This window comes from Myotis myotis, unplaced genomic scaffold, assembly GCF_014108235.1.
Source record: "Myotis myotis isolate mMyoMyo1 unplaced genomic scaffold, mMyoMyo1.p scaffold_m19_p_22, whole genome shotgun sequence".
In the NCBI taxonomy this organism is placed as follows: domain Eukaryota; kingdom Metazoa; phylum Chordata; class Mammalia; order Chiroptera; family Vespertilionidae; genus Myotis; species Myotis myotis.
Genome location: NW_023416327.1, coordinates 6,750,557 through 6,819,806, shown reverse-complemented (window position 1 = coordinate 6,819,806; position 69,250 = coordinate 6,750,557). Strand labels below are relative to the sequence as shown.

Sequence of the window (69,250 nt, the reverse complement as noted above, 5' to 3'; positions counted from 1 at the left end):
GAATTCACTTGTCTCTGGGGCCTGGTGCTCCTCATGTGCGGGGGGATCCAGGCCTCCCAGCGCCTGACACTTACAATGTTCTTCTGAGACAGCGTGTGGAATGGACATCTGACTTTTTGCTTAAAATAAACACTGGCAAAGGGACAAGCTACTATTACTACTGACAACATTTTCTTCTCCAGAAAGGACACACTTGGGAATACAAGACATCACCACACGTGTTCCCTCAAACGGGAGGGTGAGTCCGGCTCTGACAGAACCCACGCGGCCCTGGTGGGTGCTGTGACATCCTGTGGCGGGGACACTCCCCGTTGGCCGCGGCCGTGTCCTGCTCCACGGCAGTCCTGGCCTCTGAGACGGCACGTGTTTTCTTTCACTGTGTTCCAGGGTAGAGCTTGAAAGCCAGTCTACTACATTAAGATGGTTCAACCCCATTTCTATTGGTTCGAAGGGTTCATCTGTGCTGGGAATGATGGATTGTGAACATATGAGACCAATGTACCTCTTTCCAGGTCAGCCTTGCCCGGCAGCCTCACCCCTTTGAAGGAGGAAATACATTCCCAGGAAAGGGTGATGGAGGGGACAAAGGAGGCATTGCTGCCCTTAACTTCAGAACAGAATCGAAGCCCATGGCCACAGAACTTCTAATAGAGTTTACGTTCATGACGTTACCGTGGAGCCTTGCCTCTCTGATTTAATTCGTTGCAGAAGGCTGTTCAAGAAGTGATTTGTTCCAAAACTTAATCATTTTTCCCGTTAGAAGTAATGTAAATGGAATTAATGCGTGCCAGGGCCCTAAATGAGTCCGTTTTAACCTTTCTTATATACGATACATGTCTAACGCACTGTTTAACCTATAAACAAACACGTCTTTTCTTACATTTATCAAACCACCCCCTTCAACACTGGTCCAGGGGTGTCTTTCATGTCACTGCCTGGAAATGCTGCCGCGGGCGAACTGCTTTTCCTTCACCCAAATCAGCCAGTTTTTCTACCTCTTCACCTGCCTGTGGTCATGGCTTCTTTCACACCCTTAGCCTCAGTAGCACTCTTGATGCCTCTTTATGTTTTAAAACTGTGCTAATCATCCATTTCACCAGCAACATTAGCAAAAAACAAACAAACAAACAAAAAAAAACAGGCAATATTCACAACATCGCAAACTGCCTCCCATTCTCTCTTTGTTTGAAACCTGAGAGACTTTTTATCATGTTGCTGTATCAGCATGAAAGGGTTGTCAGGTCCAGAACTGAAGTTTCCTTGGAAAACAGAGACATTTTTCCATGAACAACTTGTGGAGAACCAAATTGTTGGAGTTGGACGATGTCGGAGAAGGGAGGCTTGGCTGTAAATGCTCTATGTACAACAGGAAAGAAAAAGTGCTGCAGCATTGAACAGACTGTCAAACTACAGCGAGAAGGCCGGGGAGGGTTGGGGGCAGAAGGGGGGTAAGAGATCAACCGAAGGACTTGTATGCATGCGTATAAGCATAACCAATGGACACAAGACACTGCGGGGTAGGGGAGGCCGGGGAATGTCAAGGGAGGGGAGGAGACATATGTAATACGCTTTGTAAAACTTTAAGCAATAAAACAAAATTTAAAAAAATAAAATAAAATAAAATAAATGCTGCAAAAAAAAAAAAGAAAGAAAAAGAAAAAGTGCTGCCATCGACTGCGATCTGCCATCTGCTGCAAGAGGACCTGCAGGCACGGGGACACCTGGGCCGGCTCAGAGAGATAGGGACTCGTTGGGACTCAGGAAACTGAACTTTATGTCTAAGGACTGAGGGAGCAAAGCTGGACCCAGAGGCGAAGAACAGCAGGCTGGGCCAGGGCAGTGGGTCCCTCGCACACCGGGGCTCAGCGGAGAGACATCCTGAGGGCATAGGAAGAGCCACAGTAAGAAGGAAAGGAGGAAGCGGGGGGGGGGGGGGGGGGGGGGCTCAGCTTCTGTGCAGGCCTGGGGGGCTTGGGGGGGGCTTGGGGGGCGGGGCTGCGGGCTGGGCGGGCAGCCCCTCCCAGGGTTGCCTGGGAGATTACACCTCCCCTGAGAGGTGGGCACAGCAGAATCTTGGAGCCCAGGGAGCGGCCTCCAGCAGACTGGCAGAAGCTGCCTAGAGTTGCTGGACTGGTGGCTGGCTGTCCCACACCCCAGGTGAGACCTGTCACACCACAACAGACACACAGTAGAAAGGATGCAACAAGGACCCAAGAGGGGCCACCACCATTGACCAAGCAGGAGGACACGTCTCACCACGCACCAGCACGGGAGGTGATCCCCGCAGGGCAGGGCAGGGCAGGGCAGGGCAGAACACCAGATCAACCTTAGGGAGGGAACAGAGAGGAGCAAGAGAGAAACCCTGAAAGACTATTCACCAAGAGTGACAGAGATCTAAAGTAAACTGTGGCCAAGATCATCTCTATATTTGACTAAAAACTTCAGCTTAAACCAAACATGCTGGAGCTCATTTATTCTCACATCCATTCAGTCAGTAAGTATTTTCTGAGCATATACTATATCCCAGGCAGTGTTCCGGGAACTTGGCAGCTAATCAGATAAGATCTCTGCAGACAATCACGGAAACGGAATCAGAAGGGCTTTGTGCCGTGTGTCAGCAGCTGGACCTGAAGAGAAAGTATGTGCTTCAAGAAGACTGAGCTTGAAAGCAAAGTGGGCTGTTCCACAATGTCCGTCCCACCTGCGCCCGGCTTATTTTATGCAGCATCGCCTCCCTCCGTGGAGCACAAAAGAACAGAAAAGTGAGCACAAAACCTGTTGTACCCACAGGCACTGACAGTGCAACCTGTGAGCTCATTCAGTGAGCTTCGGGGGCAAGAATTATGTTTTTTTTTCTTTATTTAACAAATATTTATCAAGCACCTAGTAAAATATATGGTGGTACTTGCAGAACACATACAGAACACACAGTCACACACACATGAAACATTCACAAAACACTCACAAAATAGAGACATAAAAATATACACACACAACAAACAACACAGTACACATGCAAAACAGTCACACAACACATACAACAGCACACATCACACAACAACAATATACACAAAAAACACACTCATTCATACAACACAAACACGACCTCCACACCCACAACATGCACACTCACAACAGCCAAAGCCTCTGCTGAGGACTTAACCTCTGAGGCCTCATGGCAGACGGGGTTGGTCTGGGCATTAGCGTTTGAGCGCCCGTGGTCCTGAGGGGGAGGAAGCTTTGAGACCACAGCTCTCCAATCGAGACATTTCAAGGTGACACCTTTGCCCTGAGTTTTCAAAGGGGCCAGTACAGAGCTCCGACTGGGGATTGATGACCAGGAGAACCATTAGGATGGAAAACAATGGCCGTTCCTTTTCTCTGCGGTGGCCTTCCACAATCTATGAGAAGCACCTGGTAATTAAACCCCAAGATTGTTGCCTCCTCTGGTTCCAACAAACCCTCTGTTCAAACTTCGGGACAAGATAAGCTACTCTCAAGGCTGCATTCTCACATACATGCCCCTCCTCCCTGCCGGTTGACATCCTAGGGATAATCCCTTTCCCCCAGGAAAGCTCCCTTTTCCCCTCCCCTTCAAACAAGCCTCTTTGGAACTCTTTATAACTTTTGCTCTGGGCATGTTTTACAGACTTGGGAAAATACTGATAAGACACCTCCCTAGGACCCCTGAACAGGACACCTCCCGGACAGTCTCCTGAAGAACTAACAGACAGTGCCTCTGATGTCTGCTCAGTGTCACCCGCAGCAGCAGCAGCCCCAAGTCCCCTCCCTTCTCAGGGGTCCCCGGCTTTAAAAGAGCAGTTTTTGGTTCTTTGTCCTCTCATGGATTAGCAATGCACTGGCCCTTTCCCTTCCAGGAAAATAAAAATAAACGTTCTCTCTGCAGCTATCTCTCTCTCTCTCTCTCTCTCTCTCTCTCTCTCTCTCTCTCTCTCTTTTTTTTTTTTTTAATTGTAAATGCTTTCACAGCCCCCATCACCGGCCAGAAACCCTAACGAGAATGAGTTACAACTAAACCCTCTGTGATCAGGAGAGCTCCTCAGCACCAGAGGAGCACACGTCTTTCTCAACGCCCGCCCGGTGCTCAAGCGAGCCTTACAATTGCCTTTTTTATCAAATTTATTATTATTTTTTTATTGATTCTCGGAGAGGGAGGGAAGGAGGAAAGGAGGAAGGGAGAGAGAGAGAGAGAGAGACCCATTTGGTGTTCAAGTTAATCATGAATTCATTATTCATTAGTTGCTTCTTGTATATGTCCTGACCCGGGATGGAACCTGAAAGCTGGGCTCCCCTGGACAGTGCTCTAACCACTGAGCAACTGACCAGGCCTACAATTGCCGTTTGAAACGGTGTAATTGAGGTTTCAGGTCTAGTTAATTTGATGAAGTTAAATTTAAAACAATAACCTGACTGTACAGAATTTATTTTGTAAGTTGTAGCAGATCAAAGGATGTGCAATTTGGTTTCCATGGCAAATATTCCACCTTTAAGTGATAGTATTGAGACAGAAAAAGTTAGGTAGCTGGGGCAGGACCGTGGGAGGAGGAAGTGAACCCAGAACCCCAGCGAGGGGGAGCTACCGAGCACCCGCACTGGGGTGGGAAGGAGTGTATGCTATTGCTGAGGCAGACAGCCTGCAGATCACCGATCCCCAGGCAGGGAGGCAGCGTGTACCAAAAGCGCGGCCCCTTCCCTTGTCCGGGCGCAGCGCGCAACACATGCGACCTTCCTGCGGGGAGCACATCGCCTGTGCCCGCGTGGCCTGCGCCCGCGTGGCCTCCACACGTGGACTGACTTTCATGTATGGATGCTCTCAACAAGCTTCCGCTGCACTACCTGTTTTTGTCCGCGGCTTCACTCCGAGAGACAAGAGCTCGGGCTCAGACGCCCACATTTTTGGCTCCAGGGTGAGCTGTTCCGAGGAAGCCCTGCGAGGGGGGGCACCTTTGGGAAGCGCAGGGAGTGGCTGTGCCGCACGCGAGGTCATGACGGAACGGGTTTCTGTGACCTTCGGGCAGGTGTTTTCTGTGCTCCTGGCAGGTCCCTGTGCTCATTTTCAGCAAATTAAAGGCACATCGTTTCCTCCCTTCTGCTTGACAGGCCTGCGCCGCGCCGCGCCAGTGGCTGGTTTTGATGGGGAACGGCCCGCACTTCTCTGAGGTCTTCGTGAAGGAGGGAACTCCCACACGGGCTCCAGAGGAAATGTTCTGTGCCCCCCACAAATGCCCTTTCCGAGAAACCCCTCTTACACCTCCCCAGGGGCCATACGGGCGTGGACAAATGTTTAAACCAGCAACAAGCTGCCTCTGGTCCCCTTTGGAAGAAGGTGGGTCGCCTAACCAACAGGAGGGAGCGCGCTGGGGAAGGACCAGGGCTCCCAGACAGCCCGGGAGGGCGGTGAGGAGACCCGCTGGCAGCGGATGGGACCTGGGAAGGCAGAGCCAGTCGCTCAGCGCCGTCACAGGAAGCGGAGCCGTCGCTCAGCGCCGTCACAGGAAGCGGAGCCGTCGCTCAGTGACGTCACAGGAAGCGGAGCCGTCGCTCAGTGACGTCACAAGGCGCATGCACAGCGAAGTCGGGATGACCACAGAGAAAGTGCTTGCCTATCAGTCTTGCCTGGGAAAAGGATACTTAACTAGAGGGGCAGACCATGGCCAGCAAGGTGTTAACGTAAAGAAAACCACTGAAACCTGTCAAGAATTGTGAGTTTATTTGAGCCAAACTGTGGACATATGCCGGGAAGCAGAACGTTAACAAATTGAGATAATGCTCCAGAGAATGGCGGGTTACTTCTGTATTTACACATTGCAGTCAAAGGAGGGACATAGGTGGGTGACATGAAATCCATTGGTGATGGGTTAAGGGGGCGGGAGAAAGCAAAGCGGGGGTGGGGGAGTGCGGGGGAAACCGCAGTCTTTATAAACCGTGGAAACAGGAAGTCGGTGGGACTTTCCCCTCCCCCAGGAGGGAGTCTGTGCTTGTTCTTCAATAAATCTCCACCTTTGCTATACCACCTTCCGTCCATGGATTCGTTCTTCGACTCCGACGAATCCGGGGCACCATCCTGCCCAGGGGAACGCCCACTCAAAAATCCCATGTCGGATCCCCACCTCTTGGCACATGAGACAGTGCTCTAACCAACAGAACCCCCGGCCAGGGTACAGGATCTTTTTAAAATATTTTCCTTACCTGTTCATCATTAGATTCTTTCAAATTGGGTCAGACACATTGCAATGGATGACGAATTCACCTGACAGCAGTAAGAAGCAGAAATGAGAAACTATAGCTATGCAAATTTTATCTAGGAAAATGTTAAGATTGCTGATAAAGAAAACCCTGGACCGAGCTGCAAAGCCTGCTGCCAGATTTCACAACGGGAGGAAAAGGAACCCCAGGGCTTGGAGACAAAGACCTTTTTTTTATCCTCTAACGTGTCTGACAGCGCAAAGCACTTCATGAAATTGTGATACTTTAAAAGCAGACTCAACAGAGTGATCTCAGATCAGGAAACGACCTCTCTCTAGTCTCCGAGGGACCAAAGGGGCCACACACTAGACCTGACAGCTCAGGGGCGGCCTGCTGCTCAGAGACGGAGGCAACCACACAGGATGGTGTGAAACTGAAACTTTGTAAGGAGAGCAGTTGCAGGGAGTCCTAAGGCAGCGCTTTCCCTGAGGAAGAAGGAGCTGTCCGCTGTCTGTGCATCGCGGATAACAAGCCTGAGAAGGGGCCTTTGCAATAGCAAAGCAATTTCCTTCCCACTCGGAGCACCGGGGAGGCCTCACGTCTCCTCGTGGTTCTGTTCTTGTGTGAACTGTTGCTGTTAACTGTCCTGTACCCACCCGCCTCCCGAATCCATCACCAATGGGTTTCATGTAACCCGCATACATCTCCTCTTTTTGTAACCACAAGTTAACATTCCAATTAAACGATAAAAAGGCTATGCATTGTTTTTAAGGCTGCAGACGACCTCCTGGCATCTTAAGAGTGTGTGTCCCAGAAGGAAGGGGCGTTTATCGGAGGCATCCCTTGAGATAAACTTTAAACGTGCAGGTACTCGGACATTTAAAGTAGTTACCAGCAGAAAGACTGCTTTGAGCTGATAGGACCGAGGCAGGCAATTTCATCTGACCTTATCCTTCTATGTAATTAGAGAGGAATATGCTCATTAGCCATTACGCCCTGAGGCATAATGACCAAGTGAGTCATGACCAAGTGAGTCACGACCAGATCACGGATCAGCAGGAGGGTGGGCCAGCGAGGTACCAGCAGCTGGGAGGGCAGGGCAGCAAGCTATGAGGGGAGGGAGGAGAGGGAGCGGGGAGCTACAGGAGGGCAGCAGCAACCTGCTGGCTACAAGTGGGCGGCAGAGCGCTACAGGAGGGGGCAGGGCAGCAAGCTATGAGAGGAGGGGGGGAGCTACAGGAGGGGGCAGAGCAGCAAGCTATGTGGGGAGAGGGGAGCTACAGGAGGGGGCAGGGCAGCAAGCTATGTGGGGAGAGGGGAGCTACAGGAGGGGCAGGGCATCAAGCCATGTGAGGAGGGGGGAGCTACAGGAGGGGCAGAGCAGCAAGCTATGTGGGGAGAGGGGAGCTACAGGAGGGGCAGGGCATCAAGCCATGTGAGGAGGGGGGAGCTACAGGAGGGGCAGAGCAGCAAGCTATGTGGGGAGAGGGGAGCTACAGGAGGGGCAGGGCAGCAAGCTATGTGGGGAGGGGGGAGCTACAGGAGGGGCAGGGCAGCAAGCTATGTGGGGAGGGGGGAGCTACAGGAGGGGCAGGGCAGTGGGCAGAGAGCTACAGGAGGGCAGCAGCAACCTGCTGGCTACAAGTGGGTGGCAGAGAGCTACAGGAGGGGGCAGGGCAGCAAGCTATCAGAGGAGGGGGGAGCTACAGGAGGGGGCAGGGCAGTGGGCAGAGAGCTACAGGAGGGCGGCAGCGACCTACTGGTGCACAGATTCATGCGCAGGGCTACTAGTATTAGTATATTTACGACTGCCAGAGGAATTATGCCCCACAAATAGTTACAGTGGCAATTCACACAGCAATTTATTCTCCTTTTATCATTGCAGTGGGCACAAAGCTTATCAGCACACAGCACACTGTGACTCACAAAACTCCCGGTGCTGTGGGCACAGGTTTATCAGGATCCCAAAACGTGGCTTTCTCGCAGCAGCAGTGGGTGCCCACCCGTCTCTGGCTGGCAAGTCAGGTCAGGAAACGAATCTCAGGTTTGGGGCGACGGTGGCGTGGGAGATCCCTGCGCACAGCTCGATCGATCCAAGGTCCCGCGCTCCTCTGTCTTCTGGCACAGAGTGGAATGAAGGAGAGGGGACTGCGCCCAGACTGAAGGCGACGGGCGAAGATAAACGTCCAGAGATGAGAGCCACCAGTGCAGTGCAGGGATCAAAGCGATGAGCCACGACCAGGTGTCCAGTGATCAAGCGATGATCAGCTCGAATGGTGTTCGGCGGCCCTCTGAATAGCCTGTGGTACCCACGGCAGGCCAGGGGGAGTAGGGGGATTCTGGTCCCCAAAATGCAGAACCAGATCTCAAGTTTAACATCAATTCCAATGGCCATATCAGTGAACACACCTGTAAGCACTGGTCTCACTCTTTGGGACAGCGGGGCTTTATGAGGGATGTCTGGACTGTTCCAGTCGGGCAAGTAGAGTGGATAAGGGGTTATTTAGTGAGATGCAGTGTAGAGGTGAGGTGGCTAATGGCTGTGAGACTAATCTGCCAACCCCATAATAGAGACTGAGGAGGGGACAGGGTCTCAGGGAATTCGGGGAGAGTAGAATAAGTGGCCCCAGTGTCCATTAAAAAGGAGATCGGCTTACCTGCCACCACAAGCGTTCCCCGAGGCTCTGCCCTGGTGATGTAAGTCTGTGGGGCCCTGTCAGGGCCTGGGCGCTTCAGTCTTCAGTGGCCAGTCCCAGGAGGTGTGGGAGCTCCAAACCCGATCCAGAGGGCGGCCGTGCTGAGGTCCGACCCGGAGGGGCCAGACTGCAGCCTGAGTTCCAGTGGCCTTCCCTCCGCACCTTGGGCAGGGCCCAGGCGGGGGTCTCGGGTTTGGGCAGGACTTGGCTCAGTGTCTTCCTTGTTGCATCTGAAGCAGGGCCCGGAGGATGCTTAGCCCTGACTCACTCTTGGTTGGAGGACAGCGCTTTGTTCGGGTTCATGAGGCCGTGGCGCGGAGCTGGAAGGTTCCTCTGGGCTTCAGCCCTGGCCTGGTCTTGTCTTTGTTTTTGGATTTGGGTCTCCTTGTCTCTATTATTAAGGACGTAAAGGCCATGTTTAAAGGTCTCATGGGGGTTTGAGGATCGTCCTCTAACTTTTGTGACTTCTATGTCCGGGCAGACTGGGAGGGGGATCTGAAAGTTATGAATGATTGTCCCTTCTGGGCTTGTTGGGTGGAGACCGGTGTATTTTCTCATGGCCCGAGCGAGGGGCGAGGGGAAGACTGCCAGACTGCATGTCCTTCCTGTGTGACCTTTGCTAATCTTTTATAATTAACTGCTTTGTGGGCTGTGCTTCTCAGTCCTTCTAGGCAGAGAGCAGTGTGGTCTTGAGACCTGAGACCTGCCTGCCCTTCCAGGGCACCCAGGGTTACAGCAAGCAGAGCGGTGAGGAGGCAGCCCTGGGGAGTAGTCCCAACCACCTCAGAGGCAGCATGCCGCCTGGTGAGGGAGCGGACGGGGTGTCCCCAGGCCTCTCTCCCACGCTGCGGACCGGATGGCTAGGCCCCGCTTCTCTCTGAGCAGCGCAGACCAGCTGGGTAAGAGGGCAGGTGAGCCTGCCCCTGCCCTGGCCGCAGCCTCTGTGCAGACCAGCCAGGCAGGGCGCCTGCTGCTGCCACAGAGTCGCTCACTGGGTCTCAGGTTCCAAGTCCTCCTTGCTCTCTCTCAGCCCTGCCTGTGCGGGCATCCCCCCCTCCCCCGGGCCTGGTGCTTCCTGGCTCCAGTGACCAGTTCCCCTGACCAGGCCTCCTCACAACCTCTTCCTTCCACCCAGAGGGCTGTCCTTCCTCCTCCAGCTTGGCTGCCTCCTCCTCCTCACTCTTCCAGGCCTCTAGGTCCCCAACACTCCTCTACATGTGTTCTAGGGTCTCCCCCCACCCGCCACCAGCGTCTCCCTCGGCCACTGGCATCCCTGCCTCCGGAGGGTGGCGCCTGCATTGTCTGGCTGTCCTCTCCCCGGGCAGTGCGATGCTTAAGTCTGTGCCAAAGGAATGAAAGTGGTCACGCCCGCACCACAGCAAGGTCAGAACTGAGCAGGTCCACTTACACTCGGATTGTTTTCAATAAATACATTTTCTCTTTATTATGATTTTCTTACTAACATGTTCTATTTGCTAGCTTACTTTATTGTAAGAATACAGTGTATATTTAATACATAAACATACAAAATATGTGTTAATCACCTGTTTATGGTATTAGTAAGGCTTCCTTTGGTCAACAATAGGTGATTGAAAGGGACCACATGCTCACCTGACAAGCTCAGGGGAGGCCTGCATGGCGGTCTTGCAAACTCAGGCCTAAAGTCACCACAAAGGATGGTCTGAAATTAAACTTTAACTAAAAGCAGTGATGGTGGGTAGTCACCTCCTAGGCCGGTATCTTCACTGACAAGGTCAACCTTCACCTTCACTGAGCCTATCGTCCTTTTGCATCTATGATAACATCCTGATGAAAGGTCGGGGTAACTTGTAACTTCCCTGTTTCCAGACCCCTCAGGGCACAACCCAATGCCCTGGGCGCCAGGACAGAGACCACAGATTCCTTCATTGTTGTTGTTGTCCTGTTAATTGCTGACTGTTACCTGTCCTGCACCCACCTAAGTGAAAGAAGCATGTGTCTATCATTTGACTTTTTATCCAATCCCAGAGGTTCCCCCGCCCCCACTTTGCTTTCTCCCGCCTCCCTAATCCATCACCAGTGGATTTCATGTCACCCACCTACGGCCCCTCCTTGGATTGCAATGTATAAAAATAGGTAAAAACCGCCATTCTCCGGAGCATTGTCCCAATCTGTTGAGATCCTGCTTCCCGGCAAGTGTCGACAGTTTGGCTCAAATAAACTCACAAAAATTCTTTACAGGTTTGAATGTTTTTATGTTAACAACTCAGATTTGCTGTGCACGGCCAGTGCCTCCAAACCCTCGCTGCTCCAGAGTCCAACATGTTCACGCCCACGGAGCCTTAGGAAATCAAACCTCACTGAGGAGTCAGCCTGTGATGAATAACAGAGGCCAGGGTTTCTGGGAATGGCCGGGTCGCAGCAGGCGGGGTGTGGCAGGCACACGGGACGCCTCTCTGGCAGCTTCTTGTTTCCGTGGTAATCACTGAATTTACGGCTGTCCACTTCCCGGTCAGTGCTCCCCGCCACCCATGATACCAGCTGCCCAGGGTCGCTGCGGGGGGATTGTTTTAACATCCCTGCGCTCAGGCTCTGTCCCAGGCCAATCCCATCCAAAGCGGGGGTGGGGCCAGGGAAAGCAGTGTTTGTAAGGCCCCTCGGTGATTCCCATATACAGCCAGCGTTGACAGCTCTTTCACTGGGGGCATAGGCAGCAGGGCGCTCTGTTTGTGCGTGACTAAGTGCATCCCTATGTTTGTAGCTGAGATCTGTGTGGACCTGAGAGCAGCGCCCCTTTCCTAGGCTGACTTGGCAGACAGCGAGGGGGGCCGAAGGGGAGGCGTGCCGCCCAGGGCCTGCCACACGCCACAGTTTTGCCTGGAAAAGGCATCGGCTCCCCGTCCGGACGGCACTTCTCACTTGCCAGGAACTGGTTCCTGTGCTGTCACATCACCGTGCAAAGTTTCTCTCCCCTTTCAGCCAGGAAACAGGTGGCTGGAACCCTGACCTCTCGGCTAAATACATCTCAGGATTTGAGGCTGATGGTAAGTATTCAAGCGCGATGATTCATCCTGGTAATTTCCCACGTGATTATGAAAGTAAAATGTAACCTCCCCTCTCCCTCTGAGTCAGCTCCATCTCCGCTGAATCAGTCTGGAGAAACGCTTAAGCCCGGGAAGATTTATTCAAAGAGGTAGTCATGGAAAGTTCGCATGACATTTTAAAGTCAGCACGTCTAAGCCCACCTCCCTCACCACCGACTGTAACTCCTACAGCTTCTCTCTAGGAAAGAAGCCCTGTGAATCTTTGCTAGTAGTTTTACAGATTATCCTCTTTTTGTTTGTCTTCTTTACAGCTTTATTTAAAACACACTTGACGGGTAGCAGTGCGGAGCTTAAGGTGTGCTATGTGACGTGTTGTGTGTATATGTCGCAGTGTGATAGCAGGGCAAATGCCTCACCCCATCACATGATCACCACTTAGGTTCTGCGGTGAGAACACTTAAGACCCACTCTCTGCAACGTCCAGTATATGATGCAGTATTACTAACTATAGTCACCATGCTGCTCATCTTCCTCATGACTAAATTACATATGTGTGTGTGTGTGTTTGTGTGCATATATATAAGTATATAAAATCTTTATCAATTCACTAGAGGCCTGATGTACAAAGATTCGTGCACGAATGGGTCTTCCTTCCCTTGGCTGCCGGCACTGCCTTCTCTTCAGCCGGAGCTGCCTTTCTGCCTTCCCACACTGCCCAGAGGCCCAGAGGGGCTGGGGCAGTGCAGAACACCTGCGTCCCACCCTGCCCCTAGCAGCTCAGCGCCTGTGTATGCAAATTAACCCACCATCTTTGTTGTGTTAATTTGCATACCCACTCCTGATTGGCTGGTGGGCGTCACGAGGTATGGTTGATTTGCATCTTTCTCTTTTATTAGTGTAGATTCACTAACAGACACTGGGCTGGTTCCATACCTTGGCTATTGTGAATGTGCTGCCATGAACTTGGGGTGAAAATCTCTCTTTGAGATCCCATTTTCACCTCCTCCAGACAAATGCCCAGCAGGGGGGTTGCTGGACCACATGGTAGTCCTCTTAATTTTTTGAGGAACCTTCCTACTTTCCATGGCTGCTGGGCCAGTTTTCATTCTCACCCATAATGACAAGCGTTTTCTTTTCTCACCACCTTTGCCAGCACTTATCTCTCATATATTTCTTAGTGACTTCTTCTTTTTTTATTGATTTTAGAGAGGAAGAGAGAGAGAGAGAGAGAGAGAGAGAGAGAGAGAAACATCAATGATGAGAGAGAATCATTGATTGGCTGCCTTCTGCATGCCCCCTAATGGGGATCGAGCCCACAACCCAGGCATGTGCCTTTGACTAGAATCAAACCCAGGACCCTTCAGTCTGCAGGCTGATGCTGATCCAAACCAGCCAGAGCTATCTCCTATATTTTTGATGTATAGATTATTCTTTAATGGACAGGTGATACTCTTTGTGAAACCAGGTCTCTCCTACCTACTTCAGGCAAGGTCCATTTAGTCATTCCAGAGAAATATCTATCAAGTCCCTATTATACTTGAATTTATACTTTATTATTATACACTACGGGCCCAGTGCATGAATTCGTGCACCTTGAAAGGAACTGTGGGCACAGGGGTGGGTCTCGGCTCATCCTCCGTGCCCCTGCCTGGCCCCAGCCACCACGGCCCCCAGTGCCCTGTCTGCCAACAATCTTGCTCCCGCTGCCACCACTGCCACTCCCATGCACTGACAGCGCTAGCCCCACTTGCACCTGCTGCTGGTGCCGGCCCCAATTGCTCCACGCCGTTGGCGGGTAAAAGTTCTGGTGGCAGCTGCAGGTGCACGTGGGGCCCGGCGCTGGCAGTGGGTGTGAGAGGTGGCTGCCGGCCCCTTGCCCCTCAGGAGCAGGGGGAGGTGGAGAAGCCCTGAGGGGCGATCAGGGACAGCAGCAGCCGCCATTTGCACCTGCTGAAGACGCCGAGTGATCATGGGCCAGTGCCAGGCACCGGCAGCAGGTATGAGCAGGGCCAGTGCCAGCAACAGGTGTGAGTGCCAGGCGGGACCACAGCTCACGGGCGCAAAGAATTTTCAGTAACCACCAGAGGCTCGTCCTGATGACAGCGGCCAGCGTCCTGCCTTGGTCTGGTGCCCCTGACCACCTGTACGTCCCCTGCTGGTCAGCACACATCATAGTGACCAGTGTTCGGTTGTTATACCATTTGGTCTATTGCATATTAGGGTTCTATATCTATAGAGGATATTTCACTTGTATTGATTTTAGCTTAAATACTACCTCCTGGCCATTTCAGAGGCTGGAAAGTTACCCTCACACATAATACATTTTTAAAAAACTATCTTACAGTCCTGGCCAGTTTCTCCATTGGTTAGAGCATCATCCCACTCATCAAAAGGTTGTGAGTTTGATTACCATCAGGGCCCATACCTAGCTTTCGGGTTTAGTCCCTGGTCGGGAGGCAACCGATCAATGTTTCTCTCTCACATTGATGTTTCTCTCTTTCTCTCCTTTTCTCCCTCCCTCCCTTCCACTCTTTCTAAAAAGTCAATAAACATATCCTCCAGTAAAGATAAAAAACAAATAAACCAGCTAACACAAGCATGTCAAACTCAAAGGCTAACATCGGCCAAATAAACAAGGTTGAAGTTTATGTGGGCCACAAAAAACAAAAGCTTCAATTTTCCTAGAAACATAGGTTTATTTCGATAGAGACATGCTGAATACAAAGGGCTGAAATAAATGAGTCATCATTAACATAACATAATAGAACATTCACTTACCAGACACTGAATAACTGCACAAATTAACAAGTATAACACAAGTAAACCTATTTTTCTTGTTCTCTGAAAGTGAAATATTTCCTATTGTGCACACCAAACAAGTCAGCCCGAGACTAATGATGTGGCCATCAGCCGCTAAAATATTCACTGCTGGTATTAGTGGAGAGAAAGGGTGCGCCTGCGCGTAAGGCACAGAAGGGAAATGAATGCAACACGATTGTAGTAATCAGCCATTAGCGAACATTGTAGTTCGTTATTAATAATTATGTATAACAGGATATTGTAAAAATTAAGTTATGACATTTTTATTAAAACATTTCTTACATCCGTTACATTGGCTGGGCCACAAAAATATTCATTGTGGGTGCATGGGCCCGCGGGCGCAAGTCTGACACGCTTGCGCTGACGGTGCCGGCCACTTTGAAGGATGCCGTGCTGCCCAAGGGAGTGGGGCGCGTTCTGCGCTGCTGTGGGGACGGGCACGGGCGCCCGCCAGCTGCGCCTCAGGGAGACCTGCCCACAAGCTGCAGCCCCGCGGGTGTGGAGTCGGGGGTCCCGCCAACCCGCCTCCAAAGCCTGGCTCTTACTCACTCGCTGCCTCTTAAGAAAGAGCTGCTCCCTCTGGACTCCGTTTCCTCCAGGACAATTTGAAAGTCAGAAAACCTGAGTGAGGAACAGGCATGTCGGGAGCAGCAAGCACGGCGGGAGGAGCTGGGACGGGAGGGGCCTCCAGGTGGGGCGGCTGCTCCTTGGTGGGCAAGCGAGGAGGTCACGGGGCCAGCAAACGGAGTGGTGGTCTAAGGAAAGATGCCCTGGGAGGTCGGGAACCCCAGGGGGTTCCAGTCAAGTCCTACCTCCAACTCTGGACACACATGGGGGAGCCACCTGCATCTGCGGGGGACCACCTCGGGCTTGGGAGTGTGTGGGTCTGTGGCTCATGTTGGAGTATGTTGTTGGCATAAACGACGGAGCGGCCACAGTCACTAAAGGCAACACAGCCAAGCTGGGCAGAAGGCCTCCTGTCCGGGTTCAGCCTGTTTAGGAGAACGAGCAGAACTTATAAGCATGTTCGCTTCCAATACTTGCCCCTCGAAGACCAAAAAGGAGGCAAACTCCCACAAAGACACACCTGCCATTGCCTGGTTCCGCAACGGCCTCGCTAGTGCTCCCGGCGGATGCGAGGCTCGCGCCTCGGCCTTGCTGGAGCCCTCACTGCAATTCCTCTCTGAAGCCGGTCTCCACGGACGGACAGCGCCGGTGTGGGAAACCAAAAGCCGCAAAACCTGGGAGTCCCAGAATGCTTTCTTCGTTGTCTCAGGATGTTCCGTGTCAACGTTTTCCTTTGGAACCTCCTGACCCATGTGTTGGGGGGCAGGGGTGGTGGTGAGCAGGGACAACCCACCTGCCCTCTGTCCCCGGACCTAGAGGCTGGCTCCCGGGGCTCCCTGACCTCCCTGCCTTCCCACTTCCTGCCCCGACGTCCCTACATCCCAGCCTGGACCCCAGCCCCAGGGTCCAGATGGTCGGTCCCGTGGGTAACCACGCCCTGAGGGTGAGAACGCCTCTCCTGCAGCCCTGTTGCTGGGCGGCGGGTGTCTCCATGGCCACAGCAGCCACATTCAGGCCAAGTTGGGGTCACTTGTCAGCCACAGGAGGTCAGGGCTGGGCAAGAGAGTGCGTGCCTGGGGCCGCCCCGCTGCACTCCGCCGCAGACACGCCCTCATGCCCGAGTGTGCGTGGAGCTGCGCCCGGCCCTGTGGGACACTCGGGGCGAGGAAGCCAGACACACACTCGGGCTGTTTCCCGGCCCTGACCGAAGGACCTGGCACTTAGGAGAAAACGCGAAGTCCTTGCCGTGAGCCCAGTGCCCACAGGACCAGGTCTCCTGGTCTCCCGGCTCCCCAGGCCCTCCTCCCACCACTGCCCGCAGGTCCAGGCCCCCTTCCGCCCTGCAGCACCACCCCTGCTCTTGGCCCCCTGCCCTCACCGCCTGCCCTCACCCTCCGCCCTCACCCCCTGTCCTCACCCTCTGCCCTCACCCCCTGCCGTCACCCTTTGCCCTCACCCTCCGCCCTCACCCCCTGTCCTCACCCCCTGCCCTCACCCCCTGTCCTTACCACCTGTTCTCACCCCCTGTCCTCACCACCTGTTCTCACCCCCAGCCCTCGGCCTCCTGCCCTCGCCCCCTGCCCTCACCCCCTGTCCTCACCGCCTGCCCTCACCCTCCGCCCTCACCCCCTGTCCTCACCCTCTGCCCTCACCCCCTGCCGTCACCCTTTGCCCTCACCCTCCGCCCTCACCCCCTGTCCTCACCCCCTGCCCTCACCCCCTGTCCTTACCACCTGTTCTCACCCCCTGTCCTCACCACCTGTTCTCACCCCCAGCCCTCGGCCTCCTGCCCTCGCCCCCTGCCAGCCCCCTGCCACAGACTGCATGCCTCCCATCAGCACACCCGCCCCCAGGGCTGCTGCCAAGGGCAGGGGGCGAGGGTGGGAGGCAAGGGCAGGGGACAGACATGGTCTCCCTGCCACCGTCTCAGCAGCCACCGTCTCTCCTGAGCCATCGCGGTGTGTGCCACCTGAGCTGGCTGTGTCTCTGACCCCTGCGGCGACAGCCAGACCCATTCCCCGCGGTGACGCCCACAGCCGGACTCAGCCCGGCTTCGGAAAACCAAGCATTGCGGTCAGGAGCCTCCGCTCACAGCAGCCAGGAGGCAGCCCCTGCAGCCCTGCGACAGGGCCCCTTACAAACCAGGCCCACCTCTCCCCCCTCAGCCCCTCACCTCACCCCCCTCAGCCCCGCACCTCTCCCCCCTCAGCCCCGTACCTCACCCCCCTCAGCCCCTCACCTCACCCCCCTCAGCCACCTCACCTCTCCCCCCTCAGCCACCTCACCTCTTCCCCCTCAGCCCCACACCTCACCCCCCTCAGCCCCTCACCTCACCCCCCTCAGCCACCTCACCTCTTCCCCCTCAGCCCCACACCTCACCCCCCTCAGCCCCTCACCTCACCCCCCTCAGCCCCTCACCTCTCCCCCCTCAGCCCCTCACCTCTCCCCCCTCAGCCACCTCACCTCTTCCCCATTAGCCACCGCACCCTGGTGTTTTCACAAAGGAGTTGAAAACTTACATCCACACAAAGCCCGGCACGTGGTGGATATTTATAGCAGTTTTATTCATAATTTCCAAAGCTTGGAGGCAACCGAGGTGTCTTCCCTGCAGTGGGTGCACAGTAACCCGTGGGACAGCCCAGCAGTAGCATCTTATTCGGTGCCCGCAAGCAATGAGCCATCAAGTGTGAAAAACAGGGAAGAAAGCTTCAATGCATAACCAAGGACCGTAAACTAGGTCTGTCTGAAAAGGCTGCAGGCCGTGTGAGGCCAGCTCCATGACTCTCGGGAAGATAAACCTGCAGAGACAGCAAAAAGGTCGGGGCCCCCAGGAGCTGGGTGAGGAGGGATGAGCAGGGGAGCGGGGACTCTTCGGCCGGGAAACTGCTCTGTATGACGCTAATGGTGGGTACATGTCATTGCTAGTGTCAGTTGGCCCCAACCCACAGAACGAACTGCACCAAGGCCCTAGCGCAGGCTGCGGGCTCTGGGCAGCAGCGACCAGTCAGGCCGGCCCGCGGCGGAGGGCAGGGCGGGCGGTGGGGAGCCAGCCCCGGCGCCGTGGGGCCGCTGTGTGGGGCCAGGGAGAGCATCAGAGCTCTCTCCCCGTCCCCCCAGTTTTGCTGGGAACCTGAAACTGCTGTAAACAAGTTAATAAAAATCCTCAGTCATATGATCAAAAACACACTGAGATAACTTCCTGCCCCGTAGGATCACCGAGGCTTAAGGAGAACCAGCGCGGGCGCCCTGTGGGGCCGGCACACCAGGGGGCGTCCTCGCACACATCCCCGGGCAGGGGTCAAGGGGCGAACCGGGTGGGCGGTGGGCGGACAATTCTGAAATAAAATCCACGTCACCAGCACACACCGCCTGTGGCCCGGCAATTCCCGGCCAGGAAGTTAGCCCGCACATGCTGGCACTTCTGCATGTGACGGGAACATCGGCTGCAGCGGGAGCGTGCGCCCAGGAACGCCGCCCCCGGGGCACCGGTAGGGCAGGGCTGCAGAGGGCGCCTCGGCCTGGCCTGCGGGGCTCGCTGGGACCGAGAGCTGCTTGGCCGCCGCCTCTGGTGTGTCTCGGAGCTTCTGGGGGACTGGCCTCGGGTCGGAGGGTGAGCCGCCGGCCTCCCCGCTGTGCGTGGGCTCTGGCCAAGCTGCCGAGGCCGGAGGGGCGAACAGGCAGAGGAAGGTGACCCCGCCTGCCCCCTGAGCTGAGACGTTGCTGCCCTCCTGGGCCCGTCCAGGCCTCGGACCGGCGCTGCGACGTCCCGTTGGCTCTCCGGCTCCCGGCCCCGGACGCAGGGCCGGCTCTCCTGGGCCCACGCAGCCGTGGGGTGGGCTTCTCCTCTCCATACGCACGTGCCCGCACCCCTGCAAACTCCTCCAGCCCCGTGCGCGCCTCCGCCCCGTTTCCCTGGAGCCTGGCTAACAGTGTGGAGGCGGGGAGGGAGGTTCAACGATGGCTGCCCGTGGGAAGACAGAGGGTCGGTGCTGGGGAAAGGAAGAGAGAGACGCCACGGAACAGCCTTTCAAATTGAGTGACATCAGTTCAAAGGTCAATAAGCCACGTGTTATTGACTTAAAAACTTTTAATCGCAAAATCTTACTGAAAAGTTGATGAGAAAAATAAATAAAATACCATTTTAACCGTTACTCTTATCTCCGTTTTATAACTGAAGCAACTAGGCCGCGAGAGGGTAGAGAAGCGGCCAGGAGAGAGGGGGGCAGGCCCCCCGGGAGCGCCCTCGCACTCCGCCGGCCGGGCACCCTCAGGACTTGCCTGGTGCAGAGCCAGGTGCTCATGGGAAGCTAACGGTGCCCCCGTCCTGCAGACACTCCCTGTGCGGGGTGACACGGGAGGGGTGGCCTGCCAGGGGGCAGCGGCCAGGAAATCAGCTCCAGGCGCCGCTTGGCACCGGCCCACATAGAAGCAGGGAGGCGGGCTAGGGACCCCCCTCCACCCCAAGGACCGGGCGACGTGGCTGAGAGTGCAGGCTCAGCACCCCCGGAAGCAGCTCACGGGGCTGCCCGCACCTCTGGGTGAGGAGCCCGCCCCTGTGCGCAGGGCTGGGAGGCGAAGCGGACCGGAGGTGAACGGAGGGCCCTTCAAACCTAGCTGCCGCCTTGGGCCCCTGATCCAGCCCCTCAGAGTCCCCGTTTGTTTGACCCTAAACCCGGAATAATGATGCCAGTCTTGCAAGTTTGTGAGAAAGGCTAGAAATAAGGGATGCACAGAACCCAGGACAACGCATGTTCCTTGGTGGGGATGGAGCCCATGGAGCCCATGGACCCGAGCGAGCAGCACCAGCACCCGTCGTCCCCACACCGCGTGCTGCCGCCTCTGAGGTCCCGGGCCCCACCTCACCACCGTGCCTGGCCCCAGGAGACCGCCCGCTCCGAAGCCCAGCGGGCACTCACCACTGGGTGGCGTAGGCCAGTCCACTCAGCGCCTCACTGACTTACCTGCACCGTCAGGTAGCAATGCCGATGACTGGCACTGAGAGCAGCTCCCACGTGGCAGGGAGAGGCCACGTTCAAACCACTGCTGGGCCCAGCCTGGTCCTCGCTCCTCAGCCACGCAGAGCTGAGGCCAGAGGGGAGCTGTGCTCACAGCCGAGCTCTTCACACTCCCACCAAGTCTCAGAGACTGGCACCCGCCACCCAGAGACAGACACCCAACACCCAGAGACAGGCACCCGCCACCCAGAGACAGGCCCCCAACACCCAGAGACAGGCACCCAACACCCAGAGACAGGCACCCGCCACCCAGAAAACGGCCCCCAACACCCTGAGACTGACACCCAACACCCAGAGACTGACACCCAACACCCAGAGACTGGCACCCAACACCCAGAGACTGACTCCCAACACCCAGAGACTGGCACCCAACACCCAGAGACTGACACCCAACACCCAGAGACAGGCACCCAACACCCAGAGACAGACATCCAACACCCAGAAAACGGCCCCCAACACCCTGAGACTGATACCCAACACCCAGAGACTGACACCCAACACCCAGAGACAGACACCCAACACCCAGAAAACGGCCCCCAACACCCTGAGACTGATACCCAACACCCAGAGACGGACACCCAACACCCAGAGACAGACACCCAACACCCAGAAAACGGCCCCCAACACCCTGAGACTGATACCCAACACCCAGAGACTGACACCCAACACCCAGAGACTGACACCCAACACCCAGAGACAGGCACCCAACACCCAGAGACAGACATCCAACACCCAGAGACTGACACCCAACACCCAGAGACTGACACCCAACACCCAGAGACAGACATCCAACACCCAGAGACTGACACCCAACACCCAGAGACAGGCACCCAACACCCAGAGACAGGCACCCAACACCCCGAGACTGACACCCAACACCCCGAGACAGGCACCCAACACCCAGAGACAGGCACCCAACACCCCGAGACTGACACCCAACACCCAGAGACTGACACCCAACACCCAGAGACTGACACCCAACACCCAGAGACAGACATCCAACACCCAGAGACTGACACCCAACACCCAGAGACAGGCACCCAACACCCAGAGACAGGCACCCAACACCCAGAGACAGACATCCAACACCCAGAGACTGACACCCAACACCCAGAGACAGGCACCCAACACCCAGAGACAGGCACCCAACACCCAGAGACTGACACCCAACACCCAGAGACTGACACCCAACACCCAGAGACTGACACCCAACACCCCGAGACTGACACCCAACACCCAGAGACTGGCACCCAACACCCCGAGACTGACTCCCAACACCCAGAGACTGGCACCCAACACCCAGAGACTGACTCCCAACACCCAGAGACTGGCACCTGCCACCTGAAGACTGCACTCACAAGAGCCGAGGTGTTCTCCTGGCTCCCCCAGCATTGCATTCATTTGCCTAATATTTATTAAGACTTTTAGAGGTTCACTCAGTAGAAAGGGAAAGCAACCCAAATAAACTAAACTAACAAAATAGTCACTGTATCCCCAGAAAAGCAACCTTTAAAACCTGCGCTCCCTTTTGGATGCTGCTGTCCCCGCGGAGTTAGGTAAAATGTTCTCAGGGCCCTTCCATTGACCCCCACGGGAAACATTTCTGGAGCCCACGGGGTGTTGGCCCCAAGCCAGGCCCTACAGAGAAAGAAGAGAAAGCCCTTCCCGCCTCTGAGGAGTTCTCCCTGTGGTCAGAGCAGAGCGGAGGACGGGACAATGCATCTGTCTTGTGTGCACTGAGATAAAAAGAAACCCGATGCAAACCATGTTTAATCTAAAGCACATCCTGCTAGGACACCCCACACTCCCATGGGGACACCCCATGCTCTCCCGCCAGGACACCCCATGAGCTGCCACTGGATTAAAGCCAAAAACCATGGCAGCATGCACACTCTTCGCTTCTGAGTCTAGAATTGGAAGACATTTAGCTCTCCAGAAACCATCCTATCTAATAAAAGAGAAACATGGTAATTACCGTACATCCGCTACCCTTCCCATTGGCTAATCAGCGAGATATGCAAATTAACTGCCAGCCAAGATGGCGGCCGGCAGCCAGGCAGCTTGAAACTAACATGAAGCTTGCTTGCTTCAGTGACGGAGGAAACCAACGTTCCCCGCCTGCCTTGCTGGCCTCTGAGCTTGCAGTTTGAAACATAGTTACAAATATAGAAGCTAAACAAAACCCCAGAAACCTGCTTTCAGCCCACCGGGATCTCAGAGCTGGAGTTGATACAGTGTTTCAATTATAGAACCCAAACAAACCAGATACCTGCTTTCAGCAGCAGAGGCCTCAGAGCTGGAACCAGAGCTAAAGCTGGCCCAGAATTAAAAAAAAAAAAAAAGAAAAAAAGGAGCAGTTGGGAGCTTCAGTCACCTGCCAGCCTGAAAACAGCCCTCAACCCCTCACCCAGATTGGCCAGGCACCCCAGTGGGGACCCCCACCCTGAAGGGTGTGTGACCAGCTGCAAACAGCCATCATCCCCTCACCCAGGCTGGCCAGGCACCCCAGTGGGGACCCCCACCCTGAAGGGGGTGTGACCAGCTGCAAACAGCCATCATCCCTTCATCCAGGCTGGCCAGGCACCCCAGTGGGGACCCCCACCCTGATCCAGGACACCCTTCAGGGCAAACCAGCTGGCCCCCATCCATGCACCAGGCCTCTATCCTATATAGTAAAAGGGTAATATGCCTCCCAGAACCAGGATCAGTGGAGCCGTGAGGCCTCCTGGCACCAGGATCAGCGTGACAGGGGGCAGCGCCCAAACCCCCTGATCGCCCTGTGGCTCTGTGTGTGACAGGGGGCGGGGCCACAACCTCCCTATCCACCCTGTTCTTGACAGGGGAAGGTGCCCCAACCTCCTGATCAGCCCTGCTCTGTGCCTGATAGGGGGGAGCTCCCCAAACCCCTGATCGCCCTGCAGCTCTGTCTGTGACAGGATGCGGCACCCCAACCCCCTGATCGGCCCTGCTCTGTGTGTGACAGGGTAGAGCCATAACCTCCCCATCGGCCCTGCCCTGAGTGTGAGAGTGGCGGTGCCCCAACCCCCTGATCCGCCCTGCTCTGTGTGTGACAGTGGGCAGTGCCCAAACTCCCCTATCAGCCCTGCTCTGTGCGTGACAGGGGGGAGCTCCCCAACCCCCTGATGGGCCCTGCTCTGTGAGTGACGGGGGGAGCTCCCCAACCCCCTGATTGGCCCTGCTCTGTGCGTGACAGGGGGTGGCACCGCAACCTCCCCATCAACCCTGCCTTGAGTGTGACAGGGGGCAGTGCCCCAACCCCCCAATCGGCCCTACCCTGAGTGTGACTGAGGGTGGCATCGCAACCTCCCAATCCGCCCTGCTCTGTGCATGACAGGGGATGGCGCCCCAACTCCCCAATCGGCCCTGCTCTGAGCCCGACCAGGGGCTGCACCTAGGGATTGGGCCTGCCCTCTGCCACCAGGGAGCAGGCCTAAGCCAGCAGGTTGTTATCTCCCAGGTCCCAGACTGTGAGAGGGCACAGGCCGGGCTGAGGGACCCCCCCTCCCCCCCGAGTGCACAAATTTTTGTGCACCAGGCCTCTAGTCTATGATAATAAAAGCGTAATACACTAATTAGACCAGACAGCCAAACGACCTTCCAGATGTCATTCTGGAGGTCCTTCTGGATGAAACCATAGTGGTGGGGGTCGAGGCAGGGGCAGTAAGGGGCAATCAGGTGGGCAGGCAAGCAGTTAGGGGCAATCAGGCAGGCAGGCAGGCAGAGTGGTTAGGGGCAACCAGGCAGGCAGGTGAACAGTTAGGGGTAATCAGGAAGACAGGCAGGCAGAGGGATTAGGGGCAATCAGGCAAGCAGGTGAGTAGTTAGGGGTGATCAGGCAGGCAGGCAAAGGTTAGGGGTGATCAGGAAGTCAGGCAAGTGGTTAGGAGCCAGTGATCCCAGATTGTGAGAGGTATGTCCAACTGCTGGTTTAGGCCTATCCAGTCAGACATCCCCTGAGGGGTCCAGGATTGTGAGAAGCTGCAGGCTGAGGGACCCCCCCCATTCCCCTGCACTAATTTTGTGTGCTGGGCGGCTAGTCCTCTATAAAGTAAGACATAATAAGCTTCACATAACAACCAGAGGAATGGTGTTTGCTTTCTTTCTACTGGAAGAACGTCCCTCTACCTTGTCCCTTTCTGCTCCCAGTTTGATCATGTGACCCTGTGGTGAGGTGGAAAGCAAGTTTTAAAGATAAAAAGGAGATAAAACCACACAGGCTGAGGTTTGCCCCAAGCTGTTCAAATGGTAAAAAGACAGATCAAAAGCATCTGATTCCCTCACACTCAGCGACACAAATGAGGTCAAAGAGCTGAGAAACTAGGTTGGCATAAGTTACTGTAAGAGACGCTTGCTTTGCTAATGAGCAGCCAGAAAGATGAGAAACAGCCCAAAGGGGCAGAACAAGAAGCCAGAGGTTTTGCAAATGGTTTCCTTAGAACAAACTAAGGCAGCAACGTAGCCTTGCCAGGGGTCAGGTTAGGACTGTTTTAATATTACAACCCAGTGTTGGTGAAGCTAGGGAAACGATATTCATACAGGGCTGGGGGGTATAAATTAATAGCATTTTCCTAAATTAACTTAGTAGCCAGTATCAAGACCTTCAAAATGCCGGTGCTCTTTGACCCCACGATCCCGCCTCTGGGAACTGGTCCCAAGGAAATAATCTGAGTGATGCCAGTCTCCCTACCCCATGGTCAGTCTTGGCAATGCCACTAATAGAAAAACAATGAAACACGGACCAGAGTGAGTGGCTCCCTCGGAATGGGAGTTAAACGCTTTTGTAGGAAGAAGCCTGTTGGCATGGTGAGATGCTGGCACCATTGCTGACAGGAGTGTGGGCTACAGCCAACAGGTGCCCAGCAGGTTTTCTCAAATGCCAAAGTGCTCAGAGAGAAAACAGACTCACCAAAATGGAGGCAGTGTCGGTCTCAAAGGAAGGGTTTTGCATTTTGAAAAATGTTTCATTTACAGATGACATTCCCTGTTATTTTATAACTAGAGGCCCAGTGCATGAAACTTGTGCATGGGGGGCGGGAGGGGTGGTCCTCTCAGCCCAGCCTGCACCCTCTCCAATCTGGGACCCCACAGGGGATGTCTAACTGCCAGTTTAGGCCCAATCCCCCCTGCTGGCCTGGTCACCCCTTACTGCCCTCCTGCTGGGCTAGTTGCCCCTCACTGCCCCACCCCCCAGCCAGCCTAATCACCTCCAACTGCCCCCCCTGCCAACCTGGTTGCCCCTAACTGCACCCCCCCTGCCGGTCTGGCCGTCCCTAAGTGCCCCCTGCCTGCTGGCCTGGTTACCTCTTACTGCCCCCCCTGCTGGCCTGGCCACCCCAACTGCCCCCCCCCCCACCTTCCTGGTCACCCCTCATGGCCCCCCTGCTAGCCTGGTCGCCCCACACAGCCTGCTGTTCAGTCATTTGGTCGTCCCTCACTAATCTCCCTGCTGACCTGGTCGTAGGCAGCCATCTTGTGAGGGTGTGAGATTTAATTTGCATATCACCTCTTTATTATATAGGATAGTTTCAGGTGCCCAATGCCACTAGACTTACACACGGATTACTTTGTCTGGACGAAAGGGGCCACACACTAAGCTGACCAGCTCAGGGGAGGCCTGCGTGGCAGTCTTGCAAACTCTAAGACCTAAAGTAACCACAAAGGATGGTCTGAAATTAAACTTTAACTAAAAGCAGTTATGATGGCTAGTCACCTCCTAGGCCAGTATCTTCCCTGACAAGATCAACCTTTACCTTAACTGAGACTATTGTCTTTTTGCATCTATGATAACATACCCTTGAAATGTCAGGGTAACTTGTAACTTCCCTTTTTCCAGGCCCCTCAGGGCACAACCAAATGCCCTGAGAACCACAAATTCCTTCATTGTTGTTTTTATCATGTTAATTGCTGACAACTATCCTGCACCTACCTGAGTGAAAGACGCACGTGTCTAGCATTTTACTCCTTATCCAATCCCAGAGGTTCCCCGCCCCCACTTTGCTGTCTCCCTTCCCTCTAATCTACCACCAGTGGAATTCACGTCACCCACCTACGGCCCTCCTTGGATTGCAATGTATAAAAATAGGTGCAAACCGCCATTCTCCGGAGCAGGGGTCCTCAAACTTTTTAAACAGGGGCCAGTTCACCGTCCCTCAGACCGTTGGAGGCCGGACTATAGTTTAAAAAAACCTATGAACAAATTCCTGTGCACACGGCACATATCTTATTTTGAAGTAAAAAAACAAAACGGGAACAAATACAATATTTGTATTTGCATGTGGCCCGCGGGCCGTAGTCTGAGGACCCTGCTCCAGAGCAGTATCCCAATCCGTGGAGGTCCTGCTCCCCTTCAATTGCCAACAGTTTGGCTCAAATAAACTCACAAAAATTCTTCACAGGTTTGGATGTTTTACGCTAACATTTGCCAATTGTATACATGTCAGACCACCATGCTGTACAAGGATAGGGGTGTTTTCGTCGTTCTAGCTTATCCGTACGCATTCTCTTTAGTTTTCCTTTGGACAGAGCATGTGCTGTTCGTGTGCATTGTTAAGGGCGTGTTTTAGAAGTGGGTCTCAGCAAGCCCTTGGCCACGCCTGCCACTGTTTCCCCTGAGTGCACTAAAAAACAGGTGCCGAGGTTTGTGGTTAAAAAGCTAACGATTGCGGGCTGTTTCCAGAAAGCCCTTTAGCATCTCCTCGAGTCCGTCACACCCTCAGGGGGTCACACCCATCCCGAGAAGTGTGCTCTGCTCCTGGCAGCTCCATCCTCCCATGCCCAGCCGATCCCCCATTCACAGCGAACACTCTCAGCTTCCGACCCACAACCCACGCGTTGGCCCCAGTCACCTGAGGGCGAATCTGAGATCCCCAAACAGCTATCACTAGCTTTCTTTCAAACATCCTCTCTGACTATAACTTCCCACCCTCAAAGCCACAGCGCAAACTAGCATTTTGTGTAAGACCAAGGAGTTTTCAGTTTAATTAATGATAAACTTCATTTTGTGCTCCCTTTTGTTTTCTTATTTCCTTTCTTGAATCTGCCAGATTCTGTCCCATTTTCTTATTCTTTCCCATTTTCTTATTCTTTCCCACAACAGTATTGATAGGCATTATGGACGACGGGGTGTCCAATAAGAACGCAGGGCAGTGCCCTTGCCTGGGAGAGGGCAGGCCTTCCTGACAGCTACAGCTGCCGCATTTGCAAAGTCTCTGAGAAAACAGGCTCCTGCTTTTAAGGTTCCATTTCGCACCCCATTGAAGGAAGCAGGACAAGTCTTGCTAAGACAATACCTTCTTACTTTAAATGCACCCATTTAAAGTTGTTTGCTCAGAATAATGCTGTGCCTTCAGTCAAACCCTGGCCAGACCATGCCCCTCTAAGTTGGAGAAGCTGGATGGAAATTAATAAAATAAATCTTAATTCTAACATCAGCAACAAGCAGCATATTATAAAGACTTTATTACAACACCCTTCCATTAAACCTCCCAATTTACCAAAAGGCCACATAACCATTTATGGTTTATAGGTAGTAGATAAAATATATTCCTTACATGGTGTAGGCTAATCTTTCATAGAATAAAACATCCATAATCAGAGGTGGTCTTTTAATATGACTCCCAGGCACATAACTCCAAGAAATCTTCAAATGTTCTTTCAACTAACAGCACAACATTAGCAGTTCCATCAGATTCCATTTGTGCCTCCTAAGTAGTCATCAATTACAGGTGAGCAGGGAGGCGGAGGAAGACAACCAAACCTAGAGCAGGGCATGTGACCATCCGCGGCCCACCCCTGGCATTGGGAAGGGCGGCCTGCAGGACGCTCCCCCGCGAAGCCCAAGCTGACACTGGTTATGAAACACAAACGTGCATTTTTTTTAAAAATATATTTTTATTGATTTATTACAGAGAGGAAGGGAGAGAGATAGAGTCAGAAACATCGATGAGAGAAACATCGACCAGCTGCCTCCTGCACACCTCCCACTGGGGATGTGCCCGCAACCAAGGTACATGTTTCCAGAAAGCCCTTTAGCATCTCCTCGAGTCCGTCACACCCTCAGGGGGTCACACCCATCCCGAGAATCCAGCTGCTCTGCTCCTGGCAGCTCCATCCTCCCATGCCCAGGCTCTGAGTGCCCCCCGTGTGCAGGTTCTGAGTGCCCCCCGTTTCCAGGCTCTGAGTGCCCCCCGTGTGCAGGTTCTGAGTGCCCCCCGTGTCCAGGCTCTGAGTGCCCCCCCCCCCCCCCGTGTCCACGTTCTGAGTGCCTGGGACCTGGGACCTGGAATCGAACCTGGGACCTTTCAGTCTGCAGGCCGACGCTCTATCCACTGAGCCAAACCGATCTTGGCAAACGTGCATTTTGAAGTCAGCCCTGGACTGAGCGGCTGACCCTTTCCTTTCTAGAGAAAGTGCTGGCGGCGCAGCAGGAGGGTGATGCCTCACAGCTTGTCAGGTGCCACCTGCCCGCAGGCTGAAAGAACGAAGAGTGCTCTAGCCCTGAGCAGTGGCCCTGGGGAACTGCAAGAGGAAGCGTGCAGCGGGCAGGCCGCCAGGACCTTGGAGCGGACAGCCCTTAGGAACAGCACGTTCCCTGCCCGCCCTGCGCAGGCCGCGCTCTCCGCTCTGCAGAGGACGTTGCGGAGGACTGGGCAAGGCTCGCCACGTGCCTAGCCTGCTCCCGCACCCACCGGAGTCTGGGCCTCAGGGCCTCCCTGCCCCTGCAGACCTGCCAGTCTTTCCTACAGCAATGCCCACAGACCTGAGCCCAGGACCCTGGGTTCTGTTCCCCCAGCTCAGACCCCGCCTCTTCACGTGCCCAGCACCTGTCCCTGTGCCCCTCCAGCAGCCCGACCTGCCCAGAGAGATGGTGCTGACATGACCGCTGCTGTTCCTCTCCGTGGCCCTCCTGGGTCCGCACTTGGGGTCCCGTTCCCACTGACACAGGCTCCAGTGCCTCACAGTGCCTCTCAGAACTGGGCACGAAGGGGGCACTCAGAGCTGGGCACAAGAGGGGGCACTCAGAACCTGGAAACAGAGGGGAGCACCCAGAACTGGGCACGGGTGGGGGGGTGGGTACTCAGAACCTGGACACGGGGGGGCACTCAGAACCTGGACATGGGGGGCACTCAGAGCCTGGACACGGGGGGCACTCAGAGCCTGGACACGGGGGGCACTCAGAGCCTGGACATGGGGGGCACTCAGAACCTGGACACGGGGGGGGCACTCAGAGCCTGGACACGGGGGGCACTCAGAACCTGCACACGGGGGGCACTCAGAGCCTGGAAACGGGGGGCACTCAGAACCTGCACACGGGGGGCACTCAGAGCCTGGACACGGGGGGCACTCAGAACCTGGACATGGGGGGCACTCAGAACCTGGACATGGGGGGCACTCAGAACCTGGACACGGGGGGCACTCAGAACCTGGACACGGGGGGGCCACTCAGAGCCTGGACACGGGGGGGGCACTCAGAGCCTGGACACGGGGGGCACTCTGAACCTAGGAGGGGGGCACTCAGAGCCTGGACACGGGGGGTCACACTGAACCTGGGTGGGGGTGCACTCATGCCCTCTCTTGCCCACTTCAGCATACCTCCCGCCTGCGCCAGCGCCCTTCAGAACAGGCTTTGCCCGTTGGGGGTGCCTGACGCTCTCCTTTCCTCAGAAACGCGAGCCACACTCACGGCGCTCCCTGCCTTGGTTCCCCTTCTACTCGTGGTGTCACCACCGCCCACTGGGGCAGACCCGAGCACCCTGCACCTTCCTCCTTGCTCGGAACCCGTGTCTTCTCTCCGAAATGCCCACAGAGGCAGCAAGGGTGGGCGCTGCGCAGTTTTCTAAGAAAGATACATTCTTTCAGACCCATTTTGCAGATGAAGAGGCTGGGGCCTGGGAAAGAAGTATTTCCCCCAAGAATCCCGCAGTTTCCTGGCGCTCAGCCTGGCCCCGCCCGCATGTGTTGGTGCAAGGCCAGCAGCGCCCGTCTGGGAGGATGCACAGAGCCTCCCATTCCCGGGGATTGCCAGTAGCCATGCTAACTGGTAGATTCATGAGCTTTAATTGAGAGACAAAACGTTCCCCATTTGCTGAGGACAGGGATTTCAATAGCATTAAGACTGAGCGGAATGTCTGGAAGTTTAAGGCAACATTCCTGTGGTGGTTTTGCCAACACGGCTCCCCTGTGTGCCATGTGAGTGTCGGGTCTGGGCCATCTGGTGACGACAGACTGACTGGACCATGGAGACAGCTCCCCGGAGCCCTGCACAGCCCTGCAGCTGGTCCCCTGAGACCGACTGAGAGGATAAACAAGCCCTCTTCTCTGTCAAAGAAGGGAGTTTAGGCAACTTCCATTTTGGCCCAGGTGACTTGGCAACCGCAAAGATCAACCCCTCCCTTTTTCCTTTAAATTAACCAATCAGTCAAGAATGTGAGCCTAAACTCTGACCAATCAAGAGTGAGGGACAGTGCTGCAGCAATAAGCCCAAGTGGATGCCTGCTCAGTGGCTGCTCCCAGACCCCCTGGGTGCGCACCCTCCTGCAGGGGAAAGGTGTCGCCTTGCTGTCTGGCTTCTGAGTGTCCTTTGTGTTCTGCCAGGACCCCTGGTTTGAGGGCTCGCCTTCTTCCTAACAGTACCACCAAGAGATCCGTGCTGCCTGTCACTACTTGAGCCAATTCAGCAGAGACAGGGCTGAATCATATGAGCGTTTATTCCAATCCTGCCAGCAGCGTGAGAGAGCAGCAGGTCATCCACAAACATCTGCCCTGCACCCCCATAAGCCAGCTGCCTATATGGGTAGGACAAGGTTACAAGGGGAAGTGGGAAGCACAGGCATGGGGAAGTAGGCAATGGGGGCTGGGGTGGGACTCCATTGTTTGGGCAACAAGGCTGTCAATCTTTCCATGATAAAGGGAAGTTCTTGAATGAGAATGGACCACATTCCAAGGTTAACTCCCAGGTCCCAGGGGCGTATAACTCCCAGCCAGGTCAGAATGTCCTTCCTTTAATCGGAACAAGGCCATCACAATTACAGAGCACGACTGACATTTTTTATAACTCTAGCTTGTCCCCTAACACCACCGGTCTGAGCCAGCCATGGCCATCTCACCCTTCCTTCCACAGCGCACAAGGACGCACGGCCTGAGCGAAGTCAGCAGCACAGGGCGTCCTCTGGCCACAGCGAGAGTCAGGGCGCCCGGCCGAGCGAGGCTCTGTGCTCCTGCTCACATGCTGGGAAGCACCTTCAAGAGGCGGCCATGGGCACCCTTCTGAGGACAAGGAGGAAGACAAGCCTGACGATGAAGCCCACACACAAGGGAAGGCTTCTAGAGAACCACAGAGAAAGTGCTAGAAACAGATGCAACCCACATTAACTACAGTGTTCAATGACTAGCCAATGTATCCTTTTGGTGTTTTTCAGCCAGGTCAGTAGAGTTGGGTTGTCAATGACTTGCATAGACTCCCACGTGGCAGCTGGGGAGCCAGAGTGACGGGTCTGGGAAGAGGGGTCTGCTCCTTTTCATCTGCAAGCTGCTGCTCCTCCTTTGCCCGCTTCTCCTCCCACAGTTCCTCTGCTTTTTCTTTTGCCCTCTTTTGATCTTCCCATAAAGAGAGAGAGAAAGCCATGGACGCAAGAAGCCAGTCGGAGAGAACAGAGGCTGCAGTCAGCGTGGTTTGCAGTTTTCAGTCAAATAAATGCCTCTGATGAATTCCTAGGCGTGGTCATTACACTAGAAACACACTAGCGTCTCCCAGGGCTTCTGGGCATGGAGGGTGCATGATGTTTCATTCGAGAGATGCTTCTGGCCTCCTACTGGGTACAAGACCCTCCTTGGGCTCTTTAGAAGAAAAGACTAAACAAAAAAGATCAGGAAGACCAGCCTGGGCCCTGAGAAGCTTACAGTCAGTACATAGGTAGTTTGTGAATGTGACCTAAAGGGCTTACACACCACAGGTGTTCGCCTCCCAAAATAGGTGCTTGTGACCCCATTTAAAAAAAATCCTCACCCAAGGATGTGTTTTTATTGATTTTAGAGAGAGGAATGGAGGGAGAAAGAGAGAAACATTGGTCAGTTGCCTTCCATACACGCCCTGACTGGGGATTCAACTCACAACCTGGGAATGTGCCCTGACCAGGAATTGAATACATAACTTTTTGGTGTATGGGACAACTTCTAACCAACTGAGCCACCCAGCCAGGGCTGTGACCCCATTTTTAAATCAGTTTAGCTTATTATCTTTACTGAACCTCTAGCACAGTGATGGCGAACCTTTTGAGCTTAGCGTGCCAGCATTTTGAAAAACCCTAACTTAACTCTGGTGCCATGTCACATATAGAAATTTTTTAATATTTGCAACCATAGTAAAACAAAGATTTATATTTTTGATATTTATTTTATATATTTAAATGCCATTTAACAAAGAAAAATCAACCAAAAAAATGAGTTCACGTGTCACCTCTGACACGCGTGTCATAGGTTTGCCATCACTGCTCTAGCAGGAGAAATTTCATTTCAAGGATTTTTCTGATCCTCTTTTCCACTTGATACAATTTCTTCCCCCATTTCTCCTTCCTGCTTCTGAGGAGAAAAATGTCAGAAATCTGTACTGTTCAGTTAACATGTGTGAACACACACATCCATGAACATCTAATCTAATAAAAGAGAAACATGCAAATTGACAGCACCTCTGCTATGCCCCAAGCCACTCCCACCAGCCAATCAGAGAGACTATATGCAAATTAACCCAACCAAGATGGCTGCCGGCAGCCAAGGAGCTGGAGCAAGCAGGAGGCTTGGTTGCCCCGGCGATGGAGGAAGCCAAGCTTCCTGCCTGCCCTGGCCAGCTGTGGCCTCCACTCAAGGCAATAAAGTTTCAATTGTAGAAGATAAATAAACCCCAGATAGCTACTTCCAGCCAGTCTCCACTGGGAGCTGGGGTGGCTGGGGACCATGGCCAGCCTGCAAACAGCCATCAGCCCCTCACCCAGGATGGCCACACCTTCATGGGGTGAGGGTCTCCACTGGGGAGCTTGGCCAGCCTGAAAACAGCCATTAGCCCCTCACCCAGGATGGCCAGGCACCCCAGCGGGGACCCCCACCCTGAAGGGGCTGTGGCCAGCCTGCAAACAGCCATCAGCCCCTCACTCAGGCTGGCCACACCCTCATGGGGTGAGGGTCCCCACTGGGGGGCTTGGCCAGCCTGCAAACAGCCCTCAGCCCCTCACCCAGGCTGGCCAGGCAATCCAGCGGGACCCCCACCCTGATCTGGGACACCCTTCAGGGCAAACCAGCTGGCCCCCACCCATGCACAAGGCCTCTATCCTATATAATAAAAGGGTAATATGAAAATTGACCCTAACAGCAGAAAGACTGGGAATGACTGGTCACTATGACACACACTGACAACCAGGGGCAGACGCTCAATGCAGGAGCTGCCCCCTGGTGGTCAGTGTGCTCCCACAGGGGGAGCTCTGCTCAGCCACAAGCCAGGCTGATGGCTGCCAATACAGAGTGGTGGTGGGAGCCTCTCCTACCTCCTCAGCAGCGCTAAGGATGTCCGACTGCAGCTTAGGCCTGCTCCCCGCTGGCAAGTGGACATCCCCCAAGGGCTCCCAGGCTGCCAGAGGGATGTCTGACTGCCAGCTTAGTCCCAATCCCCCTGGGAGCAGGCCTAAGCCAGCAGGTGGTCATCCCCCAAGGGGTCCCAGACTGCGAGAGGGCACAGGCCGGGCTGAGGGACCCCCCTGAGTGCACAAATTTTTGTGCACTGGCCTCTAGTGCATACATATTTGTCAGTTGCTTACCTCCCCCACAGAGTTTGGGGAAAATAGTCATGGCTGGTAAGAAATATTCAATACCAGAAGTTAAGGAAAATCTCCCACACTCCAGGGTTATTGATGAATGCTGGAGCACAGAGGCCACTGACAGGCCGAGAGTTCAGACTAGAGCATTGGAGACGCCATGTGACCTGGTTCATTAGCAGCATGGTCTTTGCAGAACTACAGAATGTCTATATTTACTCTTAAGTGGTCAGAAAAATCACATGTTTTCCTGGAATATCTATATATATAAAAGCCCAAGGAACTGTTTGACCAGTCGCTATGATGTGCATTGGCCACCAGGTGGCAGATGTTCTGACCAGTAGGTTAGCTTGCTGCTGGGGTCCGGCTGATAGGTACTGGGTGAAATGTGGCTGGACATGCCCTGAAGCCCTCCTGCAGTCACTCCCTGGCCCGGATAATGCACTGGTGGGGTCCCTCTGCCTGGCCTGTTCCCTCTCACAATCCAGGGCCCCTCGGGGAATGTCGGAGAGCTGGTCTCATCCAGATCACCACAGGCCAGGCTGAGGGACCCCACTGGTGCATGAATGTGTGCCCCGGGCTTCTAGTTTCTACATAAAAGTTTACACATTCAGAATCAACTTGCATTTAAATATATTAAACTAGAGGCCCAGTGCACAAAATTCATGCATGGGGGGTGAGTTCCTCAGCCCGACCTGCACCCTCTCCAATCTGGGAGCCCTCAGGGGATCCCTCTCCAATCTGGGATCCCTCTCCAATCTGGGAGCCCTGATGACTTAGGCCCACTCCCTGTGGTTCTCTGCTCTCTGCTGGGCCTGGCCACTCTGTACCTGCTGCCCAGAAGCTCTCTGCATCCGTGGCAGGATGCTTGCCTCATTGTGGGCTTGATCCCCAGTTGGGGGCATGCAGGAGGCAGCCGACTGGTGATGGTCTCTCACTGATGATGTTTCTGTCTCTCTCTCTCCTGCTCCCTTCCTCTCAGAAATCAATGAAAATATATTAATTCTTTAAAAAAGAAGAATGAATAAAACACAGTGAAAAACAGCCATTCTCCGGAGCATTGTCCCAACCCCTTGAGATTCTGCTTCCCGGCAAGTGTGGACAGTTTGGCTCAAGTAAACTCATAAAAGTTCTCTACGGGTTTGAATGTTTCTACATGAACACAATGTATACACCTGCTGCTGGTTTCTGAGGGTGAGGCAACAGAATCAGTCCAGGGGGTCTGCTGTGAAACTGTAGAGGAGTCTGTTTTTGCTGTCAAAAGCCAGGTCACCCTTAGAAAGAGTAGAAAACCGGAAATGGGCTTTACAAAGAGAAAACAGACAGAAGCGAACAGAGGGATGCTCCCACCCTCGTTTCCACCCAGACAGGCCGGTTTCTCAAACAGCCTCCCTCCCTGAAGTTGGTGAGCTGCGGGCGGGAGGGCGGGCCTGAGGGTGGGGGACTCAGAGAAGCCCGAGGCAAGGTCCGAGGCCCTGACCTCAGGGGAGAGCTTTCTGCATTTGAATGAAGCCTCGGAGAGAGATCCATTGGAATGAATCGCCCTGACCTCCTCCCCTCCGGCTTGCTCCCTACCCCACCCCCTAATCCTCGAGCCCAGGATCTGTCTGCTCCCAGCTGCCTCCCCTGAACATGCCGGGTGCAGGTGGATCCCAGAGAGTGGGCGCTGCTCCCCACTACAGCGCCCAGCTCCAGAGGGTGCCAGCACCCTGCAGCCTGTGGTGCTGTGGTCCCAGGGACAGCAACAGCCAGCAACAGTGGGTCCTCAGCCTCCCTCCAGACACAGGAGGAAAGACAACCTAAGCAGCAAGCCTAAGGGACGCCCAGGATGGACGTGCTTGCCGAGCTTCCATGTAGAAGGCCACGTGCTTGCACTGCCCAGAGGCTCTCCAGGACCGGGGTGGACATTTGCCTCGTCACCGCGGCAATGAAGCAAGCATTCTGCCAGGCTGCTCACGCTGCCCGCTCTCAGAGGCTGCCCCCCCAGGACTGGGGGACTCCGGCGGGCTGAGGGGACTGGGCGCCACCATCTTGTGGCTATGGGTGCCACCATATTTGTGACGGAGTGATGGTTAATTTGCATATTACCATTTTATTAGATAGGATGTGCTTGGAGTCCATGTGTCCCTCCGATCCATGAATAATCCATGTTTCCTAAACATGACAACTATGAGACAGGAGAACATGAAGAAGCACATGCAATCTATGTGCGCATGTGTGTGTGTCTGTGTGCAAGCATGTACATACCTGGACTCTAACCTCAGCTCTTCCTCCACGTACTATGGTCCTTAAGAAAGAGTGCTTGCCTAGCCAGTGTGGCTCAGTGGTTGGGCATGGTTCCATGCACCAAGAGGGCACCGGTTCTATACCCAGTCAGGGCACCTGCCTGGGTTGATCCCCAGTGGGGGGCATGCTGGAGGCAGCCGATCGATGCTTCTTGATCATGGATGTTTCTATTTCTCTCCCTGCCTCTTTCAATAAAATAAAAAAGGGTAGTAAACCTCTGTTTTACTAAGTCCAACAATTTTGCAGTTAAAGAAGCCCTGACCTGGGCCCAGGACCTGGGGAAAGAGCCTGTTCTACCTTCATCCACACGGCTTTCAGCAGAAAGGACCAGAGACAGTGGAGGTGGATGCTGGCAGCTGTCCCAGAGTCCATGACTGCAGGAGGGGAGAGGGCCAGGGAGCCCAGCCAGAGGTTGGGAAGGGAGCTGGGAGGCTCAGGCCAGGTTCCTCCAGCAGAAGGGCAAAGCTCGCAAGCTTTCTGCATGAGGGGAGGCCTGGGGTGACCATGGGCTGCAAATTCACTGGCCGAGCAAACTGAGAACCCAAGAGGTCCCCTTAGGATGAAATCAGAGGCCAAATCCAACAACATGAACTTTAACAGAGATAAAGCTAAAATCCTATTCTTATGTCCCAAACCTAGTTTTTTAGGTACAAGGCAGGGCACACCAAAAGCAAGAGCATCGCTGGGCAACACGGCGGAGCAGATGCTGGGGTCCGGATGGCCTAAGGCACCGCCGTGAACCCTCAGTGACCGAGGCTGGGTGCGGGCTGCCGGCAGGAGCACCGCTTCTAACACGGGCAGGGCTGGCTCGGGGATCTGCCTCCAGAGCAGGGTTTCCCAAATGTTTCCGTCTTCGCCACCGGCCTCAGCCCGCAGCCGGGCAGTGCTGTCTGCACACCTGGAAGTCACCAGGCCGAGCCAGGCCACCGCCCTCCCCCAGATTGGGAGCCAGGGCCCGGGGGTGTGAAGCAAGACCTTTGTAACCACAGAGCTCCTAGCAATAAGCAGGCCGAATTCTAAGATGGTGCTGGCCCTCCCTGAGGTATCCAAACCAAGGCTGCTTGGGGTGGCACAGGCCTCTGACGGAGCCTTTCTGCATTCTCCTCGGCCTCTGGTTTTTCTCATTTATAAGTGCAATTGCAGGTGAGGGCAGTTTCCCAGTCTCCTTTCCTTTGAGTACTGCCTGAGCCGCTTCCTGCGCTGAGGCGAGACTAGTCGGTGCTGCAGCCGAAGTGGACCTCCTCCTTCCCACCCGCGCATCGTGCATCAGCCCGAGGTGGGCTGTGGGAGAGAGGCATCCGAGGGCATGTCATCAGGGCCGCGGTCACGGGGAATTCAGCCTGGATTCCGTGCTGCGCCCCTCCGCCCCCACCCGCTGGTCCACCCAGGTCCCTGTGCCTTCCCAGGAGCACAGAGGCGCCCTTCCTCGAGGCGATGGTGGGCGGGAGACTGGCAGGATCTCCGTGGCTCCCGCCGCCCTCAGTCCAGATGCTGGGAGCCTCGGCCTCCATCCTTGCTCTTGACTGAGCCAGTGTGAGCGCGAGGCCCATCACAGCCATTCCCCGGGCGCGCAGGAGGAGGCGGCCGAGGTGGCGGGGGTGGGGGCTCCCACCTGCATGGGGCATCTCCTAGCTACTCCGCACCCCCTCGGGGTCCCTTCGGCCTGGTGTGTGACCCCAGCAGCCACGGGACTGCCCACCTCGGGCCATTGCAGGATGCGCGAGTGGGAAGGAGGAGGTCCACTTCGGCTGGAGGGCACCGAACCGCTTCCTGGGGGACAGGCCTCCCATCCTCTGGCGAGGTGTGGGCGGGGGTGGGGCGGTGCGGGGGGGCGGGGGGGGGAGGCAAGTGACTACCTCCCTCCCACTAGGAGGGGCTGCACAGGCCCAGCCTCCCTGCCCTCGCCCAGCACCTTCTGCTCCTGTGCCCTCCAACCGCTGCCTGCTGGACAGACCCCTCCCGCCTGACCTCGGCTGTGACCTCGCGGGGGAGGCACTCCAAGGGCAGTGTCACAGGCCCAGCCACAGCCCAGGAGTCCACGGAGGCCGGCTGGCCAGGTGGCTGCCATGCGGCTCCCCAGCGGCCCCTCTGTGCAGGGACAGGTGGGCAGTGGCCCTTTATTTTGTGTTCAGTTTGTGGGTTCTTTTGTCTTGTTTTACTCTCATGAAAAGTCAATGTGCTAGGCAGGACATTTTCTCATTATTAACATTTTGAAATAGACAGTTGGGACAATTCCAAGAGTAGAATTTGGTTTAAGGTTTTTAAAATTGATTTCGGAGAGGAAGAGAGGGAGGGAGAGCGAGAAACATCAACGGTGAGAGAGAATCATTGATCGGCTGCCTCCTGCACGCCCCCTACTGGGGATGGAGCCCACAATCCCGGCATGTGCCCTCATCAGGAATCCAACTGTGACCTCCTGGTTCATAGGTCAACACTCAACCACCTAGCTATACGAGCTGGATTAAGACTAGAATTAAGATCTACAAACTTCAACACCTTTCTCATTTACACCATTTCAGCACCTGGCTGTACATTCTGTGAACTTTGGGTGCACTTTGCTGTTCTTCCAATAAATAAGGAAGTCACTGATTTTAATAAGGTAAGAAGATATATTACTTGTCCATTTCCACCCAACCCCAGGCCTTCACCACCCTATTGTCTGTGTTCATAGGTAATTCATATATGCATATAAGATCTTTGATTGATCTCTGCCCCCTCCCCCTTGCTGTCCCTCTGAGATTCGTCAGTCTGTTCTATGTTTCCATGCCTCTGATTCTATTTTATTCATCGGTTTATTTTGTTCAGTTTTTTGTTTAAATTCAATTGTTAATAGATATGTATTTATTGCCATTTTCTTCTTCTTCTTCTTCTTCTTCTTCTTCTTCTTCTTCTTCTTCTTCTTCTTCTTCTTCTTCTTCTTCTATCTTATTAAAGAACTAGAGGCCCAGTGCACGAAATTTGTGTGTGTGTGTGTGGGGGGGGGTGGCATCCCTCAGCCTGGCCGGTGCCCTCTAGCAATCCGGACCCCTCAGGGAATGTAGCAGTATGTCAAGTGGCAGGTGGCCAGGGAGGAACCCAAACCGGGGCTGGGCGCCATGTGGCTCATGCTCATCACTGCTGTCATTTGGTAGTGCTTCTGCAGAGTTGGGAGAGGCTCCCACCACCACAGCTGTGCTCGCCAGCCATGAGCCCGGCTTCTGGCTGAGCAGCACTCCCCTTGTGGAAGCACACTCCCCTTGTGGAAGAACTAGAACTAGAACTCCTGCGTTGAGCCCCCTGATGGTCAGTGCACATCTTAGCAACTGGATGACCTGTCATTTTGGTCATTCTAATTGTTCGCCGTAAAGGTCTCTGGACTTTTATATATATATAGATATCCTTTAACATTTCATATATTACTGGTTTGGTAGTGGTGAACTCCTTTAGCTTTTTCTTGTCTGTGAAGCTCTTTATCTGACCTTCAATTCTAAGTGATAGCTTTGCTAGGTAGAGTAATCTTGGTTGTAGGTCCTTACTACTCATCACTTTGAATATTTCTTGCCACTCCCTTCTGGCCTGCAAAGTTTCTGTTGAGAAATCAGCTCACAGTCATATGGGTGCTCCTCTAAAAGTAACTAACTGCTTTTCTATAGCTGCTTTTAAGATTCTGTCTTTGTCTTTAACCCTTGGCATTTTAATTATGATGTGTCTTGGTGTGGGACCCTTTGGATTCCTCTTGTTCTTGGACTTACAAGTCTATTTCTTCCACCAGGTAAAGGGAGTTTTCTGTCATTATTCCTTCAAATAGGTTTTTAATATCTTGCTCTCTCTTCTTCTGGCACCCCATGATGAGAATGTTGGTACAATTGAAGTTTTCCCAGAGGTTCCATACACTATCTTCATATTTTGGGAGTCTTTTTGGTCTTCTGATTGGGTGTTTTTTGCTTCCTCGTATTCCAAATCGTTGGTTTGATGCTCAGAATCCTCTACTCTACTGTTGAGTCCCTGTAAATTATTCTTTATTTTAGTCAGTGTATGCTTAATTTATGACTGGTTCTTTTTCATGTCTGAAATTCTCACTAAGATTCTTGAAAGTCTCACTAAGTCCCTTGAAGCTCTCATGAATGTCCCTGAGTAACCTTATAACCATTGTTTTGCCCTCTATATCTAGTAGTTTGTGTGCTTTCATTTCATTTACTTCTCCTTTTTTGGAGATTTTTTCTGTTCTTTCATTTGTGACATGTTTTTTTGTCTCCGCATTTTGGCTGCCTCCTTGTGCTGTTTCTATGTATTAGGTAGAGCTGCTATGTCTCCTGGAATTGGTAGAGTGGCCTTGTGTAGCAGGTGTCCTGTAGGGCCCAGTGACTCAGCCTCCCCAGGCACCTGAGCTGGGCACTCTAGGTGCACCCCTGTGTGGGCTGTGTGCACAATCTTGTAGTTGATCCTTGATTGCTGTTGGTGTCACTGGGAGGAATTGACTTCTAAGCCAGTTGGCTGTGAGGACCAGCTGTGACTACAGTGGGAGAGCTGCTGTGCAGGAGACACCCTTATGGAACAGGACTTGCTTCAGTGGGGCTTTGGAGCTCACTGAGTCTGCCCTTTGAGTGTGTTACTTGTGGATGTGCTATGGTCTGAAGCTGTTCATCAGATGCACTGGCTCTAGGGCCTCCCAGGAAGTGCAAAGTCAGCCGCTGCCTGGGGCCACCTAGCAGGAGCTATAGAGAGATCTGCAGATGACTGCTACTTGAATTGGACTTGGAAGTGCCCAGGTGAGGCCAAGCGGTGAAGCAAGGCAGGCTGGTAGCTAGTGCCAGGTCTTGGGCCTCTTATTGATAGGTTTTGGGCATGCTGACTCCAGCTGCAGCTTGTTTGAGAGATTTTACAAAAGTCTGAAGCCTGAGCCAGGATAGGCCATTCATATGGGAAAGCCACTGCAAACAGCTTGGGTGGGACTGCAAATTGGATGGGATGGGGTCTCAGGGAATCACCAGGGCAGAGCAAACAGTGTCAGCCAGGCTAATGGAAATGTAGATATGGCTGCGAGTGAGCTCTGTGACTGGGGAGGTCCCAGCACAGGAACAATGACCTCTGGGAGCACCTCTGTCTGGAAGAAAGCACCCCTGAGTTCCCGCCCCAATTCCAGACACTCCAGTACCTCCCTGTATGTCCCTGCTGCCACCCAGTTGCCACCCAACACTGGAGCTCAGGAGTGGGACCATGTAAGTTCATGTGCTGGCCTTTAGCAGTAACTGCCTGGGACTCCAGCAGCTTCCGTGTCACTGAGCCACAATCCCTGCTGGTTTTTACAGCCTGAAGTTATGGGGAATTCTCTTTCCAGCTCTGGAGCTCTGGGCTGGGCATCTGAGGAATAGAAAGAAAAAGACTATTTGTCCAGTCATCATTAACATTTAATATGATGGAAGGTTGAAATTATATACATATATATGCAAACATTAATGTATTTCATGATTTATATTCAAAGCCAATAACCAGGTCTTTCCAACAGATGGACTTGGGAACCCATCTGCTAATGGACTGAGGATAGAGCTAAGCCACACAGGACCAAGTGTGAGATTGAAAGCAGCACACATAATGGTAGAACTCAGGAAGGATTAAAACCTTCTAGAATTGTGAATAGAAAAAGAACTCCCCAGAGGCAAATAGCAGAGAGAAATGTTATCGCCCCCTTGGGTCTGGGTTCAGACTGAGGAAGCAGTCTGCTGTGCTCACGCACAGCTTCTGGCACCTCCGCAGGCGTGGGTGTTGGGGAAGTCACAAGCCTGGGCAGAGCAGACTGAGGCCGCAGACGGAGGGAGACGTGAGCTCGGAGGAAGCACTCAAAGACGTTCCCCATTGATTCTAAACAAACACGACTTCACTAGCAACATTCTAAAGCACGTAAGGACCTCAGTTATTAAGCATGCACTGGGAAAGAAATCTAAGAAAACAGGACTGGTAGAAAAGTAATTAAGGTATTGAATGATCAAATATAGACTACAAAGCAGATATGAATATGTTTCAAAATTTGAAAGCGAATCAAAACACAATAAGGGGCAAAAAAAAAAAACCCACCAAAGGCATAAAAAATACTCAAGCAGATTTTTTTAAAACGCAGACCATAAGTTTAGAACAAAGTTCTGTATTAGTTACAGACGTTAATTTTCTACCACAATGCAATTAAATTAGAAAGAATAACAAAAACACACATATTTGGAAAGGTAAACATATATTTCTATCTAACTCGTGGCAATAACAGAAACTAGAATATACAATATCTATTGTTTTGATATGCAAACAAATGGTGAAACTACATACATTCTAAACTCGAGAGTAAGTATCTCTGGGGAGGAAGCAAGAAGGCGAGAGGGGCCTGCAGCAACCCATAAGGTGTTGATATGTTCTTCTTCCCAGAGGACTTGGTGGGTTCACAGCACAGGTTTGCTAACTTCAAACCTTATATCTTACAAAGTGCATTTATTTCTTTGTAAACTTGAAGTACTTTGCAATCTAAATATTAAAAAATAATCAATCCACCTCTCATCTTTTATTTTTAAAGAAATTTAAAACCATTTTTGTAGTGAAACTTTATCAGATAAAACAGAATTTATAAAAAAGTGGCATTTTTATTTCTTTTTTTTTACTACTACAATATTTTATTTTTATTTATTTATTTATTTATTTATTTTTGTGGTATATAATGATACAAAGTGCTAACTAAATAGATGAAGAATGCAGAATCACTTTGGCTCAGTTAATTCCAATAATTTCAACAACTGGTTCACTTAAAATTTCATCTGCCTGGCTGTCTTCAATTTTTAGAACAGTAAATATTTGTACTGCAATCAAAGTAACTTGTACTTTTCAATGTGCAAGTTTGTACAGTTTTACTCTTGACTCTATTTATAAATATTGTAAGCCAGTTTTTATCACACAGTAGGAAAACGAAGCCTGCCTCTTCATCTCCAAATTGTAAACAGGTGTAAAGCTTTTTAAACATTACTCTTAAAATGTCAACTGGTAATTGTTGGATTCTCCTTTCCAATCACATAATCTGTTTCTGTTCAACACAAATCTGGGGAGGAGCATAAATATCTGTCCCGTAAGCTAGTGCTACCAATAAACACTGCATGATTCCACCTAATAGAAGTTCTACTGTGACCATGTAATAAACAGGACAAAATTTCACTGGTATTTTTAAGAAAAAGGGCAAAACTAAATTTATTTTCAATGTTGAAAAAATATCATTAATATACCCAAGTTCAATCATACTGATAGAACTGTTACTGAATTTCAAAAGAGAGCGATGCAGTGCCTGTACAAAGTTGGTCTTATTTTAGGAATAATTTTGCTTTCCCTCCCATAATACCAAATTGTATATTATAGCAGTTTAATTATTTAGTTCTCTTGACTTTACCAGCTTTTCCGATTTTATTCAGACTTTTCAAAGTCAGTGGATCATCAAATTTTTGTTCTTCCCAAAGAAATTTAAATATGAATACTTGAAATAAATAGGTTACAGAAGACAAATCAAGCGTTACCAGGTTTAAGAATAACATAGAAACAAGGTATAATAAAAAGATGTCCAAAATTATTTAGCATACATTGCTAGAAAGAAACATAAAGTAAAATAATTCAGAAAACTATTTTGTATATATCATCTCTTTCTTAAAGATAGCTAGCTATATTCCTGGGGGGGGTGGGGGGGAGGGAGGAGATAGAATTTATTTTCTTGTTACTCGGTACGTTATTTTCCACTATAACACAAATTTTTAAAAACTTGATGTGAGAGAGAAGAGTTAGTTTCTGCAAACTGGCAAACCTGGTTGTCAAAGTGTTTTTATTCAAGTCAACCTGATGTACTTTATTTAATGAGTATTTTGCTAGTTTTAAAATTAACAATGGTCTCTAAATATTCAATAGTAATGTCTATATCATAAACAGTAATTATTTATATATAAAACATATAATAGTATCCTTCAGAGTCATGCTATGTGTTTTGAAACCCAATAAATCTACTTGAAATAATTGGTACTCCTGATGCTTTCTAACAATTTGGTCCTAAAGCTTCACATTTTAGAAACAAACACACACAAAAAGTATGTCATTGAAGGAAGTTGTTGAGAGTTCTGGAACGTGAGGAGTTTAATGTATCTGAAAAGATGGCTACAAGAGAGAATGACCAGTGCCTGCAGGATCACAGGAATCACCGTGGGAAGATTATACAGTAAACATTAAAAAGGAGAGGTCAGAAAAAAACAAATGGCATCTTTTCAGAACTGTGTCAAATGTTCCCACAAACCAAGTCTGTTTTCAGAGCTGCACAAGTGCTTGGAATAACTCGGAAACAATTACCTGCGGAGTTTAAAGGCTTCTGAGTGAGCATGATCTTCCTGAAACAATATGCCGATATTTACACCGCAAACTGGACCTCATTCCAAAGCCTCTTCTTAGAAAAAAATTTTTTTTAATTTAAAGAAAGTCATGAAAAATTCACATGCAGCTAATAAACACAAAAATACCACAAACACACACAAATCCTAAAAGCAATTTCATATTTCTAGGCCTGAGACATTCCTTATCAGAAATAAAGATTCTACACCATAGAAAAGACAGCATTACAACCTACTAGTATTAAAATCTGCTGATGTATTTTAGTTCTTATTCTATTTCACACCCATAGACCGTATCCTACAAATTAAAAGGTGCCATTAGGAGGTTTAGACAAAGCTGGTTTAAAATAGATTTTTATTGCCCGAGGTACTTTTTTCTTGTGTCTTGCATGTTTTTTTTTTCTTGTTTCCTTTTTTAATAACTATAAATTCAAGCTTAAGGAAGCTTGCCTTTTTCTTGAAAAACAAAACAACAAAGCTTTTACGTCATTTGCTAGTCTTATCTCGTTTTATGAGCAAGATGGTAGTCATCTTGAGAGAGTAAAATGTATACCATGAGTGATTCTGGTCTAAGTCTGGTGGCACTAAAAGGAGACAATAGCATTATTGACAAAATTATTATCTGCTGGTGGCATTTGCGGAAAAGAAGCCCTTTCAAATTTCTAAACAACAGTAAACTCTGTTAGGAAATCCTAAAGTCTTACTGGCCCAAAGAGAATGAGGTTAGTAAAATGCCTCAACAGAGTTTGAATAAAATACTGGGTTTGAGAGTTACTGGAGCTTGGAAATGTAAAAATAGGACTGTAGGTTGGGTCATGCTTACGAGGGTCTCAAGTTCAAGTAAACTACTGTGACAATACACCACTTCACAGGACGCACGTGTTCCCGGGGCTCCTGGCCTTCAGCAGGTGCTGGCAGAAGATGTGCTCAGTCGCTTTCCAATATAGATGCCTCGCCCCAAAGCCAAAACATGAGAAAGGAAGAGAGATGGAATGAACACCTTAAGAAATTCCGCAGAGAAAGTGCCCCCCTTCTTCATGGCTCCACTTTTCCTCATGCTTAAAGAAACAGAACGTTTAGGGTGCCTGAAGTGGAACTGCTTCGAGGGAATGTTTTCAGGCCTACTGGACCAGTCGGACACCCAGTCTACACTTTTCTTCAAAGCACCAACTTCTCTCTCTCCTTCTACAACTTCTTCTTCTGACTGAGCTATGGTCCCTGCTGGTGTGCATTTCCACATCAAACATAATTTGCCCATCTTCTTGTGGGGAAGGGCTCTCACAGTGAGAAGTTCTCTTGCACTACTCTGTCCTGATTCATGTTGTGCATCCAAAAGAATCTTCTCCATGTCTCCGTTGCGGACAGAGGATGAGGAAGGGAGGTGCTCCAGTCCCCCATGTTTCCCATTGCCATTATCCTTACCATTGCTGCTGTTCACGGGTAACTCCACCCAGGAACTGTTGAGGCCGGCTGGCGGGGGCACAGGCGACTCCCCTTCCTCGCGGTTGTTGATGTTGTTGTGCAGGGGCGGTGGCTGCTCTACGAAATGGGACGACATTGTCGGGCGGCTGGAGGAGCGTGGCCGCAGCGGACTGCCTCCGGCCCTCGGGCAGCAACACACCACCTACAACATTTATAACAATAGAAGGTAGCTGGAATCCTACCTGGTAGCACAGACAATATGACACACAGCCGAGGGGGAGGAGGCAAGAGAGAGCTGGCAGAGGCCACCGGTTTGGACTGGGAGCCTTTCAATGGACCGCTGCGTGGGCAGGACCTGCTGCTTCCGCTGGGAGCCTTCTCTGACGGTGACGAACCGGCGGTGACAGGCCGGAGGCCCGCAGGCCGCCCCAGCGCCGCTTGGGGCGCACCTACACGGAGGGCGCGCTCTTGTCCTCGCACAGCGCGGGAGGTGCGGGGACCTCCAGGGCTCCGCCGGCAGCCATCACCATGAGCTCAGAGGTGCCTCCGAGGAGGGTTTGGGGGCCTCATTGGCTCCTTCTCGAAGCTGCTTGCAGTTACATGACTGCCGAGCGAGGTCCAATAGCTTTTGGTGGGGGGCATCTGCGAGCGGGTAGGCCTTCGGTTTACATCCGCCTCGGTCATCGCTGCGGATCCGCGGGCTCGCCTCCCCTCGAGACGCGCCGCCGACGGGCGTCAGAGAAGGAGCGCCCCACTCCACCGCAGTCTCACGGAAGTAGCGGAAAAAATCCATTTTTATTTCTAATAGATAGTTTGCCTTCCCTTTCTGCATTCTTCATCAGCACCCCAGACATCTCTTTCTACCACAACACAAATTGGGTCGGGTGTTTCCCCCAAGATTACTACCGAAAAAATGGCACCACCACTTCTGCCAGGAAAGGGCTGTATGTCTGTGACTCTCAGAGGAAACACGTGGGTCATGACCTGGCAAGAAAAAGGAACACCGGGGAGGACGCTAAACGGTTAAGCTCTTGGGAAACAGCTGCAAAGCGAAAATTTTGTTACGGTTTTGACATACGTGTAAATCTGTGACAATCACCACCATCAAGGTAATGAATATATCCATCATCCCTAACATGTTCTCATGTCCCTTTGTAATCCAGCCTGCTGCCCCTCCCCAGGCCACGGCTGACCTGCCTTTCTGTTACTACTGATAAGTTTGCAATTTCTCGAATTTTCTGTGTATGAAGCCATATAGTATAGCTCTCTTTTCTCACTCCAAATTATTTTAAGATTCATCTGTATTATAGTATGGATCAGCAGTTGGTTCATTTTTAGTGTGACTATTCATGTATGGATATTCCCCTGTTTATCCACTCCATTGGCGATGGACATTTGGGTGGTTTCCAGTGTGGGGCTATTACAAGTAACACTGCTATGAGCATGTGTACAAACCTTCGTAGGCTTTCATTTCTTGTGGGTAAATACTTGGAGTGAAATGTCTGAATCATACAGTAGGTATATTTTGAACCTTTGGAGAAAAAAACAAATTGTCCCTCCTGTCCCAGCAGTAGTTGAGTTCCATTCTTCACTGCTCCACTTCTTACCCATAGTTGGTTTGGTAAGACTTTTTAAAGTTTTAGTCATTCTAACGGTCATTTCCCTAAGGACTAAAGATATTGATCATCTTTTCATGTGCTTATTTCCCGTCCATTTGTCTTCATTGATGAAACACTTAAGTTACTTGCCCATGTTTAATTGGATTGTTTGTTTTCTTATTATTGCATCTTAAGAGTTATTTACATATTCTGGATATAACTTTATTAAGTATAAGATTTACAAATGTCTTCTGATAAAGCCCAATTTATTAAAATTTTCTTTTATGGGCTTTGCTTTTGTCATATATATCTTTGCCTAACCCAAGATCTCTTGTGTTTTCTTCCAGAACTTTTATCATTTTAGGTTTTGCATTAGTTCTACAATCCATTTTGAGACCATTTTTGGTGTGAAATATGGATCAAAGGGGTTTTTTGTGTGTGCTTTCATTTTGCATGTGGATGTCCAAAGATTTCAGGACCATTTGTTGTAAATACCATGCTATCTCCATTGCCTTTTTTAAAAGAAGTTTTTATTGATTTATTTTAGGGAGAGAGGGAGAGAGCGAGAGGAACATCAATGATGAGAGAGAGACATCGATCTGCTTCCTCTTGCATGCCCCCCACTGGGGATCCAGCCCTGACCCGGAATTGAACTGGGGACCTCTTGGTTCATAGGTCAATGCTCAACCACTGAGCCACACTGGCTGGGCAATTGCCTTTTGAAGTTGTCAGAAACCCGTTGTCCACATGTGTATACCTCTGTTTGGGGGCTCTCTATGTGTTTTATTGATCCACTTGTCCATCTTTATACCTGTGGCACACTGCATTGATTATTGTCGCTTTATAACAAATCTTAACACCGAGCAGTTCATGATATAGCAATAAGAAAAGGTTCTGCTGGAGGGAGAGGAGGTAAAGGGTAAAGCGTAAATTCTTGGGAAAGTCTGCTTTTTCCGTGTGTGTGTGTGTGCGTGTGAGAGAGAGAGAGAGAGAGAACTGACCGCTGTCACTTTGAAAAGTAAAATATTTCTCCTAGAAAATGTCTTTCTACATTTCTGCTCTGCTGGGCCTTAATAGCTGGTGTGTGTGTGTGTGTGTGTGTGTGTGTGCGCGCGCGCGCGTTTGTTTTTGATCAACAAGTGTAAATATCATGTCCTGCTCATCATTTTCAGTACAAATGCAGCATCTCCTCACATATGTACATGTGACCTGCATTCGTCTACCCAGGTCACATATTCTTACCTCTGACTGTGGTCTGCATGCAGTTATTTTCTAGATGCACTGTCCAATAGCAAGGAGCTTTCCAAACTCTGGCAGGACGAAGTCAGCTTGTTTTGGTAACAGGGCAAACCGGAGCGGCTTGAGCAATGCTCTGGGCACACAGCCAGCATGACCCCACAAGCGCCTTCGTTTGTTTTATTCGGCTGTGTTTATTTTTTCACAGGGTGTTACAAGGCTTGGCGAGCTTTCTCAATGAGTAAGGTCGGTAGCATTTTCTTTTCTGTCCCTTAAAATGACTGCTCTTTTTCTTCTTCTCACTTGATCTACTTGCTTCTCCCCTCCTTCACCACCCTTAACGACCTTGGGAAGTTTGGCCGCAGGAACTAAAATCCCACAATAGCAACATTTCACATGATCCTGAGGAAACTCCTATCAACAAGATACTCTCCTCCTTGCCTGCAAAAAAGTCGTAATCTTGGAAATGAGAGTCAAAAGCCCGGCTCTGGGCCCAGCCCCTCCGTTGCCTCAGGGTCGCCTGCTCTCCATCCAGCCTGCTATGCAGGGAAGCCAGCTCTCCGGAGCAGAAGTGCTGGAGGGCGCAGCCTGCCAAATGCTGCTCTGCACTTCCGTTCGCATGTGTCTGCAAAATAGAATCGCCAGGTGATTGTCAGCACAGGCCAGAAGCCATTTAACTCACTAATGAGGAAATGAATAAGGGAGACCAACAAAAAGTTGGCATAAGGAAAACCGAGAAACATGGGTTCATATAATCAGCTGGGAAATAAAAGTGGAGATTAGCTTGTCGGGAGCTTCTGCTTCTGAGGAGGACACCTAAATGAAAGCCACATCGGATCTGATGCGACAGTTATAAATGCAGCCAGAGCTCTGACAGCGAGGAGTAGGAAAGACTTTTTCAGCGAAGAGAGCCATTAGAATACGGCCTGCTATTCTCTGAAGACATTTTTCAATCCTGCTGTAAGCTAAGGGCTGACCTGGCCGGGCAGCCCTCGTGGGCAGAGAAAGCAGCCCAGCTCCGCAGCCCTGAGCAGCGCCCTGACAGTGAGCGCAATGCGGGCGGGCTCAGGGGGCAGGCGGCCTCCAGGGCGGGAGGCCTGGCGAATGCGGGGCGGGGCAGAGGCAGGACGGCAGTTGTTCATGGGGAAGGTGGTACAGTCAGGGATAATAACACGAGAGTGAGCTCTGTGCACATGCTCACATGGAGGCCTCCTGCCCACCTGTACGGAGTGAGTCTCCCGGAGCCTGAAGCAGCTACACAACGAACCTGCGGCAGGAGGGCCTGCCTGGCGCACAGGCCCGCTCTCCCCAGGACGTTTGCCGGCCGCACGCCTGTCTGGACGGAGCCCTGGACAGCAGGGCCGAGCTCCTGAGAGCACGTCTGGGTCGCTCAGTTTCCAGGACTAAGGAACCACCCCCAAACCTCTCCAGGAAAAGCCCAGAAAAGCCTCAGCCATGACAAAGCGGTGGGCCTGCGTCCATGTCTTTCCAAAAGTGCGAATCCTGTTTGAAGTGATGCCACCAGCACCTCATTTCACCTCCTGAACGGGAGAAAGAGCTCGCTGATACGCAGTGACACATCTGGGCACGTCTGGAGCTCTGTGCACAGCGTCTGACAAAACTAAAAACATACTGAAGAGGCAGGAAAACATGGCTGATAACCAAGAGGAAAAGCGCAGCCATTGCAACAAGCCAAACGTTGTTATGAGAAATTGTGACGAGCAGATGAGGACTGTGAAAGGGTGAGCTAATACGTAGCTGAAAGGATGAAGAATACCTACAAAGAAGGAGACTCTATGAAAAGTAATCAATAGATGGTAAAACTAAAAACTATGATAATTGAAATAAAAATTCAGTTGGTGAGCTAACAACTGATTAAGCACCACAGAGCATAGTATTGGCGAATTGGGAGATAATTTAACAAAAAATATCTAAATTAATTCCTATATTAAAAAAAAAAAAAAAGAATACTGGAGAGCATGGAGACATGCGAGACATACTCCAAAAGTCTAACATATGAGTAACTAATCTTAGAAGAAAGAAAGCAAGTGAGAAGCAGCATTCATGGAACTTAGCAAGCCCCAAGTTAATGGGAAAATAATATTTGCGCTAATGGACTAGTTTGTTACTAAAATACTTCAAAGTAGAACCTTTGCAGGAATTTGGGTTCCTCTGGCCAGAAGCCCTCCTGGTAGGCAGTGGTGAAGGAGGGGAAGAAAGGGGAGATGATAAAAAATTTTTGAAAGAATAAACCAAAGACAACTACAATTAGACCCACCAAGAACCAAAAAGAAAAACAAAAACATAAAAGCAGCCAGAGCAAAAAGGACATATAACCTTCAAAAGAAAACTTACAGCTGTCTTAGAAAGTGTGAAAAATACAAGGCAACAGAGTCATATATTTAAAGTGTTAAAAGATAATAATTGCAAAACTAAAATCTTACACTCTGCAAATATATTCTTCAAGAGTAGTTCTAGAGGTGCAATATAACAAGAAATCTAAGCAACTATGTAAATAGGTTCAAAGAAATAAAGAAAAATATCTTCAAATGATTTTTAAGTTATTGATGAATAAAGATATGGAAAGCAGAAGTTATGACAAGTTTAAACATGGATGAAAAGAACAATAGCTAAAATTTTCAATCTTTTCAGGTGGCCCCTAGAGCAGATTAGTGGCGGGATAAGAATGAATCAGTGGATTTTAAAATAGGTTAACAGAAATTACACAATTGGAAGAACATAGAGGAAAAAAGTTATAGGAAAATGAACAAAGCCTCAGAGACTTCAGATAATTTCAAGTTGCCAACATACATGTAATTAAAACCTCAGGGAGGAGGAGGAAAGGAGTAGAAAACTATTCGGAGAAATAATGTTGAACAGCTTCTCAAATAGAGTGAAAAATATTAATTTACTGATTCAACAAGTTCAACAACTCAAGACAGAATAAACACAAGGAAAGCCACACCTAGGCACATCAGAGTCACTGACACAGAGAAGATCTGGAAATGACCCAGGGAAATATGACACATCACATGGGAGATCAGAGACCTGATTACAAACCAGATCAGAGACCTCATGACAAGGTTCAGGGCCAAAGGCAGTGGGAATCACTTCAGGTATTTTTATAGGAATTGACAGATGATTCTAAAATTCATATGGAAATATAAAATACAAAGGGTATCGATGGCAATCTGTATGAAAATAAAGCAGGAGGACTTACCCACTGATATCAACTCTTATTTTAATGCTATAGTACTTAGGACAGTACAGTATTAGTCTGGGTAGATGAAATGACCAATACAAGAGAACGAATAGTTCAGAGACTCCTACTGCACAGACACCTGAATTATGCCAAGCACGATACTAAAGTGAGGCCAGAGAAGGGTATTTGTTTCTGTAAATGAATCATTTTGACAGTCAAATAGAAAAATTAATATGGACCTTGAACTACCCCCTTACACCATACACATAAGTCAATAGCAGGTGGACTGCTGATCTACATGTGAGAGGTAAAACAGGGGAGACTTTAAAAACACAGAGAAGGAATCTTCATGACGTTAGAGTAGGCAAAGGCTTATTAAACAGAACAGAAATATTCTAACTATAAATAAGCAATATTGATAAGTCAAGATCTTTCTCCCGAAGACACCACTAAGACAGGAGAGGCCATCCGCAGAGCGAGGAAGTGATTTGCAATAGTTCTATCAGAAAAGGTGTTCTTACCTAGAATGCACTCAAAGCTCCTGCAAGTCAAGACAAACTCGAAGAAGACTATACGAACAAAAGGTTGACCAGGTAGTTAAAAAAGAATGTTTAATGGCCAGTAAATATTTTTTAAAGTGTTCAACTTCATTAGCCACCAGCAAAATACAATTAAAGCCAGAATGAGGTACAGGACACACCTATCAGAATGGTGAAAAGAAAGAAAAATACCAAATGTTGATAAAGATTTCAAGCAACTGGAACTCTCTCTCTCCAACCTCCTTGCTGGGAATGCGCTTAAACAAACCTTCGGGGGAACTGTCTGCAGCCCCCCACTTCACCGCCCCAGCCCAGAGCGTATGCATAGTCTGCAGGCCAGGCCTTCACTCCTGGGGTATGGCCCAAGGAAAGTGTAGAGATGTTCACCAAAACACAGAATATTCATATCAGCCCATACATCATGGCCCCAAACTGGAAACTGCCTCAGCGTCCATCAGCCGTGTACTGGATAGACACATCGTAGCGTAGTCACAAAACTTGATTTGTAAGAATTCCCTGAGTTGTCCATGCCAATCCCTTTCATGCCCTGTGCTCTGGGACACCCAGGGGCTATGCCTAGTCTGACCAGGCTTTCTGGAAATGGGCTCCAGGCCAGGCGCTGGCGGCCCCTCACCTGAGCTGGTGCTGCTGCTGACTCAGCCTCAGGAGGCCTCAGCCAAGGCCACAGAGCTCAGAGGCCCAAACAAATGCTGCTTCTCCCGTTTTCACAAACCACTGCCCCACACTGCAGTTGTTTTGAGGGGCTGATCACTGGGTTTTGTGCTTGGGGAGCAATGCTCAGATCTGTGGACTGCTTGTTACCTCCCAGCTGCTGGAGATGAAAGGGCGCGCCTGGGCCTTGCAGGACTAGCTCAGGGGCATCCTGACCACTCCCACATCTAGCAATTTTATTTCAAAACCGAGGAACAAGGAGGATGATACGCAAGGAGAAGCTATCACCTCACCCAGGGAGACCCCAGCACTTGAAGGAACAGCACCCACCTGGGAAGAAGGTGGCTACCCCAAATGGAAAGGATCCATATGGACACTGTCAGCCAGCTCAGCAGCTGCCGCCTGGGAAGTGCCTCACAGTGGCTTTGCTCATACTTTGCATTTTCTTTCCAAACACGCCTTGGATGAAAGTGTCCCCACAGTGTGGACTGAGTCAGCACACGCCGCGGGGGAGGACGCGATGCCCCAGAAGCCAGTGGGCATGTGCTGCCCTGTGCCTGCTGCTCCCGCGGGGCAGTGGGCCGGCCACCACCCTGCGGAGCCCCTGGCATTGCCCCTGTTCCCTCAAACACCGGACACAGGTCCAAGCTGCAACCTGGACCACAGATCCTGGGAGAAGCTGTTCGATTGCAAAGCTTCACTTTCACCACATGGGTAGTTATTAGAAAACACTGAACAATTCACCATCTCTCAGGGTCCCAGCCAGACAACCTAATGGCGTGGACCATGAGCTCTCACTTTCATTGCTCAAACCGCTACCTTTCCCACCAGCACTAAGTCTCTCGGGAGACATCCCCCCTGGTGGGGAGACACCCCCTGGTGGGGAGACATCCCCTGGTGGGGAGACACCCCCTGGTGGGGAGACACTCCCTGGTGGGGAGACACCCCCTGGTGGGGAGACAGCCCCTGGTGGGGAGACACCCCCTGGTGGGGAGACACCCCCTGGTGGGGAGACATCCCCTGGTGGGGAGACAGCCCCTGGTGGGGAGACACCCCATGGTGGGAGACATCCCCTGGTGGGGAGACAACCCCTGGTGGGGAGACAGCCTCTGGTGGGGAGACATCCCCTGGTGGGGAGACACACCCTGGTGGGGAAACACCCCCTGGTGGGGAGACACCCCCTGGTGGGGAGACAGCCCCTGGTGGGGAGACAGCCCCTGGTGGGGAGACACCCCATGGTGGGAGACATCCCCTGGTGGGGAGACAGTCCCTGGTGGGGAGACACCCCATGGTGGGGAGACAGCCCCTGGTGGGGAGACATCCCCTGGTGGGGAGACAGCCCCTGGTGGGGAGACAGCCCCTGGTGGGGAGACACCCCATGGTGGGGAGACAGCCTCTGGTGGGGAGACATCCCCTGGTGGGGAGACATCCCCTGGTGGGGAGACAGCCCCTGGTGGGGAGACACCCCATGGTGGGAGACACCCCCTGGTGGGGAGACATCCCCTGGTGGGGAGACACCCCCTGGTGGGGAGACACCCCTAGTGGGGAGACATCACTGGGGTGTCCCCACTGAAAGCATCTCTGGAGAGAACTGGACCCTGCGACTTCGCGAGGAGGGGGAGGACTGTCCTTTTGTCAGAACAGGTGGGACAGGGAAAGCAGGACCACCCACCGGCAGGCACCACGGCTGCCACTGCGCCGGGCTGGGTGCCGGGAATACCGCGGCACCGTTTCCAAGGAGCAGCTGGTAGCTGCTCTGCTTCCAAAGTGTTTCTAGCTCGTCAGTCAGGCAGTGAACCTGAATTGGAAAGAATGTACTTTGATTCTGATTCCAAAACACATTCTTGGCTTCAAGACAATCATTTTTTTTTAAATATATTTTATTGATTTTTTACAGAGAGGAAGGGAGAGAGATAGAGAGTTAGAATCATCGATGAGAGAGAAACATTGATCAGCTGCCTCCTGCACACTCCCCACTGGAGATGTGCCCGCAACCAAGGTACATGCCCTTGACTGGAATCGAACCTGGGACCTTTCAGTCCGCAGGCCGACGCTCTATCCACTGAGCCAAACCAGTTACGGCGACAATCATTTTTAAGAAGATGCCATCAGTACTTTCTTCTGTTGTCTTTTCTAGCAAAGTGGGGGAGGGGGAATTCCTGGAATAACACTTAAATTAAAGGATTAGCTTAAAATGGTATGCAGGCAATGTGCGACATAGGGAAACAAAGGCAAAGATAATTATAGATCCAAGAAGGAATGAAAGAAAATTTGAAGAAGGAACAGAAAGAGAAGGAAAAGAAGAAAATATGTGAGTGAATGGCCAGGTGGCGGGTGCCTGAACTACATCTCCCTACTCAGAAGCCGGCAGTCTGTGTCCGGCGACACTGAGGTGGCAGAGGTGGGACCACTGAGCCAGAGCTCTCCATGACTCCGACTTTAGCTTCTTTGAAGGGGGCTCCACTGTCCTGTTCTGTACACACCCATGTCACTGACACGTGGTCATCAGTAGCAGCAAGGGCCTGACGGGACCTGAGGTCACCGAGAGGGGTCGGAACTGCCCTGGGCAGAGCCTGCATCCACTGGCAACAAGGCCCTCACAGCTTCCAGGGCCCATGCCCTGCCACACAAGTCCTCCAGCCTATGCTCTGCCAGGCTCTCATTAACCATGGGCCTCGGTTCCTTGACAGGAACCTGGATTACTTCCCTGAGCTGAGAATGGGAGGGAGCTGCCATTTCCTATCCCTGGGGACAGTGAGTCTAACTGTCTTCGTTCTTATTCTGTTATGGAAATTCAGTCCGTCATAGGGCCGACTGGGAGATGCTCTGAGACGCTGCAGGTGAGAGAGTCCATCTTTGGTTCTTGGGAGAATGCCAGACAGGCCACTGGGTGTGGGTCTAACTATCCCGACCACACTGGCCTCGGTTATTCAGCATAGTTCTGAAGTATAGTAGCAATCATCTCAGGTAGAAGCTATAGTTTAACTCTAACCCTGCTGTTTGGCTTCTGTACTTATTTGCTTTCTTTAACAATTGAAAAGTTATTTTGATTTTCTGAATTATGTAAATCATCCCATTCGATTAAATACCCTATTGATTGTAATGTGAAATCCCATTTGTAGTGGTCATACTGGTCTTAGAAAGCACATTTTCCTTTACCTGGGAAGGACAGCACAGTTATCCCAAGGTCAGAGGGCTCCAGTTTACGTGTCCCTGTTGACTCAGTGTTCTGGAGACCCAAAACAAAAACTGTAATTTAGATAACAGCCTAAGTTTAACCCAGGTTCCTCATTCCAGACCTGAGGGCTCTAGAGAATGTTTTTTTATCTTAGTTATTCTGGTGGCTGTGAGGGTGTTTCTCATTGTGTTATGATTTACATTCCCTACTGACTGATGTTGAACATCTTTTTCATGGGTTTATTGGTCATTTTTTTAACGTTCTTTGGAGAAATGTTTGTTCAAATCCTGTTCCCATTGTTTATTTGGATTATTTTCTCTTCTTTTCCTAGTTTCTGAAAGTGGAAAAACCAAGATATTTGTTTGGGATCTTTTAAAATACAGTCATTTACATCTCTCAGTTTTCTTCTATGTTCTGTGTTAGTTGCATTTCATAGGTTTGGCATGTTGTGTTTTTATTTTCTTTCATCTTAAAGTGCTTTCTGACCTCTTTTTAAATTTCTTCTTTGATCCATTTGTTATTTAGGAGTGTATTGCTTAATTTCCACATATTCCTGAACTTCCTAAATTTCTTTCTCTTATTGATTTTTAATTTCATGACCTTGTGATTAGAGAACAAACTTTGTATGATTTCAATCCTTTTAAATGTATTGAGGATTGTTTTATGGCCTTGTTATGGTCTATTCTGGATAATGTTACATGTGCAGTTGAGAAGAATGTACATTTTGCTGTGGTTGGGAAGAGTGTTTTGAATATGTCTGTAGGTCTAAGCCACCAATGTAAAATTCACATTGTCTGCCATCTAATCAAAAACTACCAAGAAGGCAAAGAAGCAAGATAACATAACCCATAATGAGAAGAAAATCAATCAAAACTGACCCAGAAATAGCACAGATCATGAAATTATTAAACAAGGATCTTAAAACAGTTATTATGATTACATTTCATGTGTTCAAATGCTAAAGATCAGACATGTTTAGTAGAGACATGAAAGGGATTTAAGATCCAAATCACACTTAAGAGCTGAAAACTATTTTGTCTGAGATTTAAAAACTCTCTCTCTCTCTCTCTCTCACACACACACACACACACACACACACAGGATATTATTAATGGTGCATTCAACATTGCAAAAGAAAAGATTAGTAAACATCAAGACTTAGCAAGAGAAACTATCCAAGAATGAAACAAGGAAAAAATGGATTAAATAAACAGAGCATTGATGAATTGTGGCCACTTAAAGCACCCCAATATACCTGTAATTATAGTTTCCCAAGCGTGTGGAGGGGAAACAAGGCAATGGGAGGTGCCAGAAGAAATATTTGAAGAAATAAGGCCAAAAATTTTCCAAATATGAGGCAAATTATAAACCCACAGATCCAAGAAATGCAACAAATTCCCAGCACAGGAAGCATGAAGAAAACTTCACCAAGGCACTTCATAATCAACTGCTTTAGAATCTGTGATAAAAAGAAAACTTTAAAGGCTGCCAGAGAACAGAGGAACTAAGATAAGAATGACAGCAAATTTCTTACGAGAAATGATGCAAGGTAGGAAACTTTGGGTCAATATCTTTAAAGCACTAAAAGAAATAAACACTGTCAATCTACAATTCTTTATTCATAAAAAAATATCTTTGAAAATGAAGGGGCAATGAAGTTGTTTTCAGATATACAAAGGCTGAAAGAATTCTTTACCAGCCAACCTACAGTATATCAAATGTTAAAGGAAGTCCTCCAGGCAAAGAGAAAATTATAGCAAACAAAAATCTGAACCTACATAGAAGAATAAAAAGCAACAGAAATAGCAATTCCATAAGATTTTTTATTATTTAAATATCTTTAAAAGATAATTGTTTGAAGCCAAAATAACAACGTATTGCATGACGTACAGCACAGAGGCTGGGTGGAGAGTGATGAAGGCGCTCTAAGGTTCCTGTACTGCACATGGCGCTGGCCTTCATTAGGTTCATGACATCACAATAAATCCCTTCGCGATGCTGGTCGTGGTTGACACAGTGAGAACCTCCGGCACACACTGCCAATGGTGCCACTAGATTGCCCATCCTAAAGCCGACTGTGCCACGCTTTTTCTGGTTGAAAGTTATACAGCTCCCGATAGTCTCCCCCAATAAAATCTGAAGTCTGTGGCCTGTCTTTCCATTCTTATCTATCATGATACCCTCCACATGCCGTAGGACAGTGATGGCGAACCTTCTGAGCTCGGCGTGTCAACATTTTGAAAAACCCTAATTTAACTCTGGTGCCGTGTCACATATAGAAATTTTTTGATCTTTGCAACCATAGTAAAACAAAGGCTTATATTTTTGATATTTATTTTATATATTTAAATGCCATTTAACAAAGAAAAATCAACCAAAAAAATGAGTTCGTGTGTCATAGGTTCGCCATCACTGCCCTAGGCGGGAAGGAACCTCTGGCATCGGGCCTCCTTGGGGCACTGGTGAGAACTGAAGGAGATAATCAAGAATGTGCGGGTGGTTTTGCACCAGAAATTTGCGCTTGGTGAGCGGGTAAGCGTGTAGTAAATCTTCCTGGGGGAGATCACAGAACACATAAACCTTTTTTTGAATGGCAAAGCGCTTCTCATGTCTGGAGGAACCCTCACGTTACCCACGGCTGAACACCTCTTCCGGGAAGGACGTGAGAACCATATTTGGAGTCATCTCTGTCAGTTTCTACTTCATAGAATTTTCTCCTTCGATTTCTATATTATTTTCCATTAAAGGAATGTAGCCTCTGAGTCTATTGGCATCCCCCCTATGCTTATGACGACCACATGGAGTCCTAAGAATGATTGAATCAAAGGCCTCGGGCACTATTGTTTAAGTTCATTTGGGAAAGAAAGAAAAACTGCAGGCAAAGGGGGCTAAAGCAGCATGTGCAAATGACAGCTGAGCCCGCCTTGGCGAAGAACCACAAAAGTTTGTCATGAGGAAAGCATTGTTTTATTAGAGACGCCCACTTATTCCATTGCTTCCAAGCAATTTGACACACTGAACTGAAAAGAAAGTTACAACCCAAACCTCAGCCACGGTTCACAGCTGTTTCCACAGGCTGTAGTCAAAGCGAAAAGGGGCCTTAGGCTTCCCACCCCCGGAACGGAAATCCAGCCAGAAAGGAAGTCAGGATGAGTCGGAAATCTCATGGCTGAAACGAAGACATCGCGAATGGCGACCTGGTGTGACACCGAGCCCAGAATCATGGATCCTCTGTCCCCTGTGCAGTCAGCAGCCTGCGAGGCACACGCTGGGTGACTGCTAAGGCTTTGGATTTGTGCTGGGCTGGGATCCAGGGCAGATTTGAACAGCAAGCACTCGAGCTCACACTGGGCCTACTAACCTTGCAGGAGTGAGTGGCACCTGAACTTTCAGACAAAGGGAAATAAACAGACCCAGAGAAGGGAATGGGTAACCAACTTTGAAACAACAAACTATGGCCTTTTCCTTCCTAGCAGCCTTTTCAGGGAATATTCTGCCTGTGCATCCCCTGAAAAGGTTGCTATGAAGGGAAGAGATTCAAGCTAAACTATTTAATAGTGAGCAATCATTTTTAATGAATTTATTAAATCTTTCCTTTTACAGCCAGCTCTGACCTTAGATAGTTTTGTGATTTCTGCAAACTGTTGTATGTAATATATGTGTGTTGTGTATGCATGTGTGTTTTAATAGTGTTCTATATAGCTACATAACATATATACTCTGAGTTATATTATAATATACTAGTAGACCGGTGCACAAAAATTTGTGCACTCGGGGGTGAGGGTGAGGAGTGGGTCCAGACCCCTCAGCCCAACCTGCACCCTCTGTCATGTTCCAGGACCCCGGCCACTCCTGGCCTAGGCACAAGCCTACGGGCTTGGGCAGCCTGGCTCCCGAGGCCCCAATTTATCAAGAGAACAAAGTCAGCATTAGTTACAGCCCTCACAGAACCCAATTTATTTATGTGATGTACCACTTTTATTGATTTGCAGATATTGTACCATCCTTGCATCCCCAGAATAAATCCCAATTGGTCATGGTGTATGATCTTTCTAATGTAATGCTGAATTCGATTTGCTAGCATTTTGTTGAGGATTTTAGCATCTATGTTCATCAAGGATACAATACTTATATCATATTGGCCTGTAGTGTTTTTTTGTGGTGTCTATCTGGTTTTAGAATTAGGGTAATGCTGGCTTCATAGAAAGAGCTTGGAAGTGTTGTTTCCTCTTGAATTTTTGGAATAGTCTGAGAAGGATAGCTTTTAGTTCTTCTTTGAATGCTTGGTAGAACTCCCCTGTAAAGCCGTCCGGACCAGGACTTTTGTTTGCTTGAAGAGTTTTTTTACCACTGCTTCAATTTCTTCAATAGTTATTGGCCTACTCAGGTTTTTTTATTCTTCCTGAGTGAGTTTTGGGAGCTTTTATTTTTCTAAGAATATGTCCATTTTGTTTATGTTGTCCATTTTGTTGGAATAGAGTTGTTCATAGTATTTTTCTTAACAATCTTTTGTATTTCTGTGGGATCTGTGGTTATTTCTTCTCTTTCATTTCTGATTTTGTTTATTTGGGTCCTCTCTCTTTGCTTCATGGTGAGTCTGGCTAGAGGTTCATCAATCTTGTTTATCCTTTCAAAGAACCAGCTCTTGGTTTTGTTGATCTTTTGTATTGTTTATTGGTCTCTATGTTGTTTATTTCCATTCTGATCTTTATTATTTCCTTCCTTCTGCTTACACTGGGCCTTTCTTGTTGCTCTCTTTCTAACTCTTTGAGTTGTAGGGTTAGATAATTTATTACCATTTTTTCTTGTTTTTTTTTGAGGTATGCCTGTAGAGCTATGAACTTTCCTCTGAAGACTGCTTTCACTGTTACCCATAGATTTTGGATTGTTTTGTTTTCATTGTTGTTTGTCGCCATGATGCTTTTTATTTATTCTTTGATCTCTTTGGTAAACCAATCATTGTTTAATATCATGCTATTTAGCCTCCAGATGTTTGATTTTTTTCATTGTTTTTATTGTAGTTGATTTCTAATTTTATGCCATTATGATCTGAGAAGATGCTTGCTATGATTTCTATCTTCTTAAATTTGAAGAGACTTTGTCTGTGTCCCAATATGTGGTCTATCTTTGAAAGTGACCCATGTGCACTTGAGAAGAATGTATTTTCTGTGGCTTTGGGGTGAAATGTTCTGAAGATGTCAATTAATTCCATCTGATCTAGTGAGTAATTTAGGATTGATGTTTCTTTGCTGATTTTTTGTTTAGAGGATTAATCAGTGGCGTCAATAGGGTATTAAAGTCCTCTACTATAACTGTATTGCTGTCAATCTCTCCCTTGATATCCTCCAGAATTTTTTTTATATATTTGAGTGCTCCTGTATTGGGTGCATATATGTTTACCTGAGTTATATATTCTTTTTTAATTGCTCCCTTTAGTATTATGAAGTGGCCTTTCTTATGGCCTTCACTTTGAGGTCTAATTTATCAGATATAAGTATTGCTACCCCTGTTTGTTTGTTTGTTTTTTCATTTTCACTTGCCTGAAAAACATTTTTCCATCACTTCACCATCAGTCTGTATGGGTCTCCTGTAGACAGCAGATATATGGATCATGTTTTCTTATCCACTCAAGTACCCTATGTCTTTTGATTGGAGCATTTATTCCATTTAAATTTAAAGTGATTATTGATAGGTACTTGTTTGTCACCATTTTTATTCTTTATGCCTGTGTTCCTTCTTTCATTTCTATTTCTTCTTTTTACAGCAGTCCCTTTAGTACTTCTTGCATTGCTGGTTTGGTGGTAATGAATTCCCTTAGTCCTTTTTTGTCTGTGAAGCTCCTGATTTCACCCTCAACTTTGATTGATAGCTTTGCTGGATTCAGATTCTTGGATTCAGACCCTTGCTTTGCATGACTTTGTATATTTCATTCCATTCCCTCCTGGCCTGATTTGTGTCTGTTGAGAAATGAGTTGATAGTCTGATGGGATCCCTTATAGGTAACTTTCTGTCTCTCACTGGCAGCCTTAAAGATTCTTTGTCGTTTGTGTTTGCCAATTTAATTATAATGTGTCTCAGTGTCGGTCTTTTAGGGTTCATCTTGTTTCGAACTCTGTGAGCTTCTTGGACTTGCGTGAGTTTTTTCTTCTTCCCAATATCAGGGAAGTTTTCTGTCATTATTTCTTCAAACAGGTTTTCTATTCTTTGCTCAGTTTCCTCTCCTTCTGGGACCCTATTATGTGGATGTTGTTTCATTTTGTGTTGTCCCAAAGTTCCCTTAGGTTGTCCTCCTATTTTTTAACTTTTTTTCCAGTTGCTGCTCTGCTTGGGTATTTTTCCTACCTTGTCTTCTAGCTCACTGATGTGGTCCTCCACTTCTTGTAGTCTACTGTTGATGCTTTCTATTGTGTTCTTTATTGCAGCAATGTCATTCTTCATTTCTTATTGGTTCTTCTTCATTTCCTCTTCGTTCTTACACTTATTGTTGAATTTGTCTTTCAACCTTTTCAGCATCCTTATGACCATTGTTCTGAATTCTTTCTCTGACATATTGCTTGCCTCTATTTCATTTACTTCCTTTTCTGGTGATTCCTCCTTTTCTTTCGTATGGGGGCTGTTTCTTTGTCTCCCCATATTTGCTCCTCTCAGGGTGTCTGGTTATGCAGCTCTGTCTCTCTTGCATTGACTTAAAGGCACAAAATGCAACACGATAAGACACAACACACAGAGCACCAAACAAAATTGTATTCTCAATACCAATAACCCCAAACAAAGGTAACCGCCAGAGAAAAGAGAATTAGGGGAGGGAAAGGAGTGCAAAAATGAGAAAAGGAAAAAAATAAGAGAAAAAAGAAAGAGAAGAAAAAAGAAGGGGAAAAATATACGTATATGGGAGGAAACTCAAAAAACCAACAACTAATCCAAAAAATGAAAACAACAAACACCCAAACAACAAACACCCAGATGAATCTGAGGAGGCAGAGCTCTCTCTAGGCCAGTGGTTCTCAACCTTGGCTTCACATTAGAACCACCTGGGAATCTTTTTAAAATCCTGACTTCTGGGCCTCATCCTCCAGAAATTCTGTTTCTTTGTTATGGGGTGGGGCCACAACATTAGTAACAAAGAAACAGAATTTCTGGAGGATGAGGCCCAGAAATCAGGATTTTAAAAAGATTCCCAGGTGATTCTAATGTGCAGCCAAGGTTGAGAACCACTGCTCGAGGCGATCTCTGACCTTTCTATTCACGGATTGCCTCACCAGCTGTGTTTAATTCGTCAATTCTGGGTGGATGTTATTCGATTTAGCTGTTCCTTCTATCTGCTCTGTGAGAAGGCACAGGACCTATCGTATTCAGTGCCACTTTGTCTCCCCCTGGACAGACTTTTTAGGAGCCTGCGGCTGGGGAGGCTGGAGTCTCACTGTTCATGAATTCGCAGCTGAGGCAGCTGGTCCCTGGGTGTTGTGGTCGTAGGGTCCCAGGAGGTATCCAAGGTCTCCCTGGTTGAAAGAAAGGCTGGGCTTCTGATCACAGCCGCTCTCCTTTTCAAGGTGGTGCTGTCTCTGCAGCAGAGCTAGCTGCTCCAGGAGAGATTTCAGCAGCAGTAGAGGCTGACCAGCCAGGGGAGCCTGATCCTCAAGTCCCCAACAGTCCTGCGGAATATAGCTGTCCCTCACTCACAAATACAGACACTCCCCGCACGTTCACGCACTCTCCTTTTGCTCTCTCACTCACACACTATCTTGCAGTCTGACATCTTGTCAGCTGCCAACTTGGATCCCCCAGCTGTGTCTTGATTGTCAGGCAAACCTCCCACAGGGAGCCCACAGATAGGCAGTGAGTAGAGTGGGAACCTGAAAGGTGGCCCAAGGGAAGTTTCCAAGCTCTGGCCACACCACAAACTACAGAGGCTCCAAAAAGTTCCAGGGCCACACCCAGCACTGCCTCCTGAGACCAGGGTGAGGCAGCACACTTGCAAGTCAACAACACAATGCCCAGTGCCCAGGCAGCTGCACCACCGGCAGCACATCTCAGGGCAGGATCATCGCTGGCTAGAGGGCATCACAGGGTGGGGGCAGCGCAGGGTGGCAGCATCACAGGGCAGAGGCATTACAGGGTGGGGGCATTTCTGGGCAGGGGTAGGGAGTGTGGGGCCAATGCAGGGTGAAGGCAGAACAGGGCGGGGGCAGTGCAGGGCAGGAGCATCACTGGGCAGGGGGCATCACAGGGTGGGGGCATCAAAGGCAGGGGCAGCTCAGGGTGGGGGCAGCGCAGGGCAGCCACCAGTGTGGACAGAGCTGGAGGAGGGGAGTACTGAACTAGTTTAATCCCTGAGAAACATGTGCAGGAGTGACAGCGCCCGAGTCACCTCGACCTGGAAGGTAGAGATCCCCACCGGCCGCAGAAGCGGGTTCCTGAGCTGAGTCAAGATCAGTTGTAGAGAGAGATTCCCATTTTGGTGTCCTTGTGGCTACATGCTCACCTGCTGCCCACAGCTGCTCACATCTCCTGAGTGACCAGCCAGGGCGTGTGCCCGGGGCCGGCCTGGGTTTAACACCAAAGGCCCTTGCCCAAGAGCTTCTTCTGTTTCAGGCAACTGGTCACCCATTGGCACTGATGTAGCTCCTTCCCAGGATGTCCATTTGGGTTTAAGAGAGTGAGGACGGGACTGCAGGTGCTCATTCAGCCGGCCCAGGAGCACACCGCTGTCGCCCACTGAGGTCAGTGGGGGGAGTGTTTCTAGACGAATAGTTAACAGGTGATAAAGGGAGATGCACAGCAGTGCAACAAGATAGCACAGCACCTACCAGAATGGCTGACATGCAAAAGGTTGGCAATACCAATGCTGACAGGGGTGTGGAGCAAGCGAAGCAAAGATGCCGTAGGCAGCTGGTGGAAGGAAGGATGCTGCACTCGCTGGGGGAAATGCCGACACTTTTTTATAAGACCGAGCCTACCCCGGCCCTTGAGCCGAAGCTCTACCTTAGGCAGCTTCTCGAGCAATGAGAGCAGGGCTCTGCCACAAGCCTGTATGCACAGCAGTTTGAGGAGTTTGGGCAAATGTGTGAACCCACGTAACAACTGCACACCTGAGATGGGTCATTTTCCTGTTTGTAAATTCTACTAGTATATCAACACACGTGTAACACCAGCTATTGAAAAAAACCCGCATTGCTAACTGGTACACCCAGTACCTGAAGAAGCTGATTTTTAAACAGCAAACTAGAAAATAAAATACAATGCAGTGATCACTGTAACCAACCCGCACACCAAGAGGGGGTGGGGGAGCCTCCGCTGGCTGGGCTGAAGGGGGGAGCACCGCCTTTATGCACATGGCGTGCCAGGACGCAGTGGAGGGTGGGCAGCAGGAAGGGCGTGGAAGGAGGGGTGGGTGGGAGGAAAAATGAGAACTGAAAGGCAGGCCTGGGAGCTTGGCGAAAGGCTCCCGGTGCCTGCACAGGATGTGGGATCTAGCTGGGCTAGTGTTGCTCAATCCCCGTATCCTTGCTCATCAAGACAGCCGCTGGGGAGGGTGGCGCCAGCACTGCCTGACTCAGCAGGACCTGGTCAAGGTGGTGTCTGCCAGGCCCCTGTCCCTTGAGGGCAAGCTGTTGTGTTTTCCGAGGGAGGGCGGAGGGGGGAGGGGCCGTCCTGCTGCCATCACCCCCACTGCAGGGTAACAAGTGGTCAGGGACAGTGCTGTGGGTGAAGGTGGGGGAGACAGATGTGGCTGCTTCGGGAGGACAGTCTGGCTGGGGGGGGAATTGGAGTGTGGTGACTAGACGCAGGGAAACCAGCTGGTGACTGGGACCACGGTCCCGGGGCGGGCATGACTGGGTCTGGGTTCAGGCAGCGGAGACACAGAGAAGAATGCAAATTGAACATGTTTTAGGAGCAGGAGCAACCGCACTTTCTGGGACTGAGAGCACCAAGAAGCTGGAAGAGCCGTGAGCACTGACTTGGTGGGTGGCCATACCATCCGCAGGATGAGCTGGAGAACAGGTGGGTGGGTTTGTGTCGGTGGCACTACCAACAGTAGCCCATGCTCATGACAGTGTCTGCTCTTTACAGCAACCCCTCCCCCGCCTCCCGGAGGCCTTCTGCAAGGCACAGCGATGCTGCATGCCTCCTGGAATCACTGCTCCCAAGTGCACCCTCCCACCCTGACCCAGTCCAGACCCCGGAGCCTCAGCCCAGGGAGAGGGCGGGGCCAGAGAGCCCTCAGCGCCCTGTCCTCACCACCTTCTCGCCCCACACGTGGCCCTGAGTCTTGTGTGGCTGCCAAGAGTCCTGCTCGGTGGCCCGCGGTCCTGGCCCTTAGAGACCAGCCTCTCTGGGGCTCCGGGCCTGGCTCTCCAGGTGTGTAAATACCAGGCGCCGGCTCACTAGTTAGTCCTCCCGCACAGGGGTCCCTGGAAGCACGTTCAGTCCGGATGAGCTTTTGCTGCTTCTGCGTCGTTATCAGCCAGGCTCCCGTGAAGGAGGTCAGAGTGCACACGCACTGGGCCATGGAAAATGATGCGGTTAGTGGTGCCTTTGCAATAAAATCAAGTTCTTTCTCTAGGAGGAGAGCCAGACACAGGGCACATGACAGTCTCAAGGGGCCCAACTGAGCACAGTGTTTCATTTGGAGGTGGTCTGGTTAATAATTCTGCAAGAAGAGGCGGGTTTGGGCAAAGGGAGCCCTTGTCCTGAGCCTGAGTCCCACGGGTGCATGTCAGCTGGACAGCTTCAGGGTGATGCGGGCTCCTCCTGGGACTCAGCAGCCCTCAGCCCTCAGCTCCCAGGCAGGAAGCTGTCACACTGAGCGCCCCTCACGCACCTGCCTGACTGACCTCAGGCGCTGGCTGCCCTGGGTGGAGGCAGGGGCGACGCCCCTCCCCAGGCCTGGCTCTCCCCAGGGGGAGTTTTCGGGGGTTGCTGCTGTCATGGTGCTGCTGCTGTCGTTTTCCCAAATAAGAGGCACCCGACGACCGGGGGTCGCGCTGCCACAGAGGACCCCCGCTGCGGTGGGCAGCAGCAGCGAAGTTGGGAACTGGGCTGGGAATGAAGAGAAGAAAAGGAAACTTCTGACTTTCTGGGCTAACAGTTCTGTTGAAGAGTAACCGCTGGGCTTATCGGGCAGGAAGAGGAGAGGAAACCACGCTTCTGAGTGTTCGGGCCTATGGACTTCCACACCGTTCCTTTCTGAATTGTGAGGACTGGTTTCCGGGACTGGGCAGCGGGCCTGGAGCCGGCGTCCCCACAGCAGGAGTGACGCGGACCAGATGGTCTGCAAGTGGCGGCCTCAGCCCGCAGCCCGCAGCCGCCGCTTCCCAGGGGCCTCGGGCCGATTAGCTCGCTTTGGTGTGCCTCAGTTTCCTTACTGTAGAAGACAAATGGTGAACAGTGGTGGAGCCCACAGCACAGGTTCCTGTGGTGGGAGGGGCAGGAACAGAATAGATTGGGGACCAGCTACAAGGGTAAGAACTATGGCTCCTGCTCTGTTAACCTGTTAACCGGGGCGGTTCTGTTCTGCTCAGAGCAGCTCCTGGCTGGGAGCTGCACGCCTGGGGCACGGAGCTCACATGGGATCGCAGTCCGTCCTCTTCCAAGAACTGCGTGTCACTATGGAAAGATTTACAACCTCCTGGCACCTGGGCCCGGAGGCACTTTGTCCCGGAGGCACCTGCTCTTTGCAACCCCAGCTCCTGTCACCTGTAATCTGGTCCCAGGGCTCCCGGAGGCACCCACCCTCCATGACCGACCCCCCTCAGCCCCCATGACTTGTGACCTATAAGATTATCCCGTGCCCACTCCCCCATGCCTGCAATTCCTACTTCCCCACAGAACCGTGTCCTTCTACCCAATGTAAGCCGCCGGCTTATGGGGCAGAGCAGGTGTGTGTGGGTGACCGGCTGCTCTCCCTGCTGCCGGCAGGACTGGAATAAACGCTCAGCTAGGATTCCACCCTGTCTCTGCAAATGGCTCAAGTAGTGACCCTGGTTTTGGGTTACATGGGGATTATTGCTCAGGAATTCCAGAGCATCTACTACGCGCAGTGAACAAACAGAAGCAGATGTCCTTGTGGAGAACGAAGGGCAAAAATAGAGGAGGGGTTAGTGGGGTGGGGCCAGGGCTAGGGTGGGTGGGGCCAATGCCCAGCCAGGCAGGCGCTCCTGCTCAGTGGGTGCCCGGGGCCCCAAAACTGAGAGCCTCCTCTCAGCCTCCTCTCATGCCTCAAGCCATGTGGGAGGGAGTGTGGACAAGCTGGGGAAGTGTAGACCAAGGCCAGGGAAGTGTGCGCAAAGCCTTAGTGCATGTTAGCGGCTTGTCTAAGAGCAAAGCAGATGAGGCAGAAAACACTGAAATGAACGGATACATTCTCATCCCTTCCAACAGCTGGAGGGTCATCAGTGAGGGAGCAAACGGGCGACACAGCGGCAGCCCTGGCCCCCGCTGGGCACACTGGAGCTGTGGGAGCAGGACAGGCCCAGGACAACCGCATGGGGAGGGGAGCAGGAAAGCTGCGCGGGCTCTGCAGGCGTTAGCTCGTCCTAGCTCCTTGGTCTGGGGGCCACATTCCTGTGCACAGTTGGTGAGTGCTGTGCCCGGCAGTGG

The 69,250-nt window shown here is 50.9% G+C and overlaps 2 pseudogenes; both read right to left on the bottom strand.

Annotated features, from left to right (window-relative positions):
- Positions 1 to 45,310: 45,310 nt before the first annotated feature.
- Positions 45,311 to 46,376, bottom strand: LOC118679115 (annotated as a pseudogene).
- Positions 46,377 to 46,381: 5 nt separating this feature from the next.
- On the bottom strand, positions 46,382 to 46,909 carry LOC118679116 (annotated as a pseudogene).
- Between the last annotated feature and the right edge of the window lie 22,341 nt (positions 46,910 to 69,250).